Source organism: Gopherus flavomarginatus, chromosome 8, assembly GCF_025201925.1.
Source record: "Gopherus flavomarginatus isolate rGopFla2 chromosome 8, rGopFla2.mat.asm, whole genome shotgun sequence".
NCBI lineage: Eukaryota > Metazoa > Chordata > Testudines > Testudinidae > Gopherus > Gopherus flavomarginatus.
This window is the reverse complement of record NC_066624.1, coordinates 68,411,327-68,483,415: the sequence shown is the minus strand read 5'-3', so window position 1 is coordinate 68,483,415 and position 72,089 is coordinate 68,411,327. Positions and strand designations below refer to the sequence as shown.

The following is a 72,089-nucleotide window of genomic DNA, read 5'->3' as shown; positions in this document are numbered from 1 at the left end:
TTTCAAAAGGGTCCTCAAAACTGGTCTTCTGATTGTCTGGGCAACGCTGCACCAATTGCAGGAGCATAATCTGTCACTTCTGCAAATGCATCTTCAACTACAGGTAAACAAGTCCCTTAGAAAACTTTACTATATTCAGAATAACATCCCCTGAAGACTATTGGTGTGACAAACATTCCTTTTAATACTTGTTTGCCGTGTTGCTGTAGCGTGTTGGACCCAGGCTGAGAGACACACAAGGTAGGTGAGATAATAGCTTTTATTGGACCTAACTTGATTATGACACTTTGGTTACCTTCTCCAGACCCAAGGAAGAACTCTGTGAAGCTCAAAAACGTGTCTCTTCCACCAAAAGAAATTTGTACAATGAGATGTTACACCTCACCCACCTCATCTCATTTCTTTTAATAATCAGCTAGCCTAAGCTTACAGCCGGAAATATTTCATTTACTAATGCTTTGGCCTTTTGCTTCGCTTGGTTGCAATACCTGATGATAGTCTTCCTGCTGGTTTCCTCTTGCCCATCCAACTCTGTACTCCGACTCGCTATGGGAACCAGAACTAAGCTAGCAACAGCCATGTCCTAATACCAGGGCTGACTAGTTGGAGCACGCATGGTTTCACTGGCCATGAGTGGACATGGATTTTTTCCTCAGCCAGCCACTCTGCTAGAACCCAGGCATAGACTTCGCCCTTTAGCAAAGACTTGCTAAGAAGAAATGTCTGTTCCAGCAGTTAGAGACCTACGAATGGATCCACCACTGGCCCGACTTTGTTCAGAGTAGGTCTAGATGGCCTATTGATGAAAACACCTCAGCAGCCAGTCTACATTAGTGCTGCTGCTGTTGAATGCTCGAGGCTAGTATGGTTTTTACTGAGCCTGTCTCTTCATAAGCCAAAATCTGAAGCAGTATTCACTACTACTAACTTGCCCTAGGGACAACCAATGTGAGCCTGCCTTGGGCTTTTAAGTACATAGTAGACTGTGAACATGCAGGCCCTGGCTATGTTAGGCCCTGACTACATTTTTCTAATCATGTCCTACTGTTGTTTACACAGGTGTCCCTGAGTTAGCAACCTAGGAAGCGCTCATGTAGCTGTGCTGCTGCACAGTTTCTCTTAAAAAGCGTGTCCTGAGTAGGTCTAAAGACCATGGTACCAAACACACCAACAGCAGCCTAACACCAATCAGACCTGTTTAGCGCTTGGTTACCTGAGATGGTGTTAAAACCTGCAACCATCACACTAGGGCCTCTAACGTTGCTAACACTGATGGAGCTGAAGAAGCATTAGCAATGGTATTTTCAGTGAATGTTCCCACAGGGCCTCAGGATCTATGGCTGGCATGATTACAAACCTTGTTAAGAAGCTGGGCTAGGCTGTATCTGCTCTAACTCCTCCATCATTGCTACCACTGCTAGAGGTGAATTATGTAGAGACCCCAGACTACTACAGCCACTTTCGAAATTGGCTTTCAGCATGATTGCAAGCCCCTGTAGGGTGGGGGCCTGAAAATGCGACTTCATCCTAACATTTTGACCCACTCATCATTCGCCTTGGTAACAATCCATTCCTCTGGTGTTAGTGTGGTAAATGTTCTGCCTGCTGCTTTATCACAGCAGTAACCATGTTACTGCTGCCCTGGGCGTCATCTTTGAATACAAGCTTGCAATGGATGTCACATGAGTCATCATTCCCCACACACGTACAGCCTTTGGGGTTCACCTGGCTAGGGAACTGAATCACAATATAGCAACGGAATTACTCACAGAAAACAGGATTGTAGAAAAGGCCCTTTATCCACCAGTTAGAAGAGGATTCATGCTGATCTCCCAGTATCCTAGTTCATTTAACTGAACTGATGGTGATTTCCTGCCTTGAAGCATCCTTGCAGCATTCAGGTTGCCACACTTCACTCCACAGGCTTATCACAGCCAGAACTGGATTGTGTTGCAGAAAGATTTGGCATGACAAAAGGCACTGTTCTTTTTCTGTTTACCTGTCATGTCTGCATCTCTTCTCCTTCCCCGCTACCCCCCCTCAATATGTCTGTTTTGATTGGCCAGGAAGAAAATAGGTTGGCATGTAAGTGGTGATTTTCTGACCATGACTGTTTCATGATACATAGCCTGGGGAGCTGATTTGTCCTGGTTTTAAACTCAGTTTTAATTTCTAAAACCAGTCAGCCTTGGGATGTAGGCTAACTTCATACGCTGGTATAAATTGTGGTAATTCCACTGAAGTATAGAACCAGTCTAAGGGAGAGGAGGAGTCTTGAAAAAAACAATTTTTAAGTGACTTGATGCCCTATTGTCCTCATAGACAAAATCTGAAGAGTCTGTTTTACTTGTCTTGGTTCGCACCTAGTTAGCGCACACTACAACTATTTGTGAAGAGAATCCTTTTCTAGACATCTCTTTTGTAATAGGTGCCAAGATAGATTAGTGCAGCCAAATGGTGTCCTTTTTTATGTATTGAATTGAGTACTTGTAATTTATTTCTGATAGAGAGGGGTGTTCTGCTTAATTGTCTGCAGTCATTGGTAATATTTAAAAGTTCCTTCAGCTGTAATTTTAGCCTTGTAAGAAACATCAGAGACTAGAGGCTGACCTCAGTTGAAGCCTAACATTAGGGATACATATTTGTCACACTGAAGAAAACGGGAGCTTTGCCGTTGAGTAGAATCAGGGTTTGGCTCTATATTCAGTGGAGTTACAGGATTGACAGTTGTATGACCGAGACAAGGATCTGACTCATTTTTTTCCTAAGATTTCTTCCCATGCTCCAACGTGTATATACAATATAGCAAATTCATATAGCAGCTAATGGATAGAAACCAGCTTACATGGGCAGAAATTTAACAATTGTCATCTCTTGTCTTATTTTATATCCCGTAATAATTCAGTGTTCTCTAATCATACAAGCCCTATTCCTTCATGAATGGACCATTGTGTTATCAGATAACTGTGTATTAAATAGACTGGTTTGCTATGATTAAAATCAGAAATTTTCTTCTGCATTATTGGGTAAAGGTCAGAATGACACAATCATCCACATTCTCAGGGTGAGTTTTATTTTCTCCTCCCACTCTAGAGCCTGGTACTTGAAGCATCAAGGGGTTATCATTCAATTTACACTGCCAACATTAGAAAAAACGGGGGTGGAGGGGGAAGTGTTTTTATATGCCCAGCAGATTTAAGATTATCTCCTTTCTTAACAGTGGGACATGTTTTCTAGTGTATCAGCAACAGTTCAGTGGAACAGAGTAGCTTTTTCTTCAAGCAGTCACCAATGATTATTTAACATAGGGGGAGGGGAAAAGTTATATAAACAATAATGTTGACAATTATGCCTGGGAAGAACGAGCCACGGCTTTTGATGGTTGTTGTTTGTATTGAAGTAGCACCTAGAGGCCAGGACCAGATTGTGCCAGGCACTTTATAAACATAACAAGAATGTTGGCGATTCTAGCAGGGACCTAGGGCTAGTCTTTCTCCTCCAGAGATGCGCCTAGCACCTTTGCAGACGTAGAAATCTGTAGTTTCACATGCTAGTCCTATCCGGACAGGAGCACCCGTCTTAAATATCAGTGGCCCATACAAGATTGCAGACCAAAGACTGCAGACCAAAGAGTCTACTCGTCCACGTACTGCAAAACTGGGTTACTCACTTGAGAAAGATAAGAGGGATTTGGCCTGGCTTAGAATTTTTCTGAGCTGTTATCTTGGGAAAACGCCATCTGGTTTTTAGTGAGAAAATTCAGTGTGCTCACCAAGTGGGAACTCCCTGTCAGACGCTACAGGAAAAATATGCATTAATATTAGAGTACAATTGGTCCAGACGTTACTTATGATGGAGAGGAGGAGGGGGATGGTTTAAATGTGTGAATTGGTTAAAAGACTGCATGAAGTTCTTGAAGTAGCCAGTGTAATGTGGACTTTGTGTGATTACCAAGAAACCTCTCTTCTGTTTGGAACATCTAACTGACTGATCTTCCCACATCAGCTCACTAGCTGGGAATAACAACTATGTGGTCTAAAAATGTTAGAGTAGGTGCTGGAGCCAGACCTAAGCTTCATGGTTCCATAGGTTCACCACAACTTTGGGAAGATGTAAGTTTGAATGAGACTTCCTACCAGAGAAAATGCAAAGAAAATAATGAACTGATGAATTTCCATGGCAAATAGGATCCGAACTTTTAGATGAATCTGCATAGTCTAAGTAGTGGAGCTTTTTGGTTTTGTGCTGCAGCTGAAGAACATGCAAAAGACTCTCCCTCCTTGTGCTCTTGTCGATTTCGAAAAGGCATATTCCCCATATGTAAAGAGGCGACCTTCCAGTTACTCAGGATGCATCATGCCACAATATTTGCATCCTATGAATTGTGACCCTGCGATGCAGCCAGTTTTGATGAGTCACGACACATTTAGATATCTAGCTTGAGGCCCATTGGGCCTGTGACTTTGAGAAGTGCTTCACTTAATAATAGCTGTGGTGTCAGGAAGCCGGGCCCCAAGGGGTCAAGTTGGTCACTCAAGAATGGAGGTAAATAAAAGTAAGAGGCACTTTTGACTAACTTTTGTGACTTCGTAAGCAGAAATTTCCACTCCCAGTTTAGTAGTCTGGGGCATTTGCCGTTACTCTAGCCTCTCTGGAAAACTAAGGGTTTTAATTTTGCGAACTGAAGGAAAGTATTAGGGCCTGAAGTTGCCCCCACTGAATTGCTGTTCGGTGGCAGCAGAATTAGATCCTTTACTAGCAGTGGAATTAAGTATGTATGGCAAATCACTGTTGGTGGGTTATATTTTCAGTGAAACATCCATTATATCGATTGCCTGGGATTCACATTTTTTTTTGTTTTGTTTTAATTAAAACAATCTGATCCCGTGAAATAGATTGCTTTGTGCCAGGGCTAATGCAAGTATCAAAGTGCTAACACATCTAATTTTACCATGTTGTTGCAACTACCTCTGTTTGCATTGCTCTCTTGGCAAGCTTAGTCACGTCTCCTAATGAGGATTATTGCATGATGTGAAATGTTTGAACAGGGAGTGTGAGATTGCAATAACTTTTAGTGCCCTAAGAACAGCCCTTTCTGCTCATATTTCTGCTTTAAACACTCAGGTCTAATCCTGCAGCCCCTCCTCACTAATTGCCCAATGGAACCTAATGGGACCAAATATAATTATTCCAGCTCAAAGATGGTTCCTGCCAGAGTTTGCAGTGCTAAGCGGGGCTGCAGGATCAGGCAGTTCGTAAGTCATGGATTAAAGAATAAGCTCTTGAGTTGATAGATTTTAATTAAAAAATGTTAAGTGTTTGGGACACCGATGTGAGATGCAAAGCTTTATTTACATAGTTGGGGGTGGGGGAAAATCAATCCCTCAAAGCAGCAGAGAGAAAAGCAGTATAACTAATTTCAGTCACCACTTGCTACAAGTCCGCCATTTCGTAATTTCATTCCAAAGTGAACCAAAAACATTACTTGGCAGGAACCAAAGTGTCCACATCTGCATTTCCATCACATGCTGCTTCAGAGGACTGCTGTGTACAGGTTCTGGGTTTTTTTTTGGCGGCGGTGTGTGTGTATGTATAGCATATTTAAAGAGTACGTTTCTGAGCCACAAACTCTGTTTCACTTGTGTTTTCTGTGTTAGCTGCTGCATAATTTCAGACTCATGAGAAGCAAAAGAATAGCGTAGCTGAAGTTGCATATCTTAGTTCGAACTCCCCACTAGTGTAGCCCCGGCTTAACGGGCAAACAGGAATCCAGCTGCCCACCACAGCTAGTTCCAGAAGGACATGATTTCATTTGCCCACTAATTCCTCTTTCCATGCAAAGATGTGCCACTTTAGCAGCCTAACCCATAACATGAGTAGTTGAAGCTGGCAGGAGGCATTAATCATGACACTACAGTATTACAAGGAACCAAGGAAGATCACACAGCACTCCGGGGAAAGCTCCTGGTCAAAGCTCACAATGCCATTTATCCTCTTAAATCCCTCTTTGCCTCATACCCCCTCTTCTGGAATGCCTTCAAATCACTCCTGGGTGGGAGCAGCTAGCTCAGTGCTGGGTTGTGGTTGCAGCTTTCCTGCTAAATTGTCTCGTTATCTCAGCTACTCAACTACCCCATTCCTGTCTTTCTGTTTCAGGCACCTGTTTGCCATGCAGCCTGGAAGAGCTGTCAGTCTGCACAGTGGGCCCCAGCCCTCAACTGTGGTTTTTTGTAGATAATGCTGGAATGTAAAACAATGCCTGAAGGTTTATTGTATACCCAACAAAGGGTTAAACTCCCTTAGGGCTTGGCTACACTGGCACTTTACAGCGCTGCAACTGGCATGTGCAAAAACACCCCCCTGAGCGCTGCAAGATACAGCGCTGTAAAGCCTCAGTGTAATCAGTGCCGCAGTGCTGGGAGCGCGGCTCCCAGCGCTGCAAGCTACACCCGTAAGGGATGTGGTTTACGTGCAGCGCTGGGAGAGCTCTTGCCCAGCGCTGGCGCTCTGACCACACTCACACTTCAAAGCGCTGCCGCGGCAGCGCTTTGAAATTTCAAGTGTAGCCATACCCTAAAAATGATCATGTGCCAAATTCACCCACACAAGAAGTCCTTGAGAGTAAGAAAGTGACAAGTGAGGGAGTCGACGTTAACACCTACACATTGATTAACTAGTATGGGGCCTGGTCTATACTGAAAATTTAGCTTACCCAAGCTACATCGCTATATTCACCCCCGTCCGCCCCGAGTGTCATAGTTAAGTCAACCTAACCCCTGGTCTAGACTCAGTAGGTTAACAGACCTATTCCTCCATCCACCTAGCTACAGCTGCTCAGGAAGGTGAATTCACAACAGCAACAGACAAAACCCCTTCCATTGATGCTGGCAGCAGCTACACTATGGTACGCTACAGTGGCATAGCTGCAGCTACAGCACCTGGAGTGTAGAGCTGGTCTTGGTGACAGACTCACCTCCACCAGGAGCTCCCTTGCTCCTCCCCTGTACTGCCGTGCATGCAGTACACACACTCAGTTCATCCAACCCTGACTTCAGCAATATTAACATTTGTGCACTAGAGCATCCAATGCCTTATTTGGTCATGGGGAAATTAGGCGGTAAGTTTGCTTCAATTGACTGACTGCAGCATTGTCCAAGCCTTTGTTTTTCTTTCCTGGCCATTACAATCACAAGAATTCCTGTGTTAGCATCAGCTTTAGGCCATGAGGGTGGCTCTGTACCTGACTGCATCCTAATGCTGTGGGAAGTCTCCTGCTGCTATTGCTGCATTCGGAAGACTCAGTCTCACTGCTTGCTCCATCAGTGTAGTACAGGGATTTTGAACCAAAGCATAAGTGAGAGGAGGGCAAGGGGAAGCTCCAAGCCCCAGCGCACCAAGCACATGCCTGGGGCGGCAAGCTGTGGGGGTGGGGGAGGCGCAGCCTGCCGGTCACCGTGAGGGTGGCAGTCAGGCTGCCTTCAGCAGCATGCCTGCAGGAGGTCTGTTGTTCCCGCAGTTTTGGCGGCAATTTGGCAGCGGGTACACCGAAGGCACAGGCCCAGTGGCCCTCCCGCAGGCAAGCTGCCGAAAGCAGCCTGACTGCTGTGCTCGGAGGTGGCAAAATATACATAGCGCCGCCCCTGGAGGAGGAGTAAAGATTGGAAGTTACTGCTCCATCATTTTAGTCTCTTTCTCATCCCACTCAAGCAAGTGCCTTCAGGGAGAAGATGCTTCTTTTTATAAGCATGTATGTTTATTAGGTTTCTTAGCCTATAAAGTGTCTGGTACCTTTACCAACAGCCTTATGTGGCTCTCCTCTGGTCCAGAAAGCAGCAAGCTACTACAAATGACTGCAGAACTGCTCAAGGTAAGAGTCCAAACCAAGCAACAGGGTGACTGACATGCTTTCAGCAGATAGTTAACTGCATGACTTGGCAGCCTAACATTTTTCAGGTCCACTTTGTTTGGCAACATTCAGTTGGAATAATAGCTGTGGCTGACAAGTTTGATTCATCCATCACCAACAGGCCAGCAATATCCATCATGACAATACAGGTAGCAGTGAAGCTTCTTATAACTACCAGAGACCTCTAAGTATTGTGTAACTGCTTCTCTTCCTTACATCTGAAGCAGCACAGCTAATGACTTGATGTGACCCTGAAATAGGCCAACAAAAGCATCACACTTGTTGTGCTTGGATGTTAGCTACACCTTGCACATGGGTAGCAAGATAGTCACTATATCAGGACCTAGCATCTTCATTTTTTACAGCTGAAGCCTCTCAGCGAACTAACTGTTCAGGCCTTTTGTTTCCAGTTTTCTTCCAGGTTTTACAAAAGCTACTACTTGGTTTTTTACCAATTTTCACCCAAAGTTTGGACTGGTCAAGTAAGTGAAGATATTGGTTATGTTAAGAAAAGCCAGTACATTAGATAGGTGTGTTTAGGTTAACAATAAATTAGCTTAAGTGTAAATGTGAGGCTATGTCTTAGGCTAAGGCAATGTAGTAGAAGCTACACGCATGCATGTGTATACATGTACTGTGAAAGTCAGGCTGGGTAGATGCAAGAGTGATTTTTATTATGATTATTACAATTTTTGCATTTTGTCCTAAATAGACACCTTTATTTCTTTAAATTACACAGTGCCATGAATCCATAGGGAATTGGCTCCAGCAGCTGTTTCTTTGCCATTGGTTCTCACAGGGTGTGTCTCTGGGTGGAGAAGGCTGGCATTTCAGTTCAAATCAAGTGCTTTTTCTTTGCTTCCTTTCTTCTTTTTCTTTGAGAGGTATGTCAGCTCTAGAATTGTAAAGGCCCTTTTCCCTATAAGCTGAGAAGGGATTACCTCAGGTCAGTTAGGGATACCTGAGTCCAGTTAAGGGCTGCCTGAAATCTTAAAAACCCCTCTTCTGGTGTGGGAGGAAATGACAAGCTGCTGCAGGGCTAACAACAGTAGGGGGATGAGGCTGCTACTCTCCAGTAGAAACAACCAAACTGACTGCCTGTTTAGGGGAAGGACTCAGGGCTTGTCTACATCACAAAGTTGCAGCGCTGGTGAGGGGGTTACAGCGCTGCAACTTAGGAGGTGTACACATCTGCAGGGCATCACCAGCGCTGCAACTCCCTGTTTGCAGCGCTGGCCATACTCCCGTTTTGTCTCGGGTGTAGAGGATCCAGCGCTGGTAATCAAGTGTAGACACTTACCAGCGCTTTTCTTGACCTCCGTGGAATAAGCAGGTATCCCAGCATACCTGAGGAAGCCTCTCCTTCAAGCAGGTCTCTTTCCCTGTGGTTTGCAGGGGGGTCCGGGGAACGTGAGAGCAAACCGCGGGGAAGCTGGTCTCCTTCCCCGGTTTGCTCTCGCGTTCCCCGAACCCCCAGTGCAAGCAGGTCTCCTTCCCTGCGGTTTGCTTTTGCGTTCCCCGAACAAGCAGGTCTCCTTCCCTGCGGTTTGCAGGGGGGTTCGGGGAACGCGAGAGCAAACCGCGGCGAAGCTGGTCTCCTTCCCTGCGGTTTGCTCTCGCGTTCCCCGAACCCCCGAGCAAGCAGGTCTCCTTCCCTGCGGTTTGCAGGGGTGTTCGGGGAACGCGAGAGCAAACGGCGGGGAAGCTGGTCTCCTTCCCTGCGGTTTGCTCTCGCGTTCCCCGAACCCCCGAGCAAGCAGTTCTCCTTCCCTGCGGTTTGCTCTCGCGTTCCCCGAACCCCCGTGCAAGCAGGTCTCCTTCCCTGCGGTTTGCAGGGGGGTTCGGGGAACGCGAGAGCAAACCGCGAGGAAGCTGGTCTCCTTCCCCGGTTTGCTCTCGCGTTCCCCGAACCCCCCTTGAAGCCGCCCAACAGCGCTGCAGTGTGGCCACATCTAACACCACTTGCAGCGCTGGTTGCTGTAAGTGTGGCCACTCTGCAGCGCTGGCCCTATACAGCTGTACTAATACAGCTGTAACAACCAGCGCTGCAAAATTGTAGATGTAGACATACCCTGACACCTGGGAACAACAGGACAACATCTCCCCCACACCTGCCCGCCCAGGGAAGGGTATCCCTCTTCATTTGTAAATTGGTTTTTGTTTGCTGGAGGAGCACTCCTTGGGCTTGCCCAGGGGCCTACCTTGAAAATACTGATAAGAGAGAACAGAGGAGGAAGCCCAACATGGGTCAGAGTGGGGCGGATTTACCCAAGAACCCTCCACAGCCAGCAGGGGAAGTGCTAAGCCCAGTGAGACCGAGATGGTGCCTTGCCACAGTCCATACTGTTAATGGACTGTACAGTTCATTAAATAAGCAACACCATCAAACTGCTTTTACTTTCAGTGCTTTTTTCTGTCCTCCTGTTCCCTGATATTTACTCAGGAAATACATTTAGTTTTTGAACAGATTTTCACCTATTTTTTTCATTTTTGTAACCAACACCCATAAATTCCCAGAAAATTTTAAAAATAAAAACTGAGAACAGTGGGCCTTGCTCCTAGTGAATACGTCCCCTCTGAAACCACTACAAACCAAGAAGCAAAGGCAGTGATTGTTGGCAGGAGTGGTCACCTCCCTGTTAGCAGACTTGTCCGTCATCTTGGCAGCTGGGGATAAGGATCTCAAAGGGAGGCATACATTTTTACTGCCTATTGGAAGATTTAAACCCCAAAGGTTCTTGCCCTACTGCTGTGATCATTATCCTAGCAGTTTTCAGACTGCTTTTTTCATTGACTGCTATCCAAGCTGCAGAGATGTTTCTAGAATGTTGAAGGTTCTTTATATATTTAAACCTCAGCCAAAAGATGGATTTTCCTACCCTGCCCATTACCAGGGGTGAGGGGGTAGAGGGGAAGGAGGAACAGAATCCTTTGCACTAAAGGCTTTGTTAATTATATGAGATGGGGGGGAATTAGCATAATTGCACATCACCGCCTCCCCCAACTCCAAATACAATTCTGGTTGTGGTAGTTTTGTGAAGGGTTTGTCTTCACTAGTTTTTCCTCTCTCAAGTTAACTGACAATTAACTCAATGCCATTAATGTTTGTAAAAACTAGTGTGGACACTCCACACGACCACTCAAACATTTGTAGTTTACCCTATCCATTGGCAATCAATTAACTGGAGGTAAAAACTCATCAAGAAACATCCTAGAAGATAAATGCCCAGCCACAGATGGGGGATTTGGGCTGGTTAATAACTGCAAAAGTACATAATGGATCAGGGAACCCTATGCAATTTCAAAATCCAGACAACTTACACTTGCAGTAAGATGATGTCGTACTACCTTCCTGTCTTTCTTCAAATACATGTTGCTCTGATGGAGTATTACCAAACTATTTCAGGTCAGAAACCTAAAATAAATACTGATCCTCTTGTATGAAACATTACACTCCAAAGTCATAATGTTCGTTTCATTTTGTCTTGCTTCCTAGCCATGAACTGAGGAATGTTTACAGCCACCTGCCCTCTAAAGGAAAAAAGGACTAGACTAGCTGTCTTTATCACTCCTACTCGTGAATTTGCTTGTGTGGAAAGCCCAAGAGAATAACCTAATTAATCCTAAACTTCCTCTTCCTCAAGGCTTGTTGCCTTTCTTTAAGAGATCACAATCTCAGACACATGACAAACACTAGGGCATTGTGAAAATGCATGTGCGTGTCATTGGTTCCACTGAGTTATACAGTTACACATTTTCATTATACTCTAAGGACTCAATTGTACCAGTAAGGCAGAGATGTCAAAGGGGATGACATGGAGCTTAACCATCCCTGCTTTTAGAGGGCAGTTTATTCCCACTCTGCTAAGTGAAGCACTCCATTGTTTCTGGTGGCAGGGCAGATTTCTCTCTTCTGTACCCAGGCCCCTTCTGGCATCAGGCACACCCAGGGCTGAAATTAGGGAGCAGTACCTGCAATTGTGGGTAGCTCTTGGCAGACTACGGACCAAATTACTCTGGACCCAACTGGACAGCTAGAATTCTAGCAGGGATTCTATTAATTTAAGCTACCACAAGAGTTTTATTTGTATAAGTGTAGCTAACTGATAGAAGGGAAGACAATATTCAGCTAATCAGTTAAGTACAGTAACCAGCAAATTGATAAGGAAGTTATTCTAACATGTTACATTTGTTACGCTGTCAGTCAGCAATAATAAAAATTTGACCAGCGTTATTAAAAATAAGATAGCAAGAGACCATAATAAGCAACACAAGTCCATCTTTATTGAAAACTGAAGTATTAATACATAACAATTCTTGTTACAATAAACGTGCTTTTAAGAATTTAAATCTCAGCTCATCTACTTGTTGGATTGCATAAAAATAAAAAAAGTATGAATTTACACATAATTGAACTGGCTCAGAATGGAATCTCCACTCCTCTGTGTGTTGATGCAATAGTTCAATGCAGAAGTGAGTGATGCTTTAAAACTTATTCTGGAAGACAACATTTACCTAAACTTAAAAAAGTACCAATATAACTGCTTGTAAGACAGTTTTAAAAAAAGTCATAAAAAAGGAAACCTGTGCCTATTTTGTAACAAACACGGCGAACTATTACTGGGGCCTCTTGTAGTTCTGTTGCATGCACTCACCCCTTTTTTTCCCTTCCCCAAATCGTAGATGAGGGCAGCCAATAATAGCACTACAATTAAAAAAAAATATCAAACAAATCCATTCTACTTGAAACAAGTCTGTACAGCAGCCAGCTAAAGAAGCTTTCCCAGTTTGCCTGTTAAGCCCTCAAAGTCACAACAGGCCTCGGAAAGTCAAGTTCACTTTTTTGATGTTGGAGCTTCAGGCTATAAACTGTTCAAAATATTTGATATTACAAGTGGACTCAACACTGTGGTAGTCCGATCATTCCAAATGTGACATATAAGAGACAAGGGAAGAGGTTTCTCTCTCCCAATTAAGCATTGCTCCTCCTCCATGCCAGCCCCCTCCTCCCCTCAACACTAGTGGCCTCATCACATCTCATCTCCTCCCTACACACTCACAGGGTAAACAGCACCTGCTGGAAAGTCCAGTGGCTTAGAAGAGGAAATCTTTGAACAGGCCTGAACATTCTGAATGAGGCATGTTAGTGAAAAATGATCCTACCTCACTGCACTGTTTTCCTTATTAACATTCCCAACTGTGTACAAAAGGCTTACAGTGGGTAAAACTTATTTGCTTAATGCTTCCTTAATTAGAAATACATGGACAAGTTTAATTCTTCCTTGTTTTCTAACAGGTTTTCCATTAACAGAATGTATTTTAAACTGGGGATTAATAGATTGTTTCAAACCTCTACAGATCGTAAATTATCCTATGGTGACACCTGCTGGAGAAGAGTGGGCATAAAATGTGTGTATTTTCTAAAGACACAGGCCCAAGCTTCTTTCTCTGGTTAGTTTCAAGTTATGCAAAATAATAATCAGGACATCTGTCCTCTCTTCCCAGAAGTTTAACTCAAGTATCACCTCACTGTTTCTGTGCCTATAAGTGAGGGTTTCATATACAAGGTATTTTCTATTCTCTTATATGGTCTTAAACCTACAGTTAATGATGATGTCAAACAATTGCTGCATTTCTCCATTCTGGCAAAAGTAACATGTTTAAGGCCAAAACTAATGGTATCCACTACTGTGTCCAAGCACTGGGGGAGCTATTCTGAGTCAAAATTCTGAACATTTTTTTGGCTCCAATACTGTACGTGGCCTATTCTCTCTGTAGACATTAAGCTATATTGCTCTGTAAAGACTAATCAGTGTGGAGTACCCTGTTATACATATCTGTACCATGAACTAAAAGTCAGAAAAAACTGAAACATGGTTGTACTTACGGGGCTTTTCAGTGGGTGAGGCAGCAGGAGGAAGGACTTCAACTGAATCCCAAATCATGAACTTTTGTCATCTATCGCTGCATCTAAGCCCTTAACTTGCATAGTACACTCAAAAAGCAATTCTGTACGTCTTCTAAAACTTCAACAGGAAATGCTTGGTTAAAATAAGTTTATAAACAAGATTTAAAATAATGAAGTGGTTCTATTTCCTTCCTATTGATTGGTTAATAACCACACTACAGATTAGGGCTACCAGCTTCTCATGCCAGTTATTTAGCCATTTTCAAGAATATGACTTGATTTCATTGCTACATTTAAGAGATACGATCAGATGTTACCAACACGGGGAACTCCTCAGCCTGAACAATACTTTTTTTAAAATGCAACACTTGAAGTTAGAGCTAAAATTGATGTGGGACTTCTCTTCTATTATTGCTGTAATAACTGTCTTCAATTACAGGTTTAAAGTAGTATTATTTTTATTCTATTATATGAAGCTGCCACAAAAGTTTCAGAGAAGCTTGATTTGAACTGGTTTCTACTGCAGTAGAGCCCTTTCACTTTCTTGACAGCTCCAATGCAGCCACGTACTGTGTCTATGTCTGTGTGTGTAAAGCTATACAGGGAATGTAATAGAAAAATCAGGAGAGAATGTTTCATAAGACCCCCACTGTGTAATGTATGATTTTTATCCCAGTTTCATATGCATGCTTTCCACTATTTGCAACAAAATGCCACTAAGATTATATACACACCGCCCCCTCCCCCACCACTGTGCTTTTGGTTACTCCCTTAAAACAAACTACTGGAGAACAGCTCAAACCTCCCATTAGTTTATATCACATCTGGAAGGTGCAATACCTTTTGCAAGAAAAAAGGTACAATTTCCCCTTTGTAGATGAATCCCATAATGCAACTTCGAAAAAAGTGCTCAAGCGAGACTCCCTAAATGTTATGGAATAGTACTATTAGGAGACAACAATTCCAAGGAAACATTTAGGAATCTGAAGTCAGAGCAAATATATAGGACTTTATATTCTTTCCATAACTATTTATCTAACACAGCATTCATGAAAGTTCTCTTAGGGTTTCAAAGCTTTATCGCTGGGAAACAATACAGGAGACAGCAAAGCTTAAAACTTGTTCTCTATAGCTTCTCCCCAAGACAGCATTGTTTCACACCTCACAACAATTTTTATTAAAAACATACAAAGACAGTGAAACTCTCTCTCTAAACTAGCTAAACTGCATTAATGTTCACTACAGCCTCTGGAACACTTGACCAGTCAATGCTGCAAACCTACTACACAAATGGAATTGTTAAACAGACTTGAACAAAGCAGTACAGATTCAAATGGTTTGTTTGGGGTAATTCTCTGCTCCATATACACATATATGGAAATCCTTAAGCTGTAGTAAGTGCTCATGAGTAAGTTTTAAAGTACTTATAGTTAACACCATAGTTATGTTAAAGGCATTAGCAATAAGGGGTAGTCTGTTTACAGTGATCCATGCAAAATAATCCTAAACTTTATAAAAAACATGGAAGTAAAAAAATACGAAGAGTGCTTATTGTAAAAAATAGTTACTGAAGACTCTAACCTCTAATGGGCATTCAGGTGCATACGCCTCACACCAGGTTAGAGTATGGGAATGGCAGCATTAAATCAGCACTGATGCTACCCTGAAGTGGCTGCCAAACCTGTAGAAGGAGCAGACCACCTCAACACAAAGCCGAAGTCGATACACAACTTTAAAAAAAAAAAATTACTTTTGGATGGAAATGAGACTACGAACACTACAGCATGACATAACTCTATGTAAACTCTTAAAAGGGAACAACATTTTATAACCATTTACCGCATAATTTATTGCGGGCAGAATGTATCTGGAAAAAAACTGCATCTTACTGAAATCATAAATCAGGCAGGTTTCAGAAAAACCTTGATTTTGTTGTGCAATATTCAAATTTAAAAATTTAAAATCTTTCCCAGAATGATTTTGGTATACAAACGGGTTCCAAGGCTAGCCCTTTATCCCCACAGCATTTGCTTTGAGGTACTTTTTAAAAATTGAAGCTGTGAGCAAGAATACCAGAAATGACTCATTGCAATGAAACACTAATCTGCAGTCAGTCAGTCTTAATTTGCATGCTTTCCAAGTGCAATTTAAGAGGTAAAAGGAGGAAAACCTAACAATTACATCAACAATTTTGTAACCAATGAATGACTCCTACTATGATCGTTTTTTTTTTTTTTTTTTAAGGAATCTCTACATTCTAACAGCCCTGCTATACTGCACCCATAAACCACACTGCATGTAATATAAGCTAAAAGGATATTGTGTTAAAATGGTTTGTTCCCCTTTAATACACTTAACAAGCACACAAACTTTCTTCAGGATAACATGTAGTTTAACTCCTCCTGTTGGTTGCAGAAAACCCTAGCATTTCTTAAGTATTAGAAAAGCAAGCTGTGTCAACTGCACATACATTTTCAGCTGATTAGAACATTCTTTAGGAAAAAACAGATTTCCTGGACTGAAGCCAAAGAAATTTGATTCTATCACCACGTATTTTTTTCAGGAGCCAGAAATTCATTTTATATATACATATATGGTGTTACCACCTTGTCTAATAGCGCAGATTTGCCTTAAGGATAGGGGCAGCTTGGAAGGCCGCTTTACTCACATTTTTCATTAACTGGTCACACAAAACTTCATTTATCATTTCATTCTGATCCTTAAGAATGTCTGCGTAACACTGCATCCATATAATAGAAATGAAAGGGTAAATGTGGTAAACTAATTCTGTGCGGGATTTCTATAGCTCATCAGACTATTTCCAGTCACTCCAATTTGCGTTAGCTGAATTTAATTAGAAAGGAATACATCACTTAAATAATTTTTTCCCCCTTTTAACTAGCAACTCCATCAACCCAAAAAGGTTGAAGCAGTTATCTGATGTATATTAAGGTATTATATAAAGAAATTCACTTTCACAATTCTACCTTTTAAGACCCTGCATATATGTTACAACAGTGCATTAGTGATACAAGTTGTAAAATACTTTTCGGTTCCTTTGGATTTTGCATATGGTTTTTGCATCAGTCACTGCATGAGCAAGCTTTGTTTTTTTGTTGCCTTTTTTTTAAAACATGCATTCAACTAGATATGGATCAGAATAAGTTTATACTCCCTTTTTTATCATTATAATTAGCTAAAAAATTGCAAGACAGTCCACAAAACAGGATTTGCTTTAAGACTAACTGCTGGAGTTCCAAGATGTAAGATATGCAGCACTGGAAAATCTTCAGTGATCTGGAATTAGTAGTGTTTAGCAAAGTGTTGAAAGCATTCAGAAGAAAGTAAGTCCCGGTTGGAGGCATGAGGGCTTCAGCACCAACTTTTAAAACTCAATTACTTGATTGCATATCTCCCATCTTCAAACCTATATTCAGAGAGAAAGAGGCAAGAGAGATACTTGTAACTATGTTTTACTTTAACCAAGTAACATCCCAGAATCTAGTTTAGTGCTGCAAGCTCTACACTGTTATGCGTTTAAAATAGATTGTTTTTTTTAAAGGCATAAACTATAACCTAATGCTACTTTGTGGCAGTTATGCTGTAAACCCACCATCCACTCACAGCCTCTTAAGTCACCAACTGGGGTGCATTGGGGGACAGCAGCTTTTATTACTAGAATATCTTACGCTGACCAGACTTTTTTTTTTTTTTTTTTAAAAAGGTCACTGACAAAGATTTGATTCAAAAAAATATTTGTTAGCTTTTGAATTTTCCCACTGAGGAATCTGTAGCACACTCAAGTACTTCATACTTCACTGCAGCAATCCTGAACACAAGATCCTTTGTTTCCCTCACACAGCCAACATCCACTGAGGTGTTATTTTTGAAGTAGTTTTGGCAATGATGAGATTTTCCTACAAATTTCATACCCCAAATTCTGCCTCAAATGCTATTTATAACGTGATTGCTAGCACAGATTATGTTACAAAAAAGTTTTAGGACACAAATCCCTCACTGACAGTCCACAGACTTCACAAGCAAAATAGAACAGACATTCCAGATTTGCCAAAATCCAAATAAAAATGGGTAACTGCTCCAAATGCAGGCAGTTTTTAATACCACCACTGAAGTGTTTTAAGTCAAAGCATAATACCTTTCCTTCACATCTCATTTGAAGAAAGCCTTTAATACTTAGCAACTAATAAAGCATTGAGCAACTGAAGAAATTATCTTAAGAAAATCCAGTTACTTCATTCCAAATATATCAGTTTTAGTAATAAGATGTTTACAAATAAACCTGTGCGCGCACACTGTTTCACACGAACGACACTCCCTTCAGACAAGCTTATACTGGTGAAGTTTAACAATCATCCCACTGCGCTATTGCAGAAATTATGTTGGTGTCATGACCTAGTGGCTATAATGCTGTCCTGGAATCACAATTTATCATGCAAAAGCCAGATATATAGGTCAGCAGAGCTAAGTGCTAGTCCCTGCTCTGCCAATCATCTATTGTGGAACCCTAGAAAAGTCACTTTACTTCTTTACCTCAGAAGAACAGTACACAGGAAAGCATAAAATAAGATTTGCAGATGAAAAATGCTAGACGAGAGTTTATTATAATGGTCCCAATCCTATAGCTTACTCCAGCAAGGTTTCCACTGATGTCATCGGCAAATTTATGCAAGCGAGGGTTACAGAATCAGTCCCACTGCACTAGCTGCATATTAAAAGGTTATAGGTGGACAATGTGTACATTGTTATATGCAACTTATTAATCTTTAACAATTCTGCCCTTGTGGTCATGGCACACTGTCACTTTAAGTACACGTATAGCATATTCTTAGTTGAAAGGTGCTATAATTGCAAATCACTTCAGATATTTAAGCCAATACCACTGAGGGAGTAGTGATAGCGGTAGCTTCTTTTTACAGATCTGAGAACGGAGGTACAGATGTTAAATGCTGTGTTCAAAGGCACACAATGAGCCTGTGGCAGAACCTGAACATACCAGTGACCCCCTGACTTCCAATCATAGAAATGGGCATGGAAAATAGGGGAGTCAGATTTTGTCTTAACTTGTTATAAACATTTAACAGAGCAATAAATGAAGGAAACCAGTCCGATTCTGCTCTCACACTGGTTTTATAAACGTAATTTACAGTAGTGGAGTTAATCCTGATTTGCACTGGTGAAACGTGAGCAGAATCAGGCCTCCAAAAGAGTAAGAACAATAAGCCATGTCAATTTTAAGCAGCACTCCCCACTGAAACTAAAAAAAATGTATTTAATATGCTGGCTTCATAATTTAATTACACTGTTTTATCAGTAGAAATCTAGAGCAGATTTCACAAGTCTTTTTTTCTCCATGTGTAGTTTACACTGTGCTACAGACTGTAATGATTTTTCCATGAAGACTGTAAACAGTTCAAATTTAAATTTAAACCCACCTGAATTTGGGTGATAGGAATTATCAGTTTCTTATGTGTACTAGTAAATGGCCTCTCTTTCTGGGAAATGTTCATCCATAAGGAAATATGAAGTGTTCTTTTATTTATACTGATCCAAATAGTCCCCTTATCTAAGCTGATCCAACGTCCATGTTTTACATATTTTTTTCACTCATGGATCAGTGTTGTTCGATTCAGGAATTGTCACAAAATTCAAATCACTGAGCAAACTAGCTTGTTTCCATACAGACCTCACAGGGCCTTCGATTCAGCAAACCTAACATTTCTACTGCTGGGTAAATTAAAATGCTGTATTTTGAGAAATAGATCATTTGGAATTCTATATGCAGGCACCAATGAGATGAATATGCAGAAAAAAGAAGTCTCATCAGAAGACAGACACATTGTGTTTAAAAAACATCCTTCCTCCTACATAACTTAATCAAAACGAACTAACATTTAGGCAAAATAGTCTACTTATATCCCTATTTCCTGAATTGGCATATTGTAAAATTCCCCCAAATATCTTAATGCCTGTGAAATCTCCATGAAAGAAGCTGCAGTCATGTAGTCATTTATATACAGGCCACTGTTTCAACTGTAGGCACTGGTAACTTACACTGCCAGAATAATCACCACTGTGGGGGCACATAGCTATAGGTTGGTGTTCCTGGAGCCCGATATGTGGGCATAGTAACTGGATGAGGGGCTACTGGAGTTGGGGAATGAGTTGTCAACAAAGTACCTAGGAGAAACAAAATATTTTTATATTAAATATTTTTCACAAATATGCCTTTCAACACTATTTAACAGTCATTCTGAAAACCAAAATTATATTAATCAGCACTTGTACATCTTTTGACATATACCAATATGAAACTTCTGTGAATCTGTATCTTAGCATTTTCAATTCCATCTACCTTCTTTCAAATGTTTATGCAACAAGAGCACTTTGATATTCTGTCCAACACATTTATAGATATTTTTTAAGTAGTGAATAACTACTGAGCAGCAGCTCCAGACCATAAGCACACATTACACTGAAAAATATCTTTCCTCACAGCAGGCTGTGTGCGCTGTAAGAACACCTGATGCAAAAGAAAATTGGCTAGGGTAAGTAGAGTTTAGTTCCTATCTATGCAAATGGGTTTTATAGACAAAGGGACTGTAGAAAGCAACAGACTGGGACCCTGTAATCCTAACAGTTTCCTTCTGCAGCACTTCACATACAAATTACTAATGTTTAGTTGCTGCTGCTTACCCCACACTCAAAAAAAAAAACTGGGAAAAAATACAAAGGTAATGAAGAGAGCACATAGTGCTGGTCCTGAAAACAATATCCCCACCAGGGTTGTGGGATACCTGAGATTAGAAATCTGAAATCTGTCGTTCAGTAATCCAGAAGACTACCATGTAACACAATCATTACTTCACCTTGGTTAGTGAATCTGAAAACTTTTAAGATATCGAAGAGCAGCAGTGGTGTGGGGAAAAATAGATATTTAAGCACCAACAGTGTAAAAAAACAGCATAACTCAAAATTCTAGGGAGAAGCACCCCAAGTTTATATTAATTCTGTACTAGAAACAGACTTGTTTCTGAGACATTTCATCAAAAGACACCAATTTCTTCAGATTGACAAAGCCGCTCAAGTTCTAACATAGTTTAGGGCTAATGCAGACAGAACTGCGTGTTCTGTAACTGTGTTGAGGAACAATATTACGACTTAGGTCTTAGTTATAAAACTATGTTGTTCTGGTAACACTAAAAACACGTTAGAACATGGGCACCAGTAACTGACAGTCAACTGTGCTGACCACAGTTGTACTTGCATGATGTCCAGGCCCTAAAACGTTCCCTCTGAAAGTGCAGCTTGGGAGTTCTTGGCAGTTCTGAGCAATGATTCTCTGATTAACTAGAATGGAAAGTTCACTTAGCACTCAGCCTGGGAAAGAAAACTGTACCCTTTAATTCCCAAACCCCAAGCGACTAGAGGAACAAAAACCCCTCTTGATGATCTCTTGGGCAGCACTGCAATTAGAATGCCACGTCAGATTTCCTATGCTGCTTACTTGGCCTGATCCAGAGTACTAGGATTTTGTAGCTAGAATGGCTTAAAATTCATATACAAGCACATAAATATCTCATATTAAACAAAACTAGTGGTTGTGGGAAACCTATAACTGCAGTACATTTCTGGTAAGGCCTTACCATGTAACGCATCCATACTGTATGAGATGGACGACAAACCCAAACTGTACTTCATCAAAAAGTGTAAGCAATATAAATCAATCTACCTGCTGACATTGCCATAGTGGTTCCAGCCACCATTCCCATAGTCACACCATTTCCTCTTGGTGGTGGAATTGGAGCAGGATACATAGTTGCTGGCATGCCATTAGGCTGCACAACTGTGGTGTGATGGATTACGTGGGGTGGTGCTGCATATAAAGGCTGCGTGTAGTAAGTGCCTTGCTGTTGGAAAAGAAAATAAGTAAACCTACTAAGTATATTTTCATTATCACATGTACTGAAAGCAATAATTCAACCTTTGAGATGTTCGAGGGAGAAATGTGTTATTCCAGAAATAGGAGTCTAATGTACGTCAGGGACTGGAGAAAGAATACTTAAATGCTAAAACAGAGAAACTAAAACTTCAGGGTTGAAAAATAGGGTTTTTCAGCTACTAACTACTGGTTCGGCAGCCAAAACCCTCAAATATAACCTCTCTCTAGAATTAAGCTGTTTTGACTCTTCCGCTGCATCTGGATTTGTGTTTTTGCCCCCACCCCTCTCATGCCCTGAGGATCCTTCAAAGTTGCTTTCCCTCCCAATAAACCATGTGGCTGAGGATTGGGTGCATCTCCTTCCAGAATCAGAAGCCCTAAAAGGTTACTACAGTGCAACATGAAGTCTTCCCGCAGGGCCCAAGCAGACCACTTCAGAGTACTGCCAAGGCCCTGCAACTAAGTTTATGTAAATATTACAACATGCTGCACCCTGACTCCCAAGGGCAGCTCACTTTTTCTAGTCTTAGTTTTCATCTAGCCCTGCCCCAGCTCTTTCCTCCTTGCTTCTACTCCTAACCTCTCCATAGCATCACACTTAAGCCACTGTATCCTAGATACTTGTCTAGTGATGCAGAAGAGTGAAACTGATGCTATCATCGATTTCATTATGCTGCTTCAGGTAGGCCATAGGGGAAGTACTCTGTATGGAACATAGGCAAAAGGTAGGAGACAGCGGCGGCTCCAGGCACCAGCACTCCAAGCGCGTGTCTGGGGCGGCAAGCCGCGGGAGGCGCCCTGCCAGTCCCTGTGAGGGCGGCAGTCAGGCAGCCTTTGGTGGATTGCCTGTGGGAGGTCCGCCAGTCCCGCAGATTCAGCGGCAATTCGGCGGTGGGTATGCCGAATCTATGGGACTGGCGGATCTCCTGCCGGCATGCCGCTGAAGCCGCAAGACTGGGGACCTCCCGCAGACAAGCCGCCGAAGGCTGCCTGACTGCCATGCTTGGGACAACAAAAAAGCTAGAGCTGCCCCTGGTAGGAGAGACCTCTGTCTCTACCGCAGACAGTGGACAATCACACTTCTGTTCCTGTTTTCACAATGGCACAGTAGGAGACGTGGAGTGAAACTGACCAGGACAGCATCACTGTGATCCTGCTATTCTTGCATAAAGGAGCAAGACCAGCTGCCACAATCCTCTCATAGTGGCTGCCACAATCCTCTTTGAAGCAGGGGTTAAGAAATTAAGAAAAGGAGTGCCCGAAATTTAGTTTCCAAAGCCAGACACGGGCACTTTTGCAATTTTGCATTAAGAGATTTGGAAGCTAACATGCTATTTTTACAAGTGACTTAAGCACTTAGACTCAAGTCTCACTGATTTTCAAGTTTCCAACTTAAATAATGTTACAAACACTTTTCAAAATTAGGTGACCTATTTAGATAACTAAAGCTAAAATTTTCAAATATGCTGAACACAAGCTCACATGGACTTTAATGAGTCCCTCAACACTTAAAAAATAAGGCCATGTATTCAGATGTCTAAATCTGGACTCAGAAGTCTAATTTTAGGCACTCGTTTTTTAGACTCTTAACTTTTGTATACTAGGACAGAATCATATGACTGGAAGGGACCTCAAGAGGTCATCTAGTCCAGTCTCGTGGACTCATGCCAGGATTAACCCTGACAGGTGTTTGTCTAACCTGCTCTTAAAAGTCTTCAATGATGGAGATTCCACAGCCTCCCTGGGCAATTTATTCTAGTGCTTAACCACCCAAACGGTTAAGAAGTTTTTCCTTATGTCTCACCTAAACTGCCCTTGGTGCAATTTAAACCTATTGCTTCGTGTCCTATTCTCAGAGGGTAAGGAGAATTATTTTTCTCCCTCCTCCTTCTAACAACCTTTTGTATACTTGAAAACTTATGTCCTCTCTCAGTCTTTTCTTCTCCAGACTAAACAAACCCAGTTTTTGTTTGTTTTTTTTCAATCTTCCCTCATAGATCATGTTTTCTAGACCTTTAATTGTTTTCGTTGCTCTTCTCTGGACTTTCTCCAATTTGTCCACATCTTTCATGCAATGTGATGCCCTGAACTGGACACAATATATTCCAGTTGAGGCCCAAGCAGCACAGAGTAGAGCAGAAGAATTACAAGGGAGAAGCCCATCACTGTGCACAAAATACATTTACATAGGATCATATGCTGGACAGGCAATTAAGTTTTTTTTTTAATATACGTGAAGCATTTTGGTAACAAACCCTCAAAACGTAGAAATAAGCAGTCATCTTTATTTCATGGAACAGTGAAACAACATTTAGAGTTTAGAAGTTTACAATGCACGCTGAAAGCAAGATACTATTTGAACTGGCACAAAACAGTTGAGCTTTACTTTTTACCTGTGCATATGGATTCTGCTGTGGATAGGCACTTCGAACCGGATACACAGCAGTCTGGTAGGGATTGGGTGATGAAGAATAAGGTGGTACTGCACCACTGGTGGGTGAACAGGATACTTTATATGGTGTTCCTGGTGTATAACCTGAAACAAAGGTAAATCTGCTCTAAAGTGCCATAGGCAAGACAATGACCAGATTACTGCATACTAAAGTTTGAGACTAATGTAACTGAAATTATTCTTAACCCTCATGTTTCACATTTATCTTATTCAGTATAATATATTATCATCAATACCTATACACAAATTCTTAAAGTCATTAGTCACATAGGGACAGATATAGTCAGTAATACCTGACTGCCTGTCAAACAACTAATTCACATAACTCACCACTTTCCAATTTACTAATGAGCTTAAGGAAGCGGCTTTCCTACAGAAGCCTAGGAAGAACCCAAAGATCCTCCTGGACTGAGTCAAGTGCTCCAACAGAACACAAGGAAGGTGGCAGAATGGAAGAGTAGTGCCAAATGTGGCCACACACTGACGTTAGGAAGAGAAGGAGGTAGTACAACACATTAGGCTTTTGGCATCTAGAAAACATATCTTAACTAAGATCTTTTTCAAGTCTACTCCATGCCGTAACTCATATTTGTTAGGACACTGATGAGAAGCTTGGCTCCACCATACTGGGTAGGTCTATTTTGATCAAAATGGCTTGGAATGCATTAAATGCTAACCAAGTTCCCAGCACACACCAATAATCATAATCAATGATCTCTTTGCAAAGGGGAAATCTCTGCAGAGAACTATGCAATGGCAGAACTATCCTACTCTACAGGTTAGAACTATTTTAAATGGTTTGAAGAGCTTCTCAAACATTTTGGAGAGGTGCAGTGACACCTCCCGCTTGAATCTTCCATTTTTAAGTTACCTTTAATGATATTTCCTTGCCATTTAACAGCAAATGCCAACATTTTCAGACTTGGATGCCTAAACTAAATTTTAAAATCTGGGCTTCAGTGGTTAAATGCTAAAGTAAGACACAAGTAACATAAGCACATTAGCCACTTAAGAGCTTAGTTCCCATTTTAAAAATGGCACTTGTGTACCTACGTTTTATTAGTATACAATAATAAAAAGACTTTTATACAATGTGTGTGTAGACAAGCTCCTAATTATCTCTCATAACTTTTTTAAAATAGATTCATAAAAGGCGTGATGCCACCACAATGCTTTTACACATCTCGGGAGGTCCACAGAAGTGAGCCTCCCTCTCAAGCGTGTTAGGAGCTACGCAGTTATTACCCAGATATGCAGTGACTGAGGCATATGCTTTTGGCTCAGACCCCATATGCTGAAAGGTAGATCTGAGATTCCTTGGGCCTACTCAGTGGGTAAGGAGACTTAGGATAATGGAGTCAATGTCTGACAGGGCATGCGGGAGAACAGTGAGAAGCAGCACCATAACTGCTGACACTGGGCCTTAACTGGGAGAGGCTAGAATATGAACACCCTCTGTCAGCAGTGCATACCTCTGCCAATGGAAGGTGGGGCTATACTATGAACAGCCCTGGACTGAATGCTCTGAGGGAAGAGGGAGGCGACTAAGGCCTCAAGTCACACATGCTGAATGATATCATTGGCATTCCCAGTAAGGGAACTTTCTGGCCTTGCCTCATGTGGTATGGCTCCACGGAGCTGATGTAAAGTGCTCAGTGTTAACTGTAAGAGAGCCACCAACAGGTACCAAAAACAAAATCCAGTGACTGGTCCATCTTGCCTTAGACGTTAGAAGTCCATTGGTTATAGATGTGCAGCTACTTAAAACTTGAGTTTCTTTATCAGTTTTGTGCAGTTTAAATATTTGCTTCAAATAAAGAGGATATTAAGTGTACTGACTCGCAAGGGACCGGTGACTGTCATCCTCTTGGGGATTTTTATTTTTTTTTTTAAAAACAGGAACTTCTGATTAATATCAAGTGGCTCATGAAGCTATTTGTCTTAAGTAGAAAAATCTGGACTTTTTAATATTTTAAAAGTTTTTAAATGATTTTTAAAAAGTAACCAAAAATGATGGCTGACTATTACTTCTGAAAGAAGAGCTCGAGTTTCCCCATTCAGCAGTAAGGAACTCATGGTGTTAGCTTTCAGTAAAATTGGTATACTTGAGGATGGTAAACAAAGAGGTACTTCTATCCAGTTTTAATCATTCCCTACAAAAGTGAAAAATATTTCCTTAATCAAATGTAGAACAAGTTCTACTGTAATAAACATGTTGCAAGTTAAGCTTAGATCTAACCATTCAATAAAGCATGTCAGAAAGACAAGTGGCCAAATATTAAATGAGAACAAACTGAAGAGCTGCGGATAAAAATTAATCAAGACCTTAATTTGGTAAGTACATCATATGCTGCTTATTTCTATATAGGATAATTATACTTGATTGTGTGTGACTATCCAGAGCCCAAATCTACATACACGATGGCTCTTAAAACACTATCTGCTGAGAACTAGCAGTTCACAGAACCAGTTCCTGTCACCTGTGGGCCTACAGTGCTTCTGGCTTCTTCTCCTTGTTTTCAAGGAGAAGCTAAGAAGCCTACAAAGCAGCACTCACTGGAACCACTATAAAGAGTTGCAACAGGACCTGGATATTAAAACTAAACAACAAAGGGCTCTTAAATTATCTCCATGGTCCTTAACACTCCAAGGCATAGGTATTTCTCATCACAGGTGATAAGAGTTTTGACTAGGACATGGATGACGGGTCTCCTGCCAGGGTGGATAAAAATCAATTATTTTAAATTAATTAATTTTTTAAAAAAACAGTTTTTAAAATCGGATTTTTTTGATAAAATACTTTTTGAGGAGCAAACCTATCTAAAGATAGTTTTAATTAAGACACATTATAGCTCAAAGATATATCATGGAATAGGGATTATAAAGTCTAATTCTGTAGTATGAGACCATATATTGACATAATGTTTAAGAAAAGTTTTGTAAATGAGTTCTAATAGTTCATGAATTAGGGACCCAATTTTATGGGGTTCCTGGGGCTTCTGTATAGATTATTTAGGTTAATCTTTCTACCTACCCAATGGGACTCAGTAGAAGATACCATCAGAGATGCTTAGTTTTGCAGTTCTCAAACTATGGATTTGTCTCTCCAGAGATAACACGCTTATTAACAGCAAAAATGTTTTTAAATAAATATACAGAAGTGAGAAATAACAGACCTCAACCCTATTGTCCCTCTGCAAATTTGTGTACACAGAGTCAATCCCTTACCTCTCTCTAAAAGTGCAAAGTTTCAAAAAGTTCAGTGAATAGAAGATTGTTGGGGACAGAATAGATCTGGACAAGGAGAAGAAGTCTGAAAATAAATATGAGAAGGGAGGGACAGGCAGTAGAAACAGAAGTGAAACTGTTTGGGCAGCATATTCCAGAAACCTTGAGGTCTTTGAGTGTAACTTTCATTGATTTGAGATTTACCATATCATTCTCTCACTAGTAGGGAAAATTTATAATGTCAGCAAGCCGTAAAAGAGACCCAGTTTGGGAATAAGAACCATTCAAGAAATATATATTTGCTGATGATGTTTTTAAAGAAAGTCACACCAGTGAACTGGTGGAAGTCACTTAAGCACTTGGATTCAGAGACTGTTGAAGTGACAATGTCACTTAACAGCAGTAGCTTCTGCTGGTGTAGAAAGAATATTTTCTTCCTTTGGACTATTTCATTCCATATTGAGAAAATATTTGGGATCTGAAAAAGCAGGAAAGCATGTGTTTCTTTTCCAGGTTATGAACAAACAGGAAAAGGAAGATGAAGACAACTGAGTTAGCTGCAGAAGCCAATATTTTAAGTTTCACATGTTGACCTGGCTGACAGTCGATTTAATTTTTGTTTAAAAAAAATATTTCATTCAGCTATTTTAGTTAAAAACATTTTTAACAAAATCAAACCTGATTTTAAAAAACTTGAATGTTTAACTAAATTCAAAAAGTCATATGTTTGCTACTGAAGAAAATAATCCAGAATACATAATGTTGTTTTAGTTAAATAAAACAATTTAAATGTCTGTCTGGTGATGTTCTCCTCCTAATACAGCATGGCAAGAAAGTCCTCCAAATATTAATGATTAACCTGTTGAATTGGAGATAGTTCATCTCCCACTAACTTCATAAATATCTGCTTCAATTACCTTTGGTAAATGAAATAACCAATCATTCATTTTCTGATATAGCTGTAAAATTAATCTGAAAAGTTTTCAAAAATAAATCACTTAAAAAATGTATACTATGTACCTTCTAAAAATGAAACCTACATCTGAGTTGTGAAGAATAGGTATTACGGTTATAACAAGCAACAAGAATGCACTTTTATGTAGAAATCCATGATTAAATTGAGTCTTCCGGACTAGTAATTTAAATCAAATACACCCTGTCTCCTGTCTTGTACATACAGGATGTAGGGCTATTACTGAGGCAATTTCAGCCATAGAGGACTTAACGGCAATGCATATTGATGGATATCTTCATCTAGGGCAGAGGTGGGCAAACATCTGACCCACGGGTCCGTTCAGCCTAGACCCTGAGCTCCTGCCCCGGGAAGCTAGCCCCCAGCCCCTCTCCTGCTGTCTTCCATCCCCTGCAGCCTTAGCTCACTGTGCCGCCGGCACAACGCTCTGGGCAGCGGGGCTGCAAGCTCCTGGGGTAATACAGCTGCAGAGCGCAGCCTGGCCCAGCGCTTTATGCTACATGGTGAGCCGCTGGCTTCAGCCGGGCAGTGCAGCTGCCTGTCCTGGTGCAGCCGTGCTGCCAGCCACCAGTGCTCCAGGCAGCGTGGTAAGGGGGCAGGGAGCAGGGGAGGGGGATAGATAGAGGGCAGGGGAGTTTGGGGGGTGGTCAGGGGCCAGGGGTGTGGATAGGAGTGGGGGTGGTCAGAGGGCGGGGAACAGGGGGTTGAATGGGGGCAGGGGAAAGGGGTGGCTGGATGGGTCAGAGGTCCTGGGGCAGTAGGCGGGGGGGGACACAGTCAGGAAGGAGAGGAGGGGTTGGATGGGGCAACAGGGGGCAGTCAGAGGTTGGGGTTCCGGGGGAGGTCAGGGGACAGGGAGAAGGGGTGGTTGGATGGGGCAAAGGTCCTGGGGCGAGGGGCAGTCAGGAAAGGGAGAGGGGTTGGATGGGGTGGTGGGGAGCAGTGGTGGTTGGGTGGGGCCAGAGTCCCAGGGGAGAAGTCAGGAAGGAGGGGTGGGTTGGCTAAGGGTGGCGAGGGGGCAGTTAAGGGTGGGGGGTCCGGAGGCCGTCAGGGGACAGACAGCCGGGGGGTGGATGGGGCACAGGTTCCAGGGGGCCGTCGGGAGCTGAGAAGCAGGGTGACTTGGATGGGGGCAGGGGCCGGGCCACACCTGGCTGTTTGGGGAGGTACAGCTATACAATTTCTGAAACCCAACGTGGCCCTCGGGCCAGGAAGTTTTCCCGCCCCTGATCTAGGGTCCTCTATTCCCATGCCAAATGCTACCCCTGCCTGGGGAGGTGTCTTCTGGTTTCTGTTCACAGCTGCCTAGAGTCAAGGACTTTGGCACTGATGTATCAGAGAGTTGCTGTACTTCTCTGCACCTCCCAGATTCTGTGTTTCCAAAGACACAGTACCCTATCTGACAAGCTGGAGTTCAGTATGACCAGTTCATCACCTCAATATACTGGAGGTTTGGAGGCCTTGGTTTCATTGCAGACAACAAATAAGGTAGTCTAGTGGGATTCTGTGCCTTTTTTAAAGCAAAAAAGTTAAGCTTATAAGCTACCCTGCCTCAAATTCAAGATCCAACTGACAAAGGCAAGCACAAACCAGTACTCCACCTGCTGTGCCTTTAGACAGTAATTCAGGGCAGGGACCCGAGATGTGCCAAACAAACCACTGTCCAGTTCCATGTACAGTGATATTATTATAAATATAGAACCTGTGCACAATTAGGAGTTTTAAGATTGCTTACTCTCTGCCCTAGCAAATGGTGCCATTCTCTTTTATAAGTGAGAGACGAGTTATCAAAACTCATAGCCATGCAAATAAGCACCATGTTTCCAGGCAATAACTATGTTTAAGTACTTACTGACCTGTCACAAAGTCTGAGAACAGCTATGTTTTCCCTGTGAGAAATAAGGTTCTCCTGTTACCCCCTAAATTTAAAGTCACTTTTATCCAAGTCTTGTGAGTTGACAATTACTCTCGGTTGTAAGACTTTATGACTACATTCTATTTGGCAGAGCTGTCCCTGGAAGCTAACAGAATAACACTTTAGAACTTCCTTGTAGAGACAACAAAGTTGTTCGTACGAAGGGCAGAGGACCAAACTATATTCCAAAGTACCATATATTGTTTTCCACAAATTATAACTAGACATTCAGGGCCAATTTTGGAGAAGTACATGAGTACTTCTGAAATTCTGGCCCATAATGGATTCAAGTGGAGGAGCTCTTGAAGGTGCACAGACGAAAACTAAAATCAGAATGGTATTACTGAATATTGAACTACAGGAGTAACTACAGCCATACTTTATGTAATGAGAGTCATGAATAGTACAAATGACAAGCTTCCCAGGGCCAGAGGACCTAATATCTACTGTCTACTTCCCAGAACAACAGTTTGCAGAATGTCAGGCATCACTTACATTTTTTTAAAGGTAAAAGTAAGAGTTAAATTAAGCTTAGTTAAGCTTACACTGCCTGAAAAAACTTATTGTGGAATCACACTGTGTTGACCTGTTCAGGCTGGTTGGCCCTTAAGAGGAGTTAGGCTCAGCTTGGCTTGGGACATAGCATTTAACCTTCAGCTCATCCTCATCTGGTGACTCAGTTACAACCAATGATCCCACCTATGAAAAGGTCAGGGAGAACTACATAAAGAGGGAAGAGAACTCACTGAGGGAAGAGTTCCTCTCTCTGGGAAGTGCCTGGGGAAGGCAGGCTGGAGAGACAGGGAGCAGTTAGATTCCTCTGGAACAGGGCCTGTAAGAAATTGAGACGGGGCGGCTCCAGGCACCAGCACACCAAGCGCGAGCCTAGGGCGGCAAGCCACCGGGGGTGGCCTGCCGGTCATCGTGAGGGCAGCAGTCAGGCTGCCTTCAGCGGCATGCCTGTGGTACGTCTGCTGGTCCTGTGGCTTCGGCAGCAATTCGGCGGTGGGTACACCGAAGGCGCGGGACCGGCGGACCTCCCGCAGGCATGCCACCGAAAGCCGCCTGACTGCTGTGCTTGGGGTGGCAAAATACACAGAGCCACCCCTGAGCAGAGAGGTCCTTGGAAAAACTGCTAGAGTCCTTGGGGAGGAAAGGCCGTGAGGAAACTTGTTTGGAAGAAGAGTCTCCAGGAGAAAAAACCATGGGAGGCAGTACTCAGCTAAAGGAGCAAAGAAGGAATTCTGCAGTCCCCAAGAAGAGGGGTGAAGAGCACGGAACTTCAATGTAGCCCAAGAGCCCTGGTGTTGTGGATTCTTTGGTTGGACATTTGTTACTCCAGAAGGGGACATAACTTGAAAGAAGTGAGCTAGCTGGTGGACAAGGCTATGGAAGACACAACTAGACAGGCCATTGCAAAGCCGAAGCAATCGTCAGCAGGGGGCACTGGAGATGAAGACCCAAGCAATGGCAGGCTCCGACACCAGTGGGCTCTACAGTGGTAAATGAAACCACTTACATGACCCATTTGTGAATTAGGCTCTTCATACAAATTCCTCTCCTTCCATCCTGCCCTCCCCTTCTTCTCTTCCCCTCTCTTCCTCACCCCCCAGTCATCTTTGGTATGCTTTACACATCAATCAATAAATACTACATTTTTTCTAAATAAGTTGGATAGCAATACGCAAATAAATAAACAGGCTCCTTTTTCTCCACTTCCTTTTCCCTTTCATTGCTAATGTAGATTTATGCAAGTCATAATATTTTACAAAGGACAGTAAGCAATTTCGTATCTGTATGTAATATCCCTTTTGAAAAAGTCTAAGACTCCCTTTCCGAATGTATCCTTCTGTTGCGATTGGAGATGAATTTAACAGCTACTATCAGTTTCTCCTTCATTCCAATATTAATAGCATGCTCATCACATTGAGGGATTCTTCCATTTTTGTTCGTTGGCCCCTGTGCATTTCTTCTTTCCTCCCCAAATCCCTCCTCCTGCCTGCCGCTTAGCTGAGCAGTATGACAGTGTTTCACCCTGTTGCTAGAATTGTTGGACAATCACCGTATGCAGGTGCATGACAGGCACGATCCTGAGGTAGGAACGGGCACGCAGAATTTAGGAGGTGAAAGATCAGAGGAGGTGATAAAAGGGTATATTCCAGACGCCTTTCTGAAAGAGGAAGGGAAGAGACTTACTGAGGGACATGAAAATAAAGAGCAATATCCAGAGGGTCAGGTCAGAAGGGACTAGTGAAAGATGTAATCAAAAATTTGTGTAAGGATTTTAACTACCTACCTAATACTTGTCTCTGGCAACTAAATAACTCAAACCTCCCCAAAAATAAGTTAAAGTCCTCTCTTATCTATAATAGGAGACTGCATGTGGACACTGTGTAAACACCCCCGGATGCAAAAACTGAAGTCACTGGTTAGTTTGGAAGGCCACCATTTTATGCTATTTTCAAAGTAAAAGAAAACATTATGCATTTCTCCTCACCCCCAATTTTAAATGCTTCTAATATAGTTTTTGAGTATTTCTAAGCAATAAGTATTTTATGCATACCTGTTTGGAAGGTAGGATTTGCTCCTGGGTACATGTTGGGGGAATAGGCCGGGGCAGCTGCTGCATAGCCCATTGGGAAACCAGCTATGACAAAAGAGAACAATTCCAGGTTATTTTCTAGATAAGCAACACAACGTTTCTTGTTCTCAGAGAATTTGTTGTGCATGACACGTTTTGACCAAAGATCAATGAAAGTTGCAATTTTTCAAAATTCATGTGACTACTAGTTGAGAAGAAAAGCTAAAAAGCGTAGTAAGCAACAGTTCCCATTTCTCAACCCCCATGCTCCCCAAACACACTTTCAGCAAAAATCTGAATTAGCCAGCTCACTAGTAACTGCCGTCAGATTGCAAGCTTTAATATTAAATAATCCAAAAGAATATCAAACACTGAAATGCATTAAGGCTACTGAACTCTGAGTGAGCCCTTTTCACTGTGTAAAAAGAAGATATATAAGTGAGTGACTCATTTCCTGGATCACAGTTTTCCAAATTGGACAGTAAAAGCCAACTTTAACCCTCCAAAATATCTTGTTTTTATTTAACTTAGATTTGTCTCTGTTTTCAGATGTTAGTTATACTCCTATCATTTCAACCACCCACAATGACACTCAGTAGTTACAATCTGTGATTCACTCTGGCAGAGTGGCAAAATGCTGTGTTGAAACCTTGACACTGACGTACCCAATTACTATGACTAAACCAATGTCAAGAAAGACAGGAACCAAGTTCTAAGGTGACAATAGCACGTAGTGAAAGACCATCAGGGTGGACTGATTTAAATAATAATTAAAATTGGTAATTTAAACCAGCAAGCAGGAAACCTTGATTTAAATCATCCATTTCAATAGTGTTTTGCCTTTGTATTTTGTAGTTATTTTCCTTGGTTGGTAACCATTAAAACATGTTAACTTACAACTAAATACAGCCTTTACGCTAAATTTGATGCTTCTTTTTGCTAACCAGGATACCTATATCTATACACTTATTAAGCAGTAATTGCTTCAGTTATCTTTATTCAAATGCTTAATTTTTACATTTCCGATTACGTTAGAAAAGGATGCATTTCTTCTTTACTAGATAACTTTTTACTTGTGATTTGGGTCAAGCTCTATTTGGATGGAAATTCAAATGCAACTAAGTGCACAAAAACAGCATTTGAAACTTTTTATTAAATAAAACTAGTTTAAATGTGCTGGATGCATAAGAAATTATCATCAAAACAGGGTTTTCCTTTAAAAAATGATTAAACAAAGGAAATAGCAGCAGCTAGTGAAGTGACTGTTTTCAGTCCCCATGTCCTTCAAGATTTTAGCAGCTTCCAACCTCTCATTTTGTTTTTATTTATAGATTGGAAAGGAAAAAAAGCTCACTTGCTTTTTCAACTCTCAACTGGTTTCTTAACTTTGAACCACTCAGTTTGTTCCGTTTAATAAACTGCAAAGAAAATATTCTTTCTGCATCTGTAGCAGAGGATACTGCTGGCAAAATTTGTTTGTCACTTCAACAAGCTTTGTTTCCAGGTGTTTAGCCAGTGACTTCCATCAGTTCAGTGGTTTGACTGCCTTAAATTGGCAGCAAACATTACTGCTTTTTTTGTATTAGATAATTTTAGGCCTTGACATATGTTGTCAATTTCAAACTTTAGAAAGTTTTAAATTAATTTAAAAATGATTTTTGTTTTTATTTAAAAGAAAATATTTTTATCCATAGTGTCAATAATTGACTCAGGGATATACTATGTTATTTCACTGACTTCAGATGTTAATTAAAACCCAAATGCTTTAATTAAAGCTTGCCACCTAACACCACTATTTTTAAGGTTGTTTGAGCTTTTCAATCCTCTGTCCTTATTTTATAGGTTTTGCTCCACAGTAAGAGTTCATACTGAGCTAAAACAAAACATTCCTAGAGGAAATTACTTGTATGAAATGTAAACAAACATCACAACATAAGTAGCAGATTAAACAACTTCTCTCCGTAACCCACTAGTCCAGGGGTAGGCAACCTCTGGCATGCGTGCCGAAGACGGCACTCAAGCTCATTTTCAGTGGCACACAGGTCTGGGGGGGATCTGCATTTTAATTTAATTTTAAATGAAGCTTTTTAAAAACATTTTTAAAACCTTATTTACTTTACGTACAACAATAGTTTAGTTATATATTATAGACTTATAGAAAGAGGCCTTCTAAAAATGTTAAAATGTATTACCAGCATGCAAACCTTAAATTAGAGTGAAATAATGAAGACTCAGCACACCACTTCTGAAAGGTTGGCGACTCCTGCACTAGTCTTCAAATCAAATGTTTTCATTCTTGACTACTCATTTGTTACTGTAATCCTGCCTAAGTACCCTTCTTAACAGTTTTAGTCCCAAAAAACCCTTTTCCCTATGTTTGTATTTATGAAGACATCAGTACCTTCATATAAAGTGTGCCTTCTAAAAATAGGGACCAGTTCAGCATCAAAACATCCTGCTAAATTCAGCAGTTCTGAAGAAAAATTCAGTGATCTTATCAAAAAGGAGGCCAGGGATGTTTTAATCATGTACTTACTAAAAGTGTCTTACCTTTAATTAAACAAATCCCAGCCTCCATCAGTTACTTAATAGAGTATGTTTTGTACCCTTTAAACCTGAACTAGACAAGATATAGTAATTTAATTTAATCTGTCAATATACTGTTTTACGGCATTAGATTTACATGTGATTTTTATAAGTCATTTTATCAATTTAATTTAATTCATCCTGTTTAATTCCCTGAATGATTAACTGATATATGAAAAATCCATATTCATAGATTCATAGACTCTAAGATTGGAAGGGACCTCGAGAGGTCATCGAGTCCAGTCCCCTGCCCTCATGGCAGGACCAAATACTGTCTAGACCATCTCTGATAGACATTTATCTAACCTACTCTTAAATATCTCCAGAGATGGAGATTCCACAACCTCCCTAGGCAACCTATAACAACCCTGACAGTTAGGAACTTTTTCCTGATGTCCAACCTAAATCTCCCTTGCTGCAGTTTAAGCCCATTGCTTCTTGTTCTACCATTAGAGGCTAAAGTGAACAAGTTTCCTCCCTCCTCCTGATGACACCCTTTTAGATACCTGAAAACTGCTATCAGGTCCCCTCTCAGTCTTCTCTTTTCCAAACTAAATAAACCCAATTCTTTCAGCCTTCCTTCATAGGTCATGTTCTCAAGACCTTTAATCATTCTTGCTGCTCTTCTCTGGACCCTCTCCAATTTCTCCACATCTTTCTTGAAATGCGGTGCCCAGAACTGGACACAATACTCCAGTTGAGGCCTAACCAGCACAGGGTAGAGCGGAAGAATGACTTCTCGTGTCTTGTTTACAACACACCTGTTAATGCATCCCAGAATCATGTTTGCTTTTTTTGCAACAGCACCACACTGTTGACTCATATTTAGCTTGGGGTCCACTATGACCCCTCGATCTCTTTCTGCCATACTCCTTCCCAGACAGTCTCTTCCCATTCTGTATGTGTGAAACTGATTGTTCCTTCCTAAGTGGAGCACTTTGCATTTGTCTTTATTGAACTTCATCTGGTTTACCTCAGACCATTTCTCCAATTTGTCCAGATCATTTTGAATTTTGACCCTGTCCTCCAAAGCAGTTGCAATCCCTCCCAGTTTGGTATTGTCCGCAAACTTAATAAGCGTACGTTCTATGCCAACATCTAAGTCGTTGATGAAGATATTGAACAGAGCCGGTCCCAAAACAGACCCCTGCGGACCCCACTTGTTATACCTTCCCAGCAGGATTGGGAGCCATTAATAACTACTCTCTCAGTACGGTTATCCAGCCAGTTATGCACCCACCTTATAGTAACCCCATCTAAATTCTATTTGCCTAGTTTATCGATAAGGATATCATGTGAGACCGTATCAGATGCCTTACTAAAGTCTAGGTATACCACATCCACCGCTTCTCCCTTATCCACAAGACTCGTTATCCTATCAGATTGGTTTGACACGATTTGTTCTTTACAAATCCATGCTGACTATTCCCTAACACCTTACCACCTTCCAAGTGTATTCATACAATACAAAGCTAAGCTAAAAACGACTAGTAAACAAAGCTTGACACTAAATATATATTTGAACACTAAAAAGAAAACATTAGTAAAAGTTCTGAGGTTAGTGTCCTGTTTAAATTAAATAATGAAATTGACAATTTAGGTTACTAACTAAATGTACTATCATCTACTAAAATCAATTATATTTGCTACATCAGAGAGTTATCAAGTTTTAATGGATTTACAGGGTACAGCTTTAACTACACACATTTTCCAAATGTATGTTCTTTCTCTTATACAGTAAAGATTTTCCTTCAATTTCTTCTGGCTTCAGTTTAGCTAGCAGATGCAGACAAAATACTCTATATTTGGACTAGTTCATTCACAGCTGAGAAACTGAGTTGAAAGAACAGCAACATTTGTTTTTCTCTTCCAATCTATGAACAAAGGAAAGTGGAAGGGGATGAGATCTAGTAATTCTAAAAACGAAGTACAGAGGGGCCAGATTTTCCCTAGGTATTTAGGTACCTAAAGATGCATATAATACCAACTACCTGTTACCTTTTTCATCCATAGATCCCAAAGTGCTTTACAAAGGCAATCAGTATCATGTGGAAACTGATAAGCACTTCGAAAAGTCACATTAAGCACCTAAGCATATTAACAGCCTAAATAACTCCCACTGATTTGAATGGGAGTTCAGCAACCTCTTGCTTAGGTGCTTCTGAAAAATCCCACTATGCACCTATCTGCTAAATACACCTAAATACCTTTGAAAATCTGGCCCCTGGTGATCAGAAATAATCAACTCACTAACTACTGCTAATACTTCCCTTGTTTAACATGTGTTAAACTTTTTTTTTTTTAATGTATCCAGCACATTTAAGGTACTTTTATTTAACAAAAAATTTAAAAATACTGATTTTGTAAATTAATTCCAATTTCCATCTCACGTAGCCTGACAAATTCTAAGTTAAAAAAAAGATCTAAAATACATAATTCACCACTTTCTAATAGAATAAACATAAAAAACTAGATTCTGAATAAACTTATGTTTAGCTATAGAATTGCTTAAACAAGTGTGTGTGGGTATCTTGTATGCCCCTAGCTAGCAAAAAGTACCAAATGTAGTGTTGTAAAGACAACATTTGGTTGCAAATATGTTTTTATGGCTATACTAACCAAAAAATAAACCTTTTCTTAGCAAAATAACTGAAGTACAAATGCAAAACACAAATTAAAAATCAATTATTTAAATGTTTGCTGCTTGCTGATTTAAATCATGACTAAAATCATGCACTCTGGATGAAAAACAAATTAACCAGCATCAATTAATGTAGGCAATATAATAACCAATGAAAATGATGGCAAAGTTTTTCAAAGACTGTTTCTATAGACGTTCAACTCTGCAATATTCTGTACAGCAACTGTTGAACTATTATTTTAAGTTATTTCAATAACCTTAAGTCTTACTAGCTACATGAACTTTTTTATAGTGAGGGCTGGCAATTTCCCATGGAAAAACTAGTTTAGGATAGTGTGCTGGTAAATACTAGCTTAAACCTGGTTCAAAAAGAGAAACTGGGAAAAACTGCATCAGTATCCAGTGGGTTCAGCAAGTAAAGAACAAGTCTTCCCAAACTCTAGATACATTCATTCAGAACTCAGAAATAGGCTTGGTCTATCCACTACACCAAAATTGATGATCTGCTACAAAATGTTGTATGGATAAATGGACCTGGACAGGTAATCTGCAACTCTGCATGCTTCTGATTGCTTTAATGCTTCAAGCCTACAACTTTGCATTGTCATTTTTATGTAATCATTTGACTTTTATTTATACAATATTAAACTGAAATGAATCATGACATATATCTTCTCTGAAAATATACCGAACCAAAATGTATACAGACATTCCGAAGGTGAGTATTATCAATTACATATATTAATATTGCACCCACTGAAGTTTTGAGTTGTACCAGCCTGAATTAATCTACAAATCCACTGCCTTATGTAACCACAATCTGAACAAGTAACTGAGAGGAAGTGTAATGTGGTGTGCATTCATGAAAGATTTTAAAACAGAAAACGCCTTAAACTGGGACTAACTAGTTTTTCCTGGCGCTGTAAAAACCATAATTTTATTTCCTGGTCATAGTCTACATAATATTTAGCAGAAGAATAGGCAATAGATGCAGTCGATACATCACATCTGGAATGTTACTTTCAGTTCAGAGCAGTATTGTATTAATTCAGATGTAGTACAGGGCCAAAAGATGTTAACATAACCCAGTCACTGTCTAACATTAAAAGTGTTAACCAAGGTTCGGGGATTGGTATACAAAGACTTTAATCTGCTTCGTACCATGGCAAAAACCACTAAAAATCCTTAGTAATTTTTTGTTTTTGTATCTCTAATAAAAAAGTGGAAAAACAGGTAAAGCATTTGAACTATAAAGTATTAAGTAAGGTCTTCATTATTTTAATGACTTCTTTGTTCCCCTCCCTTTAGCTGGAGAGTTTTAAAAGGAAAAACCCTTGCTTGACAGTCTTAGAGGGTAATCACTGTCCTTTTGATTAAAAGAGAAGTTAGAGGAGATGGGTTGGAGCTGTTGATGCTGCTGTTAAAGTCTGATCCGGATTCATCTCTGGTGGTATTTGGAATTCAGCTATAACTGGTAGGGATGGTGGTGTCACCTGGATCCCTCTGTAGCTTGATCTGGTCAGGACATCCCTCTTCATTAGGATGAAGGCCGGGGCCCCAGGAAACAGTATGGGTGGCGGCCATGATGGTGAAACTCATTCAAGAAGGCTCAGTTTGTGCTTCCCTATTTCCTCCCCGCCCCCCCCCAAAAATCTTTTTTTTTTTTTTTTTAAGGACCCAAACAGGGAAAGATGGGTGGAATAGCCCTTCCACTTGTTGTATTGTCCATTAATTAAATATAATATTGGACACACTAATTTTGGTTTATTAATTTTCAGTTCCACATTTTGTTTTCCAAAAGTGATATTAAGAGTCCTTAAGTGATCATCAGGAGACTTTTCTTGTTCAGACTAATTAAGTTTCTCTCTTGTATTTATTCCATTAACATTTGCATTTTACAGGTCATTGTGACATTTTACAGTTACATACTTTTTACAATTGAGCTTCCAATTACAGTAAATCTGTAGGCCCAATTATTACAACAGCACTTCAGTGCAAGAAAGATATGTAAATTGAAAGAGATTCAGAGAGCAACAAAATTAGGCTATTGGAAAAATTTAATTATGAGAAGATTAATTATTTCTATGCATAATTTGGCCAAGCAGAGATTCAAATACCTATAAATATTTGAAGGATGTGAACACAAATAATGAATTTAGTATGACTGAACAGCATATGAACAAACAGAATGAAACTAAAACAAGTTCCCGACTTGTTAAATTGGAGAACAGTTTTCAATGGAAGTTATAAATCCTATCACTTCGAACATTTAAAAGCAGAATGGACAAAGCAACAAAAAAATAATGTACAGAGCAATTCCTGCCCTAAAAGGTCTATACTTCTCATATCTATAGTTATTTAATAGAATAATCACTTTAAATACTTCATGGCAGAAAAAATGTTTATATATTTCTTCGCTTCACACACTCACTGAACTCTGGATAGGCTTAACTAAGGGTATGTCTACACTACGGGATTATTCCGATTTTACAGAAATCGATTTTTGGAAACAGATTGTATAGAGTCGAGTGCACGCGGCCACACTAGGCACATTCATTCGGCGGTGTGCGTCCATGTACCGAGGCTAGCGTTGACTTCCGGAGCGTTACACTGTGGAAAGCTATCCCATAGTTCCCGCAGTCTCCCCTGCCCATTGGAATTCTGGGTTGAGATCCCAATGCCTAATGGGGCCAAAAATTTGTCACGGGTGGTTATGGGTAAATGTCGTCAATTGATCCTCCCTCCGTGAAAGCAATGGCAGTCAATCATTTCGCGCCCTTTTCCCTGGATTGCCCGGGCAGAGACCATAGCACAGCAATCTTGGAGCCCGTTCAGCCTTTTTTCACTGTCACCGTCTGTCTACTGGATACTGCTGACAGACGCGGTACTGCAGTGCTACACAGCAGCATCCCCTTGCCTTTGCAAGTTAGCAAAGACGGTTACCAGCTCTATTGTACCATCTGCTGCTTTGCAAGTTGACAAATACGGTTACCAGTCATACTGTATCGTCTGCTGCTGTCATGGGTGCTCCTGGCCAGCCTTGGTGAGGTGCATCGGGGGCGCACAGACAAAAATGGGAATGACTCCCCAGGTCATTCTCTTCTTTAAGTTTTGTCTAATGGAGAGTCAGTCCTGACTAGAATATCAGGCAAGCCTACTAAAGAACTAGAGAGGCAAACGGTCGCTCCGGGTCAGAGCCCCAGGCATCCCACAGAAATGATGAGCTACATGCCATTCTAGGGGGTGCCCCTGCAACAATCCCACCCGTTGCTTCCCTCCTCCTCCACCCCTCCTGGGCTACTGTGGCAGTTATCCCCTCATTTGTGTGATGAAGTAATAAAAGAATGCACGAATAAGAAACAACGCTGACTTTATTACCTCTGCAAGTAGAGATCAAAGGGGGGAGGGGAGGGCGGTTGGCTTAAAGCAAAGTAGAGTGAACCACCATTCTGCACTTCCTCAGCCTATAGCCGAAAATGGAAATCTGTGATAAGTACTAGGATAGAAGCACAGGCAGGACTGAACCTCCATTTGTGTGGGGGCCTTTGGTTGACACTGGTAAAATATAAAATGTCCCAGGATATGTATGTTGGGGGACAGTTCTAAACGGCAGCTTAATTTTTTTATTTGCAGCAAAATGTAGAGGTCTAAGTATCTGATTGTGAGCCCTGGTAGCAAGGGGTAGGCGCGACCATGCAGTGCTGCTGAGTGGGAGAGCAGCCTGAGACAGAAGCCTCCAGCTGCCATGATATTCTAGGCAGGACTGAATCTCTATTAGACAAAACTTAAAGAAGAGAATGACCTGGAGTCATTCCCATTTTTGCCCAGGCGCCCGGCTGACCTCACCGAGGCCAGCCAGGAGCACTCACAGGACAATAACGACGGATACCAGTCCTACTGTACTGTCTGCCGTCTGCAAGGCAAGGCAAGGAGATGCTGCCGTGTAGTGCTGCAGCACCACGTCTGCCAGTAGCATCCAGTAGCCATACGGTGACATTGAAAAAAGGCAAGAAATGATTTTTTTCCCCTTTGTTTTCACGGGGGTGGGGGGGCTGATGACATATACCCTGAACCACCCGCGACAATGTTTTTGACCCTTCAGGCTTTGGGAGCTCAGCTCAGAATTCAAATGGTTTTCGGAGAGTGCAGGAACTGTGGGATAGCTACAGTCATCAGTTGCCCCTCCCTCCGTGAGCATTCATTTGATTCTTTGGCTTTCTGGTACGCTTGTCTCAGCTCCTTAAGTTTCATGCAGCACTGTGCTGAGTCCCTGTTGTGGCCTCTGTCCATCATGACTTTGGAGATTTTTTCATATGTTTTAGCATTGTGTCTTTTGGAACGGAGTTTTGATAGAACAGATTCATTTCCCCATAGAGAGATCAGATTCAGTATCTCCTGTATGGTCCATGCTGGAGCTCTTTTTTGATTCTGGGACTGCATGGTCACCTGTACTGATCAGCGCTCCATGCTGTGCAAACAGGAAATGAAATTCAAAAGTTTGCGGGGCTTTTCCTGTCTATCTGGCCAGCGCATGAGAGTTCAGATTGCTGTCCAGAGTGGTCAAAATGGTGCACTGTGGGATAGCTCCCGGAGGCCAATATCGTCGAATTGCAGCCACACTAACCCTAATTCAAAATGGCAATGTCGATTTCAGTGCTACTCCATTCGTCAGGGAGGAATACAGCCATCGATTTTAAGAGCCCGTTATATCAAAGTAAAGGGCTTCATTGTGTGGACGAGTGCAGGGTTAATTCGATTTAACGCTGCTAAATTCGAGATAAACTCGTAGTGTAGACCAGGCCTAATGGTCTTATGTTACTTCTGAACTCCTGGAGGCTCTGGAAGCCACACCTACTCAAACTAAGCATTGCGTTGTGAGAAAGGAGGAAGGCTTGGGGATGAGAAACAGAAAGAAAACCTCAGAACAGGGGTGAAAAAAAATAAGGGAAATAAACAGAACCCTATCGTTTTGGCATCACTAAAAATACTGTTTAAAAATCTCTAGCACTGGCACTCTATTTGTGGCACACAACTGCCAATGCCTAATAAACAAAAATTGCAGGATATAAAAGGAAATTTTCAGCCAACAACGGGGAAATAGTAGACCCAATTGTTTCCCTTCAGAGGCCATTAATTTTAAATTTAGTTACAGCCCTTAAGGTAACTTTTTTCCAGACTAATTTAAGGAACACAAAATACAACACACAATCAAGGCACTTAAATGTCCCATCTAGTCTTGATGTGATTGGCGCAATCTATGTGAGGGCTGAAGGACTCATCAATCAAGGTGATCTATTCTTAAATTATAAACTTGGTGAGTGAAAGTTATCAGAAGGTATGGAAACATTCACAAGTCAGTCACCTGAGTGTCTACACTGACAGGGTTATAATGAACAACCCACAGGCATCCGTTTGAAAGAAAACTTAAGATAGAAATTCAGTTGTTTACCTGGATAACCAATTCCTTTGGCATTTGCATAGGGAACCCCAGAAGATCCAGGGCTATAAACAGGATTCATGATTTCAGTAACTGAAAAGGAAACAAGAACATAATCAGAACTACTTAGGCAGGCATATGGCGTCCCTAGAATCCTTGTAGGAGTTTAAATACACTTGGTGGGAAGGAAAATGCACAATTCTGCCACCCATCCCGCCATCCACATTTTAAAGTGCAGCTAGAGAAACAATTGTGCTGCTCCTGTATAAAAGTTTCTAAGAATGTTTTTTTCCCTGAGTTCACTAAAGGAGTGGTTACTAATGGCAAAGTATTTCCCCACTAGTCGAGTGTATTATTTTCAAATTGTACTCATATCCCCTGCTCTCCACGCAAATATAAAACCACTTAACTGTCTCAAACTAGCATTCACTATCATCAAAACACTACTTCAGCTTCCCCCTAGCCTTGCCTTCTCCATTTATCTGCACCTCCATCTGAATCTTGACTTTCTTCCTCCTGTTTCTCTTCCTTTACTGTAAGATTACATCTGTGATACCCAAACATACTCTGCTACTGCTTCTCTTGGCAGTCTGGAGTAAGGGCTATAAAATAAATGAATCTCTTTGGCATGGGATTCTAATCTCTCAAATTTAAATTCCTGAAGCATCAATAGCCTAAGAAAAACAAAATAGCTGGAAAAAAGGGTTCTAAACTAAATGGTTCAGAATTAGTATGAAAACAGCACCACAATTCATATGTTCAAGTTTAGTCTACATCAGTACTATAAGTGTCCAAATTTCAAAAGTAGCCACAATCAGCAGAAAGGCAAAAAGCTTAACAGGTACAGAAGCTAAACCATGCTCCCACTTCTAGAGCTGATACTGTAAGTCAAGGTTGAGGTATTAGTAAGACTGCAAGGAAGCTTCACTAATTTTTCTATTTATAAGGGATTCCAGTTTCAAACTGTCAGTTTGGCACATTGTAAAAATAAAATTTTCTTTATTAGAGATTTTTAGAAACAAGATTATGTGTTGAGTTAATTGTACTGCTTTTAATTTTTAAAAAATTGAGTTTCTCCAAGTATGGCACATTATCCCAGTCCTCTGTTTTAAATACGTTTGCAGGTACGTCTCCTCTTTTCTGACCATTAGTGCCAATCCTTCACTTAAAATATTTGGTAGCAAAAGAGGCTTTCTACCAGAACTAACCATTCCATTATCCTTGAGTCCCTCTCTCCCTCTATTGCTTGACCTGTAAATGTTATATGAAGGGACACTACTAGTTTAGGCCCAAAACTGTCACAAAACTTTTGAGTATAGAAAGTTTATGAAGTTAAATAAAGGGCTTCAGTAACTAAAATATTACCTGCAACATTGAAGGCTTACTGTTTTACTACTGTAAGGGAGTTAAATTTAAACTGGCCAGTGTAGCTTCACTAGCTAACATGAATGAATGCAAGCAATCAAACAATATAAACAGCAAAAAGGGTCAGCCAGATTTAAGATGAGTAAAGAGCATACTTCGTCAAAATTGTTTCTAGAACAGAACACCATAAGCAAAGAAGCCTCTTGAACTTGTTCAAATAGAAATTTACTATGCTTTCCGCAAAATCATCTACTGTATTAAGTTTAATAGAAAATCCAAAATACCACAGAAAATGGCACTACATGAACTCAATTTTATTTAATAGCAATACAAACATTACCTTAAAAAAAAAAAACAGGCAAACCTCCAGCACAGAAAAATCTAAATATCACCAAGTTAAATGACAGTAACCCACAATTTACATTGACTAATATTAAGGAACATTACCTGTAGCCGCATTTACTACCTGCCGAACTATAAAGGAGCAATTTGACCTAATTCCCATTAGCAACAACATTCTACAACACTTCCTGACTCACTCACTCCTCCATGTACAAAGCTGTGGGATATTTTCCTTACAATCACAGTAAGGTTTAAGGATTAATATTTCACTAGCCTGTGCCATTTTACTTTGTCTTTTTCGCTCTTTTCTGAATCAATTAACTTTCATCCACTTACACATCAGTAAATCTTTCGTGTTGTACGTTGCCTTCCTATTTCCATCTTTGTCCCCCTTTCAATGTTTTAAGGCATTCTGCCTTTTTTGGCCTTAAAAAAACCCCATGAGATCCCAGCTTTCCTTTAGTCCTGGTATTTCCAAATCATGGAGTGAATGCCCTGAGAGATGGCCATTCCTCTGTACTCACACCTGCAGGGCTATCACAAATCTCTCCCTCTCTCTGGTGCCCTCAGCCCTGTGACCTCCTCTTTCAAAGTGAGGCTCTCCGCAATCTCTATAGAACTGTTGCCTCCCAGTTACTAAGTTCCATGGGAGACTTCTGGAGAAGGGAAGAAGCAGTAAGAGTATTCAATGGGAATAGCAAAAAAAACCAAACAAAACCTGCACGGTCATAAATAAGCAATAGAGCTGAAGAACATGCAACTTGGGAAAAGCTGAAAAACAAATCCAGAAGAGAATTCTAGAGAAACTGGACAAAAACAGCGAGACAGCAGCTCCAGCAAGGCATCACATCAACTGAGATGCAGATTAAGGAGCCAGCACAAAGGGGATTCCAGACAAGCAAGGTAAGGAACCACAGCCTTAAACTGCATCACACAGCCTCCTTATGGGAAGCACAGAGCTGTTATTAATACTATGTCAACTTCTTCCATTTCAGAGGCATCCATACTTAGAAAGTTTGTACACATGTATCTGAACCAAAGTAGGCTCATTTGTGCTAACAACAAAGGAAGCTGCAATTGGACACAGCAGGTGTGTACACAATTGTGGTGTTTAACCAGCAGCTTCCACCACTGGATGAAGCTATACCAGTAAAGAAAAATGCTTACAAATTTTCCAAGCATGGACTGAGCCTTAGACACAACTCAACTCAGTGAAAAATAATACTTTCCACATCTTCAGTGAAGGACCCAACTTGTTTGTGTGCTAGAAATCATGCAGTCTTCTCCTGGGGGCTGCAAACCCCCAGCCTTTTCTGTATTGCTTGTCATTTTCAGTCTATATTCAGCCATTTTATCTATAACTTATTCTGAAGTATGCTTGGAAATGTTTAATAGGGAAAAAATGTTTCCCCCCCCTTTTTTTTTTTTTGCTCAAGTTTGCCAAATCTGACCTTTGGGCAGAGACCAACATGCAGAAAACTTCATTCCTCTCCCCCCTACCCCCCAACAGCGTTCCAGGAAGCTGAGCACGCGCAGACAGGCTGCTATAGCTGGAACTGTTTTGGTTAATCTGATGTAGATGCTGGAAAATACCTCTACAACAGTTAGAGCTGAGGAAGTGTTTCTAGGATGGATCATAAGAGTTAAGAATGTATTTCTAAAATTATTTCTACACAAAGATGCATGAAAAAACAAAATTGTAAGGCTTCTAAAAAGGTTAGCAGGTTTATTATATTTAAACAAAGTTTAGTATTCACAAATCCTACTACACCTCAATTGCAGAACAAAAACTGTAACAATCTGCTAAACATTGCTTTGTACTCATTTCATTAGATGCTTCACATCACAGGAGTTGGGAAGAATCTCACCTAAACAGGCTGCTTCCCAAAGGCACAAGCTTACTATAATCCAGTATATTTTCATTCAGCACCCATCCTGTAGAGTTCAAGGAAACACTCAAAATATTTAACATTTAGCTATTCTGGATCACTTTTAGAATCCACCTTGCAAATTCTAAGTTTCCACTTGAGATTTGTGTCTGTTGGTCTGTCAATATGTTTCTGACTACAGTCAAACGTCTTCCCTTGCCCAACTTTACATGAGGTGTTTTCAGATTTTGCTCACTGATTTCACCTCTATGAAGCTTAACCTAGAAATGTAAAGCTTTAAATAATTCAGTGAACTTCCAAAATCAGCAAATTCAATGTTTAGAGACCTTTTAATTTTATAAATCAGTTCCTTCATTATCTACAAGCAAAGACCAGAATTCAGGTTTCTTTTGCCCTGAAACAGCTGACATTGGCTAAAACCTTAACTACATGGTGTTTTGCCAAGACTTCAGTCACTGAGGTCCATACAATTGTGCAAACCCCTGCGCATGTTGCAGTTATGATTTACTTTATCACTACTAGGGGTTTTGCACTGGTGGAAATTTCCAACATAGGCAAGGCCTAGGAGAGCACTTCCTGTCCTGTTTAGATGTTTAGGGATACTTTGCATTTATATAGTCCCATCCAAGGACCTCAAAACACTTCAAAAATATTAAGCCTCAGCTTCCCCATGAGAAGTATTATCCCCATTTTTAAAAAAAACAAAAAAAAATGGAGGGAGAGGGATTAAGTGACTTCCCAAAATTGCACAGGAAATCTGTGACACAGGTGAGAATAGCACCCATGTGTGGCTTCCAGTCTCATGCCTTAGCCACAAGTCAGGCAGGAAGAAAAGCGAGCTCTGAACTCAGGATTTTGCAAGTCTGTAAAGGAATTCCTTTTCAAATATGTTAAATCAGTCTTCTCATTTGTAAGTTTTAATAGTGGTTCTAAATTTTTTAAAGGTTGAATTGCAAAGCTGAAACACAAACTAATATCTAAAGTCTCTATTTGCACTCGTATCTGAGAACACAAAATATTACGATTATACATTATAGTAAATTTTAAAATTACAGGAAGCAATTTAAATGTGCAGATTTACCCCATCAGTTATTAAGGCAAGTTGTGCTACAAACTGACAGGCAATGCCAAGAACCTGAGGGTTAACAAGTATCATTTGTAATTTATTTACATTATTATACCTTTCCAGAGGTACAAATACATAATGCAAAAGAGCTGGAGGATACTCTTCCTCTTTAAGAATGGCAATGAATCTCCCTATATAAGAAAAATGTTACCCTACTTAGTACTTTATGTAAAATTTCCATTAGTTACATCTGAAGCAAAGTCCTCTCAGACTAGCCCAGTGATACAGCAATCACACACACAATCAGAGTTTAACAGGACTTTTTTTTTTTTTTGTGCCTCATGAGATAATTGAGGAGATATGTAAAAGCAGCAGATCCAGATCCAGCAGAAAACAGATCCAGACTAACACAGCTACCCCTCTGATTCTTGAGGAGATATGTTATATAATTTGTGAGAAAGTACGATCAGGTAACTGACCCTCCAGTTCCTTGATAATCAGAGTCCTACAAAAACAAAACAACCACTACCCTCTCTGCTGATTTTGAGCACTTAACAGATTTTCAGGTGGAAGGGAAAAAATGAACACTTGAAGAACAAAACCACTTCAATATATATGCATACTTAAGACAACGTTTCTTCTTTCTGGTAAGTTATTAGCCTACAAGGTTTCTTTCTAAAGTTAGTTTTCACTTTATTCTGCACACCTTTTAGAAATGAGAGGCAACTGACATGAGTTCCCCACAAAGATGGAACCTAAAAACGCATTTCTAATTCTTCCTGTCTTTCAACCTGGAAGTTAAAATACATAATTAATGCCACAAAATACAAAACTTGGGAAGCTGTGTGTTATGACATTTCCAATTAGAAGTCTCACTATGAAATTATAATAATTCAGACAAAATCCAGTCAAATTAGAAAATATATGTTACCGAAATATTGGGTTTGCCTAGCTGAGAGCCAATTAACAGCCTGACAGGGATAAGGAAAAATGCTTTATTTGCAGAAAAAGGAGAGCCTGTACCTTGGTACAGAAGCCTTTGTTTTACATAAATTTTACAAACTTTTTATACACATTTAGACAAAGACCCTTGCGTGTTAATACTTGATTGGTAAGTGTAAAATTTTATGTTTTTTTTATTTAAGTAGAATTAACTGGTTTGGAGCAGGATTTTTTTGTCTTGAGGCAGAGGAAAATGCAAGCTACTGTGTTTATGAGCAGTACTTACTTTTTTTTTTTTTTACTTATTGGCTGTTTGTAATTTATTAAGGGGGGTCAGCCAGCTTTTAGAAATATGCTAGTAGTAAGCATCTTAAATTGATTGTAAAATAATACATATTAAAGTGCAGTTCTACTACTGATCTCTGAAGCAACAGCACGTTACTAGAGGGACAAAATTTCTCAGATGGAATAACAATAAAAATTTCAGCAGAAAGTTGTGCTGTCTGTTTCAAATGCTGCAGGGGAATGTCCAATTAAAGTACAATTCATATTCGATTTTTTAAATCACGGAAACCTTTCTAGGGTTGTAGGCTTGATCACACCTTTTTTTAAAAAATAAAATTATTCACAAACAAAATAGTAAAGCCTATCGAACATGGTACTGTTTTGATAAGCTGCACACTCAGCCACTGCAAGATTCTTCAGCATGCACTGGAAATATTAACTATTATTTACATAATTTTGCTGATTCTGACCACCTGGTAGCATACAAATATCATTTTCATAAAGGTCCTGGCAAGACTGTCATTTAGCCTACATCAGTAGGGAACTAACAATATGTTGCAGGACAGCTTAAAACTTAACCTCTTCTCTGACTTTATTCTAGGGCAGTAACTTTCTCAGGGGGACAGGGGAAGAGAAAAAAATGAGAGGCAAAATTAAAAGTAGACTTGGCCAAAGAAAGGAACATGGCTGACAACCACTGGATGCCTTGCCCATCACTTGGCCGCTAGCGTCCTCAAGGCCAAGCCATTTTTGACACCTGTTACAGAAAGTGCCCAGGAGCCTCCTTTGCCTCTGGATCGTGCTTGCTGCCTGCGATGGCTGCTGCAAGCGGCCTGCTCCTTTGCTAGCGCCCGCAGGGGAGGTGGCTGGGGCCGGCAGTCACCCAGAGGTCCCATCGGCGCTGGATGCTCGGGGCGGCGGTTCGTAGTGCCAGCTACGTTCCGGGCCGGGGAAATACCAGAGCCGTGAGGGGACGGAGCCGCGGGGCGCAGCCATCCCGGCCTGGGGCCTGCCAGCCTGAAGGGCAGCGCGCCCGGCCTCCCAGAGCTCGGCGGCGGACGCTGGAGGAGGCCCCCGCGCAGCCGGGCCGGAGTCCCGCCGCTGTCACCCCCGAGAGGAGGGAGGGCAGCGCAGGGGCCGGCCGCAGCCCGGGCGGGGGGGGGGGAGGGGCGCACCCGGGCGCGCGGAGGTAAATAAACCCCGGGCCGGAGCCTACACCCTCCCTTCCCGGACATCGGCCCCACCGGGCCCCCCAGGCTGCGCGCCTCGCGCCTCCCGCCCCCCAGCCCAGCGGCAGGCCGCGGCTCCGGCCCCATTCTGCACCGGGGGCGGGAGGGGTCCGGAAGCCGGCGCCATCCGCAGACCCGCACTCACCAGGCTGCAGCGCTTCGTGGTGGCGGCCCCGGCTCTGGCTCTGTAGCTCGGTGTCTGCTGCGGCCGGGGGAGGGGGCGGAGCCTCGCAGTCGGAGGGGGCGGGAGCTAGAGCGGCGGCTGGGGCCTGCGCCTCCTGCTGCTGTGTGTCCCGGCGGCGCCTTCCCGTCCCTCTCCGGAGAGCTGCGCAGCAACTGAGCAGCCGCACGTCACTTCCGCGCGGGGGGACGGGGCGCCCCTGGCCCTGAAGCTACAAGGGAAGGAAAAGGAGGGTCACGTGCAAGGAAGCTGCTGTGGCGCCCTGTCACGTGCCCATGGAGACACCACCCCCTAGTAAAATCAGAGCCAGTGGGGCTGGAGCGATTCTCACCTTTGAACTGCAAAACACCCAGCCACCCTGCACCCCAGACAAGCCTAGGGCAACGCCAACCGCAAGCTAACGTCGCAACCCGCCCCCCCCCCCCTTGACAGCCACTTGTGGTATCTAGAGCAATAACAGATGTCAGCTCAATAACATGGTTTTCTGACCTTGGCCAAGTTTCTCGAGATTATTTTTCCCCAAACTGCATTGATTGGATATAGTCACTACATGCCTGAATGTGACCAATTTGGCACATCATACGTAAAGACAATCTATTGGGTCTGTTTCTTGAATTTCTATTTGCTGTTTCCAGCTATTTCTTATTTTTAGCAGCAACATCTTAGCATCTTTAGCTGGATGCAGCAACTTTTAACATTAATATCCAGTGTATTGTTATAATAATGGAAAGCTTTTAGACCTACATTAAAAAAAACAGCAGATAAAATTATTTTTCTGGCAACTGGCAAATCCATAAAAAGAACATAAGAACGGCCACACTGGTTCAGACCAAAGGTCCATCTAGCCCAGTAACCTCTCTTCCAAAAGTGGCCAATGCCAGGTGTCCCAGAGGGAATGAACAGAGCAGGTAATCCTCAAGTGATCCATCTCCTGTCACCCATTCCCAGCTTCTGGCAAACAGAGGCTAGGGACACCACCCTTGCCCATCCTGGCTAATAGCCATTGATTGATCTATCCTCCATGAATTTATCTAGTTCTTTTTTGAATGCTGTTATAGTTTTGGCACTCACATCATCCTCTGGCAAGGAGTTCCACAGGTTGACTGTGTTGTGTGTAAAAATACTTCCTTTTGTTTATTTTAAACCTGCTGCCTATTAATTTCATTTGGTGGCCCTCGTTCTTCTGTTATGAGAGGAGTAAATAACACTTCCTTGTTTACTTTGTCCACACCAGTCATGATTTTATAGAAATCTTTCATATCTCCCCTTATTCATCTTTTTTCCAAGCTGAAAAGTCCCAGTTTTATTAATCCCTCCTCATATGCTGTTCCATACCCCTAATCATTTTCGTTGCCCTTTTCTGAACATTTTTCAATTCTAATACATCTTTTTTGAGATGGGGCTACTATATCTGCACGCACTATTCAAGATGTGAGTGTACCATGGATTTATATAGAGGCAATAGGATATTTTCTCTCTTATTATCTACCCCTTCCTTAATGATGCCCGACATTCTGTTCACTTTTTTGACTGCCACTGCACATTGAGTGGATGTTTTCAGAAAACTATCCACAATGACTCCAAGATCTCTTTCTTGAGTGGTAACAGCTAATTTAGACCCCATCATTTTATATGTATAGTTGGGATTATGTTTTCTAATGTGCATTACTTTGCATTTATCAACACTGAATTTCAGCTGCCATTTTGTTGCCCAGTTACTCAGTTTTGAGAAATCCTTTTGTAGCTCTTCACAGTATGCCTGGGACTTAACTATCTTGAGTAGTTTTGTATCACCTGAAAATTTTGCCACCTATTTACCCCGTTTTCCAGATCATTTATGAATACGTTGAATAGGACTGGACCCAGGACACACAGGGAACACCACTATTTCCCTCTCTCCATTCTGAAAACTGACGATTTATTCCTATCCTTTGTTTCCTATCTTTTAACCAGTTACCAATCCATGAGAGGCCCCTCCCTCTTATCCCATGACTACTTACTTTGCTTAAGAGCCTTTGGTGATGGACCTTGTCAAAGGCTTTCTGAAAATATAAATACACTATATCCACTGAATCCCCTTGTCCACACGCTTGTTGACCCCCTCAAAGAATTCTAATAGATTTGGTGAGGTGTGATTTCTCTTTACAAAAACCATGTTGACTATTCCCCAATAAATTATGTTCATCTATGTGTCTAACAATTTTGTTCTTTACAATAGTTTCAAAAACTGGCCAGACCACTCAAATGCTGGCCAGGAGGTAACCGTTGCTGGAAGGGGCCTGGAGAGGTCAGCTAGTCCAGCCCCTGTGCTGAGACAGGACCCCCAACCCCAGTCCATCCCCGATGGGGTTTGCCTACAAGGTTCAGGAACAATTTTTATAGTGTGGAGGGGTTGCTAATAATGGAAACCATCTATCTGGTGTTTGTTATTACTACTTCAAGCTAAGGGGTACGACAGCACCCCCAGTTCCAGCACCACTGTGTGTCCAACCTCTGCTTCAAAACCTCCAGTGGTGAGGGCTCCGCAACCTCCCTTGGAAGCCTGGTCCAGTGCTTGTAACTATCCTTAGAGTTAGAGACTTTTCCCTAATATCTAACCTAAATCTCCCTTGCTGCAGATTAACCTTTTACCTCTTGTCTTACCTTCAGTGGATCTGGAGAACAATTGAGCCCAGTCCTCTTTATAACAGTCCTTAACATAATGGAAGGTTGTTATTAGGTCCCCCTCAGTCATCTTTTCTCAAGACTAAACAAGCCCTGTTTTTGTAACCTTACCTCATGGGTCAGGTTTGCTAAACTTTTTATCATTTTTGTTGCTCTAGACTCTCTCCAATTTGTCCAACTCTTTTTGAAATTGTCGCTCCTCCAAAGTGCTTGTAACCCTTCCCAGCTTGAACAATAAGGAGTCCGGTGGCATCTTAAAGACGAACATATTTATTTGGGCATAAGCTTTTGTGGGTAAAAAAACCCACTTCTTCAGATGCATGGAGTTCAGATGAAGTGGGTTTTTTACCCATGAAAGCTTATGCCCAAATAAAACTGTTAGTCTTTAAGGTGCCACCAGATTCCTTGTTATTTTTGTGGATACAGACTGACATGGCTACCCCTCTGATACTTGCTTCCCAGCTTGGTGTCATTTGCAAATTTTATAAGCGAACTCTCTATATTATCCAAGTCACTAATGAAAATATTGACTAGTTCCAGATCCATGTCTGACCCTGCAGGACCCCACTACATATGGCCTCCCAATTAACAGCAAACCATTGATAATTATTCCTTGATTACAATCTTTCAATCAGTTTAGCATCCATCTTATAGTAATTTCATCTAGACCACATTTCTCTAGTTTGCTTATGAGAATGTCATTCGGAACTGTATCAAAAGCCTTACTATCTATGTATATCATGTCTACTGCTTCCCCCAACCCACTGAGCCGGTGATCCAATAAAAAAAGAACACAGAGTTAGTTCGGTGTGATTTCTTCTTGATAAATCTATGTTGACTATTCCCTTATAACCCTATTATCCTTCAGGTGCTTATAAACCAATTAATAATTTACTCCAATATCTTTCCAGGTATTGAAGTTAGGCTGACTGGTCTATAATTTCTGATGTCCTCCTTGTTCCCCTTTTTAAAGACAATTACTGTTTGCCCTTCTCCAGTCTTCTGGGACCTCTCCTGTCCTACATACTTTCTCAAAGATAATTGCTAAGGGCTCCGAGATTGCTTCAGCTAGTTTCTAAAGTACCCTAGGATGAATTTCATCAAGCCCTGCTGACTTGAATACATCTAATTTATCTAAATATTGTTTAACCTGTTCTTTCCTTATTTTGACTTATTCCTTCCCCCAGTTGTTAATATTAATTGTGTTGAGTATCTGGTCATCATTAACCTTTTTAATGGAGACTGAAGCAAAATAGGCATTAAGTACTTCAACTTTATTCATGTCATCAATTATTAGCTCTCCTTGCCTGCTAAGTAGAGGACTTATGTTTTCCTTTGTCTTTCTCTTGCTCCTAATGTATTTAAAGAACGTCTTCTTATTGCCCTTTACGTCCATCGCGAGATGTAACTCATTTTGTGCCTCAGCCTTTCTGATTTTATCCCTACATACTTGTGCTGTTATTTTGTACTCCTCCTTATAAATTTGGCCATGTTTCCACTAGTTGTAGGGTTCCTATTTGATTTTCAGGTCATTAAAGAGCTCCTTATGGAACTATATTGGCCTCTTACTATTTTCCCTATCTTTCCTTTGCATTTAATAAGATTGCAGTTGCATATGAATATGCCTTCTTGAGGACTGCCAGCTCTCTGAACTCTTTTCCCTTAGATTTTCTTCCCATAGGACCTTACCTACCAGTTCTCTGAGTTTGTCACCCAAATTAATGCATCTGAAGAAGTGGTTTTTTACCACGAAAGCTTATGCCCAAATAAATCTGTTAGTCTTTAAGATGCCACCGGACTCCTCGTTGTTTTTATGGATACAGACTAATATGGATACCCTGCTGATATTTGTCACCAAAATTGCCTTTCACCTTCAGAGTCAGTAGCAATTCCTCTCTGTTGATGAGAATCAAGTCTTAACTGGCTCTTCCCCCACCACCCCCTGCCCACTCAGTTACTTCCTCCACTTTCTGTAACAAAAAGTTATCCCTGATACATTCCAAGAACTTATGAAAAATTTGTTTTGCTGTATTACTTTCTCAACAGATGTCTGGATAGGTAAAGTCCTCCATTACTACCAGGTCCTGCATTTTGAATAGCTGAGCTGGGAAGTGCGGCTTTCTCCCTCACTCCCTTCTGAGGGCGGTCTCCCTGAGGACAGAGGGCCATGGAAGAGCCCAGCACTGCTGCCCCCTGGCATGCTCCCTCACGCTTGATGGGGGCAAGGGATGACCTCCCTGGTAAGTGATGATGGGGAGGCCTTGCTTGGGGAGAGGACAGCCCCAGGCAATCCTCTGTGGGCAGGGTTTGCTGAGGGGTCTCTGAGAGCCAGGCCTGATTCCATACAGAACCACCACTTCACAGAACGAGGGGTTGCCCACTGGACACTCAAAAGATGGGAAGTTTGCAGGTGTCCTTAACTGTCCACTGCCACTCATGACAATGGCCCCAGTTATATGGTCACATGCAGCATCTCACAGTCTTTTCTGCCATGATCCTCCCATGAGCTTCACTGCTTGCATCTGCATACTGCCTGTGCTTAGCTCATGACAGGATTGCGGCCTTAGGAACACACGCTGGATCTTTTACACAAGACTACTCTGTACACCATGCAGACCAAGTCTGGGACAGTTTGTACTTGCAACCTTAGCTCTGGATTCTCCTGAGTTTTAGCAATTTAACTGTGCAACTATACCATTCACAGAATCATAGAAATGTAGGTCTGGAAGGGACTGGAGACAGCCATTCCCCCCATGCTGAGGCAGGACCAAGTAAACCTAGAACATCCCTGACAGGTGTTTGTCCAACCTGTTCTTAAAGTCTCCAGTGACAGAGATTCCACAACCTCTTTTGGAAGCCTATTCCAGAGCTTAGCTATCCTTAAAGTTAGAAAGCTTTTCTAATATCTAACCTAAATTAAGCCCATTACGTCTCGTTGTACCTTACCTACATCCAGTTAGCATAATTCTTTTTTATGGACTTTCCTAGGTTTGGGGTTTTTCTTTTTTAGTTTTTATCTATGTAAATGTACAAAATCTGCATCCCAGCAGGATGTTAGGAAGTGCTGTGTTGATGGATCAGATGTGATGTGAAACTGAGCCCTTGATCCTTTGTAGTCATTAAGGATCACATGACATTTTTCATAAGAAATACGATCTAACTCTTGTCCTAGCTATATTACACTTGAGCTAATTATGGCTGTCTTCCTAAATTCACCCTGCAATTTCAATTCAATATACTATTCATCTTCATTTCCTGCCCTAAACTGTTGCTTGTTGTTGCTGTATACTGAGATTACCTTTTGATTTTAAGAACTGACATATCCTGTTTAGGAACACAGAAATTGCCAAAATGAGTCAGAGCAGCGATCCATCTACTCTAGTATCCTGTCTGTGACAGTGACCAGTACTTGATAGTTCAAGAAACCCTGTGAAGGTCAATTATGAAATCACTTACCCATGTAGGAAAGATTCTTGCTTATTCCAAGGTAATTAGTCGTTGAGTTATACCCATAAATCATGAGTGTTTATATCTCTTCTGATATCTAATGTAACGACGAGTGTTTTAATTACCTATTGAAGTGTCTTATCAATCTCAAATCTTAAAAGTCCAATCTTCAGCTAGTGTAAATTGTCATGATTCCAACTGAGCTGTGACAATTTACACAAATTGAAGATCTAGCCTATAGCATGAAAATCTTGTGACTATGAGTCCCACTGGATAATTATACATTGTGTAAAAAGTATTTCCATTCAGATACTAATTAGAAGGATTATGACTTAACATGGAATCCTGTAAAAGGTATTTTTGTTCATCATTCTGAATAATTCATTGATTTTAGAGCCACAAAGGGCCAGGGTGGAATGATTTAAATCAAAGGACTTAAAATCACCAATTTTAATCATGATTTAAATCAATCAGCAGGAAACCTTGATTTAAATTATCAATTTTAATCATATTTTAATGTGTACTTTATAGTTATTTTCCTAAACAAATATTGAGTCTCATTAGTTTGCAACCATTAAAAAAACTAGGGCTGTCAAGCCACTAAAAATATTAATCGTGCTGTTAAACAACAATAGAATGCCATTTATTTTAAATATTTTTGGATGTTTACTACATTTTCAAATGTAGTAATTTCAGTTACAACACAGAATACAAAGTGTACAGTGCTCACTTTATATTTATTTTTATTACAAATATTTGCACTGTAAAAAACAAAAACAAAAAATTTTTCAATTCACCTCATACAAGTACTGTAGTGCAATCTCTTTACAATGAAAGTTGAACTTACAAATGTAGAATTATGTAAATAAAACTGCATTCAGAAATAAAACAATGTAAAACTTTAGCGTCTACAAGTCCACTCAGTCCTACTTTTTGATCAGCCAATCACTCAGACAAACAAGGTTGGTTACAATTTGCAAGAGATAATGCAGCCTGCTTCTTGTTTACAATGTCACCTGAAAGTGAGAACAGATGTTTGCATGGCACTATTTTAGCTGGTGTTGCAAGATATTTAAGCTATTTAAGCTGGCATTGCAAGATGCGCTAAAGATTCAGGTTACTTCATGTTTCAGCCACCATTCCAGAGGACATGTGTCCATGCTGTTGACGGGTTCTGCTTTATAATGATCCAAAGCAGTGCAGACCAATGCCTGTTCATTTTCATCATATGAGTCAGATGCCACCAGCAGAAGGTTGATTTTCTTTTTTTATGTTTTGGGTTCTGTTGTTTCCGTAGCAGAGTGTTTCTCTTTTAAGACTTCTAAAAACATGCTCCGTACCTCCTCCCTCTCAGATATTGAATGGCACTTTAGATTCTTAAACCTTGGGTCAAGTGCTTTTGCTATTTTTAGAAATCTCACATAGGCACCTTCTTTGTGTTTTGTCAAATCTGCTGTGAATGTGTTCTTAAAACGAACATGTGTTAGGTCATCACCCAAGACTGTTATAACATGAAACATATGCAGAATGCGGGTAAAACAGAGCAGGAGACATACAATTCTCCCCCACAAGGAGTACAGTCACAAATTTAATTGACGCATTATTTTTTTAATGAGCATCATCAGCATGGAAGCATATCCTCTGGAATGGTGGCCGAAACATGAAGGGGCATATGAATGTTTAGCATATCTGGCATGTAAATACCTTACAACACCAACTACAAAAGAGCCATGCGAACGGCTGTTCTCACTTTCAGGTGACATTGTAAATAGGAAGCAGGCAGCAGTATCTCCTGTCAGTGTAAACAAACTTGTCTTAGTGATTGGCAAAATAAGAAATAGGACTGAGTGGACTTGTAGGCTCTAAAGTTTTATACTGTTTTGTCTTTGAGTGCAGTTATGTAAACGAAAAAATGTCGGCATTTGTAAGTTACACTTTCATGATAAAGAGATTGCACTACAGTACTTGTATGAGGTGAATTGAAAAAAACTTTCTTTTGTTTATCATTTTTACAGTGCATATATTTGTAATAAAAATAATAATATAAAGTGAGCACTGTGCACTTTGTATTCTGTGTTGTAATTGAAATCAATATTGAAAACGTAGAAAAACATACAAAGATATTTAACACATTTTAATTGGTATTCTATTGTTATAAGTGCGATTAATTGTGATTAATTTTTTTGAGTTAATTGAGTGAGTTAGCTGCAATTAATTGACAGCCCTAATTAAAACATGTCCTTTGTGAGTAAATATAGTCTTTACACCAAATTACACCAAATTTAGTGCTTCTTTTTGCTTACTAGGAGGATATACTATATCTATACACATTTACTGAATAAATTGTATAGCTTACCTTATCGTTATTCAGATTCTTTTTAAAATATATTTTTCTATGTTAGAAAATAGTGATTTACTAGATGATGATTAATTGTTTACCTGTGATTTGTGTCAAGCTCTGTTTGGATGGAAATTAACATTCAATTAAAAATACACAGAAACAGCATCTTAATTTTTTATTAAGCAAAACTACATTAAAAGTGCTGGAAATGTAAAACTAACAGTTTATCAAAACATGTTTTGCATTTGAAACTGATTGATTTATTAAACAAAGCAATTATTATCTGCAATTAATTAATTGAACTGATTGTTTCTGGTCACCATATCCTTCAAGATTTTAGAACTAGTAGATCTTGTTTTTCACACCTAATTTTTATTCATAGATTGGAAAAGGAAAACCAGTTAGTCTGCTTTTTCTACTTCCAATTGGTTTCTTAACTTCGAATGAAGTAATCATTGAACTGAGCTAGTTGAATAAACTGAAATTAAGAATATATTTTCTCTTCACTTGCAGAAGTGGTTACTGCTGGCAAAAGCTGATTTAGCACTTCAACAAACTCTGATTCCAGGTACTTAGCCAATGATTTACACCAGTTCAGTGGTTTGACTTTCTTTACAAGTTGGCAGCAAACATTCTGTTTAATTTTTTAAAATTTAATGTAAGTGATTTTAACAGATAATATATTTGAGCCTTACTATAGGTTATCAGAATTTAAAATAGGTTTATTAATAAAACTGCATTTAATTTAAATTTTAAAAATCCAATTTAAATTTTTAAGAAATCATTTTTTCAATCCACCCTGCAAAAGGCCATTATGATCATCTAGTGTGATCTCCCGCATAATACAGGAGTAATTGCTGCATCAGGCCCATAACATCTGTTTGAGCTATAGCATATCTTTTAAGAATGATTGCCAGTTTTGTCTTACAGACTGCAAGTGACAGAGAATCCACTGTGTCCCTTGATGTTAATTATCCTGACTACTAAAATTTTGCACCTTATGTCTAATTGGAATTTGTCTAGCTTCAGCAACTAACCATTGGATCTCATTATGTCTCTTTCTGCTAGATAAAAGAGTGGTCTACTAACAGAAATCTCTTCCCCATGTAGATTTGTGATCAAGTCACCTATGAACCTTCTTTTTGCTAAACTAGATAGATTGAGCTTATTTTGTCTGTTGCTATTAGGAAAGTTTCTCAGACCTATGACCATTCATTTAGCTCTTTTCTGAATCCTTTCTAATTTTTTCTACATCCTTTCTGAAGTGCTGACACAAGAACTTGGCACGATACTCCAGTAATTGCCTCACTAATGCCTAGGGTTGCCAATTTTGGTTGGACATATTCCTGGAGGTTTCATCACATGACATACTCTTTAATTATAGATTAATCTTGAATTCCTGGGGACTCCAGGGCAATCCTGTAGGGTTGGCAACCCTACTAATGCCATAGACAATGGTAATACCACTTCCCTACTACTATATGACATTACCCTGATTATACAACCAAGGATTGTGTTTGCCCTTTTAACTTCCACACTGGAAGCTGATGTTCAGTTAGTTATCTACTGTTCAGTTGGTTAGTTACTGTGTCCACTAAATCCTTTTCAGAATCTCTGCTTTCCAGGATGCAATCTCCCATTTTGTAAGTGTGACTTACATTCTTTGTTTCTTTCATTTAGCTGTTTTAAAGGGCATATTGTTAAAATTCATGTTGCTCACCTTTCCCAGCAAGACTGGTTGGTCTGTATAATTTACCTGTCCTCATTATTATTTCCCACTTTACCAATTTTTGTCTTATCTGCAAACTTTATCATCAATGATTTTATATATTCTTCTATTTTGATATTATATTATGAAAGCATTTAACTTACTTTAAATGGTCTTTTCTTGTATTTTAAGAAATAAGGAGACGCCAGCACCATGTGACCAGCCAGCTCACTGCAGACTGCCAGGAAGTGCTCTGCAGGCTATTGGTGTTCCACAGATCACGATTTCAGAACACCTGAAATAGGCTGAAATCTGATTTAAACTGATAATGAGTCTTCCAAATTGTCTTAAAATAAATTTAATTATTTAAAAAACTAATTTGTTCCTTTGTCTGTTTCTCCAACAGCAATATCTGTGGGTATGGCTACACTATGAAATTAGGTCGATATTATGGAAGTCGATTTTTAGAAATTGATTTTATACAGTCAATTGCATATGTCCACACTAAGCGCATTAAGTCGGCGGAGTGCATCCTCACTACTGTGGCTAGCATTGGCTTAATGGAGTGGTGCACTGTTCCCGCAATCTCCACCACCCATTGGAATTCTGGGTTAAGCTCCCAATGCCTGATGGGGCAAAAACATTGTCGCGGGTGGTTTTGGGTACATGTCGTCAGTCGCCCCTCCCTCCGTGAAAGCAATGTCAGACAATCATTTCGTGCCTTTTTCCCATGCAGACGCCATACCACTGCAAACACGGAGCCTGCTCATCTCAGCTCACTGTCACCACTGCTGTTGTGTCCTGGGTTCTGCTGTCAGCAGACGGTGCAGTAAAACTGCTAACGTTGTCATTCACTGCTTCCGTTGCAACTCTTCTCCCCTGCTCTTGTAAATGGTGTTCAGTCTCAATAGCAAATTTCTCCAGAAATCTGCGCAGTGCTGTCGTCATCCACTGCTTCTACTGCAACTCTGTTCTCCTGCAGATACCATACCATGGCAAGCATGGAGCCCGCTCAGCTCACTGTCACCGCTGCTGTTGTGAGCATTGTAAACACCTCGTACATTGTCCTTGAGCATATGCAGAACTGGGCTAAGAGACATCAGCACGAGGAGGATTTTGATGAGGACATTGACACATACATTCCTGAAAACATGGGCTGTGGCAATTGGGACATCATGGTGGCACTGGGGCTGGTTGATACAGTGGAACACCGATTCTGGGCCAAGCAAACAAGCACAGACTGGTAGGACTGCATAGTGTTGCAGGTATGGGATGATTCACAGTGGCTGCGAAACTTTCGCATGCGTAAGACCACTTCCCTGGAACTCTGTGAGTTGCTTTCCCCCACCCTGAAGATGAGAGCTGCCCTGACCATTGAGAAGTGTGTGGTGATAGCCCTCTGAAAGCTTGCAACTCCTGACTGCTACCGGTCAGTCAGGAATCAATTTGGAGTGAGCAAGTCTGCTGTGGGGGCTGCTGTGATCCAAGTAGCCAGTGCAGTCATTGATGTTATGTTATCAAGGGTAGTGACTCTGGGAAATGTGCAGGTCATACAGGATGGCTTTGCTGCAATGGGGTTCCCTAACTGTGGTGGGGCAATAGACGGAACGCATATCCCCATCTTGCCACTGGACCACCTTGCCAACCAGTACATAAACCACACGGGGTACTTTTCAATGGTGCTTCAAGCACTGGTGGATCACAAAGGACGTTTCACCGACATCAACGTGTGATGGCTGGAAAAGGTGCATGACGCTTGCATCTTTAGGAACTCCGGGCTGTTTGAGCAGCTGCAAGAAGGGACTTATTTTGCAGACCAGAAAATTACCATTGGGGATGTTGAAATGCCAATAGTTATCCTTGGGGACCCAGCATATCCCTTGCTCCCATGGTTCATGAAGCCCTACTCAGGCAGCCTGGAGAGTAGTAAGGAGCAATTCAACTATAGGATGAGCCAGTGCAGAATGGTGGTAGAATGTGCCTTTGGATGTTTAAAAGCTCGTTGGTGCTGTTTGCTGACTAGGTCAGACCTCAGCACAAACAACATTCCCATTGTTATTGCTGCTTGTTGTGTGCTCCGTAATATCTGTGAGAGCAAGGAGGAGACATTTATGGCGGGGTGAGAGGTTGAGGCAAATCGCCTGGCATTGGATTATGAACAGCCAGACACCAGGGTGATTAGAAGAGCACAGCTAGGCATGCTGCATGTCAGAGAGGCTTTGACAACCAGTTTCATGACATGGCCAGGCTTCAGTGTGACAGTTGTGTGCGTTTCTTCTTGATGCAAACCCACCCCCTTTGTTGATTTTAATTCCCTGTAAGCCAACCAACCTCCCCCCTTGGAAATAAAGTAGCTATTTTTAATTCTTTAATAATTAAAATAATATTAGCTAACGGACAAGGTAGCCCAGGTGGGGTGTGGCAGGAGGGAAGGACAAGTTCACATTGTTTATTGTAGCGAGACTACAAATCAAACTGCTTGAATGACAGTCTTCTGCTGCTTGGGCCATCCTCTGAAGTGGAGTGGCTGGGTGCCCAGAGCCTTCCCCCCCACGTTCTTGGGTGTCTGGGTGAGGAGGCTATGGAACATGGGGATGAGGGCTGGCGGTTATACAGTGGATGCAGTGGAGATCTGTGCTCTTGTTGGCTTTCCTGCAGCTCCAACACATGCTTCATCTTGTCTGTTTGCTCCCCCAACAGACACTTCAACATGTCCATTTGCTCCCCCATTAGCCTCAGCATTGCTTCCTGCCTCCGCTCTTCGTGCTCACTCAATTCTTTCCTGGCCTCTGCCACTGAATGCCTCCATGCATTGAGCTGTGCCCTATCAGTGTGGAAGGACTGCATCAGCTCGGAAAACATGTTATCGTAAGTGCTTTTTTCCCACTTTCTAATCTGCGAAAACCACAGAGATTGAAATGATAGGGGAAGAGTAGAAACATTTGCACCTGGGGGGAGATAAAAAGGGAGAGTAAAATTGGATTGGCTTCTTACGCCTTCATAACATGTGGGAATGTTTTCAAACCGCAGCACCCCCCTTTCCCAAAGCAAGCAATGGGTTGGGTTTCACATTTAAAAGGAGAGGCTGCAGTATTTGGATAGATGTGCAGCACACACCTACTCCCACCCCACTGTGTGGCTATTCTCTGGGATGATTCCTTTTAGACAAGCTAAAACAGCCCAGCATGAATGGGGTCCTTTTACTGTTCCCTTACAAAAATTCCCCTATTTCAACCAAGTGACCATGAACACTATTGCTTTTAAACCCAGTACTGTGGTTACAAATGTGCACTCACCAGAGGTGCCTTCTCTGGCTTCAGGGTCGGGGAGCCTGCCTTGGGAGGGTATTGGCTCCAGGGTGATGAAAAGTTTCAGCTGCGAGGGAGAATGGATTCACTGCTTGCCTGCTGTGCATTCTCCTCCTCTTCCTCTTCCTCATCTGCAAAATTCTCCTCTGTGTTCTGTGACACTCCCCCCAGCAGGTGTCCATGGACAGTGGTGGGATAGTGGTAGGGTCCCCACCTAGAATGCCATGCAGCTGTTCATAGAAGTGGCATGTGTGGGGCTCTTACCTGGAGTGACCGTTTGCCTCCTTTGTCTTTTGGTAGGCTTGCCTGAGCTCCTTGACTTTCACGCGGCACTGCTGTGTGTCCCTGGTGTAGCCTCTGTCCAACATGCCCTGTGAGATTTTGGCAAATATATTTGCATTTCTTCATTTGGATCGGAGTTCTGCCTGCACAGATTCTTCTCCCCATACAGCAATCAGATCCAGTGTTTCCCTTTCGGTCCATGCTGGAGCTCATTTGCGATTCTGGGACTGCATGGTCACCTGTGCAGCTGAGCTCACCACGCTGACCAAACAGGAAATGAAATTCAAAAGTTCCCAGTGCTTTTTCTGTGTACCTGGCTAGTGCATCAGAGTTCAAAGTGCTGTCCAGAGTGGTCATAATGGAGCACTCTGGGATAGCTCCTGGAAGCCAATACTGTTAATTTGCATCCACACTACCTCAAATTCAATCCAGCAAGGTTTATTTTAGCGCTACTTCCCTCGCCGGGGAGGAGTACAGAAGTTGATTTACGAACCCTTTAGGTTGATGGAATGAGATTGGTTGTGCGGACACGGTCATTTTTAAATCAACCTAATGCAGCTAAATTTGACCTAACCCCGTAGTGTAGACCAGGGCTGTAGTGGGGTGCAGATAGTCTATTTTGCAAGTGACAAATTCTTTTTCCCATTATGAAGGATGGGGGGGAGGGAAGTCTCTCCATGTGTCTGCTAAGTATTGGATGATGTAACCAAACTGTCAGCCTGTCAGCATATCACTTTCTTTTGTGAGGTGAGAAGGAGGTGATTCACCTGAAGATCTGCCAGTGGTACGTAGGGGTTTTCTATTTGATCTCTTCTGCACTGTCAATCCAAGGTAAATTATTTACATCAATTATGTAAAACAAATATACTGTATTAGTCTTATACTGAATTCAAATATTACATAAATGACAAACCCCTTGAGAAGAATCATCTCTCAAAGGTAAAATTGAATGTAGTTACTCATTTTTGTTTTGTTTTACTTTTTATGTCATTGATTATCGGTTTCTGTAAGGCAAGTTGTTTTAAAATTTGTATTTACTTTTGTCACGAGTATACTTTGACACCATGCAACATCTTACAGTTTGTCTTTCTACTAAGGCTACAAGAATTGGAGAATAGGAAAGAGAAGAATGCATATGGTTGATGAAACATGTACTGTGGGCAGGAGATATTAATATTAACTTTTTGCTAATGCTGATATGAAGTAGAACAATTTGATTTCTGGGTGTGAACGAGGGGGTGCCGGTGCTCGACCCTCTCCGGGGAGGAGGGGAGCCACGCCGGCCCACTCTGCTCCGGTTGTCCCAGGAAGTTAGCCCGGCAGTCCTTGCGGTACTTGTCCGCCCGACGAGCGAGGAGCTCAGGCCCTCCGGCAGGGCTGAGCCATAACAACCGCGAGGTGCCTGTTCCTAAGTCAGGAGAGATAGCAGCACAGAATCAGTAAGCTCAGGCCTGGGTCAGGGCTGAGCAACGGTAATAGTTTAAGGCCCAACCCTTGGTCCAGGCAGGGCAGCAAAACACTGAGTCAATAGGCTCAGGCCTTGGTCAGGGCTGAGCAACAGTAGCAGTTTTAAGGCCCAGCCCTAGATCACGGCGGGCAGCAAACACTGAGTCAGTAAGCTCGGGCCTTGGGTCAGGACCGAGCAACAGTAGCAGTTTAGAGGCCCAGCCCTTGGTCAGGGCGGGCAGCAAACGCTGAAGCAGTAAGCTCGGGCCTTGGGTCAGGACCGAGCAACAATAGCAGTTTTAAGGGCCCAGCCCTTGGTCAGGGCGGGCAGCAAACGCTGAGGCAGTAAGCTCAGGCCTTGGGGCAGGACTGAGCAGCAGTAACAGTTATCGGCCTCCTCAGGCCAGGAAGAGGGGGGAGTCTGCCACCCTGGGGTGGGGTGGCAGGGGGGACGCAGGCCCTCCCACTCCACTGCGTCCCAGCCCGGGGCCCTAACAGCGGCTGTCACCCCGCTGGTCAGTCAGTGGGGATCCTGACCACAACACACTGACATAGGCTCTGACAAGTCCGCAGCCTGACTGAGGTCAGCTGCCCCTGGGCTGCTTCCGTACTCCCCCTTTGGACCTACCTGGGTCCTAACGTTGGCCTCAGCGGGGTCCAGGAGCATGGGCTCTTCGCGACCGGGACTGGGTGATAGGTCCGGGAGTTCCTCGGGATACTTGGGCCACGGTAGCGCCGGCAGCTCCTCCGGGTAGCAGCAGGCACAGGGAAGCTCCGGGGGCTCCTCTGGGTAGTAGGCACGGAGAAGCTCCGGCAGCTCCTCCTGGTAGCGAGCACTAGGAAGCTCAGGCAGCTCCTCCTGGTAGCGGGCGCAGGGAAGCTCAGGCAGCTCCTCCTGGTAGCGAGTGCGGGGAAGCTCCGGCCAGTCTGGGTGGCTCCCCTGGGTCACCGGAGTCTCCCAGTTTTGAGCTCCCAGAGGGACGTCTATTCTCTCCAGCCGCTGGGGCCTGACTGAGCTCTGAGGGCCGGCTTTTATAGGGCCGGCTTTTACAGTTCCCGGTCGCCGCCTGACCCTTTGAGGGGTGGGCTCAGAGCTCTGTAGCTCCGCCCACTCTGGCCTCTGCCAGGGCTCGACCCTCTCCGGGGAGGAGGGGAGCCACGCCAGCCCACTACACTGAGATTAAGGAAAGATATTTGATTTTTTGTTCTACTCTCAGCTTGTGAACAGAGATCTCAGCAGGTGGAAAAGACATCAGCTGACTCTCCAATAGGAAGTATACAATCTAGAGTCCAATTCTAAGTTGGATATTGTTTCAAAACATTTTGGGTTTCTTAAAAGTATATAAAACACAGGTCAAATACAGATGCAGCTAATAGTGAGAACTGGATTGTACATAACAATACATGAAGAAGGATGGTAAAATTTTAGAGAGGCTAATGGAATGTTAACAATTAAAGAAAATAAGGGACTGTTCTGTCCATTTCACTTGAAAACATTGGATGCGGAGGCAGAGAGATCCAGAAATTCCACAGGCTGGAAGATATTCCAAGTAACTGTGATATAACTTAGAGGATTTTGGAGGCGATGGGTGTGGCAAGGGGAGTGGCTTCCCAATATTGTAAATTTTAGAGATTTAATTAAGGAAAAGGAAGCCTCATATCTGACAAGGCACAAGGCTGAGCCCTCTGTGATGCTTTTTGGCTCCTATCTCCTTCAGAAATGACTTTGCCATTGGTGAGCTCCCTCTTGTTTGTGTGCCATAGACAGACTCACTAGCAGGTAATGCTCCTTGAAGCAGCATTGATTCTGTCTCAGGTATCTCTTGGGATATCCATGGTCTCTGCAGGAAATGATGTCAGCACGGCTTGGCCCTGCTTCACCTCTGCAACTCCCTTCTCTGCCTACAAAGTTCCACATAGAATGAATCATGTGCAGCTCAATCTGTGGAACTTCTGCAAGCTCCCAAGACTGTGTCTCAGAGGCAGCACTCTCCTTCTGTGGCACTCCCCCAAATCAGAATCTCCTCTTCTTATGAAAGTACAATCTAGCTCTGTTTAAATACAGATATAATATCCTTTAGTACCATCCCAGCTTCTATTGCTAATGCAGAGCACAGGTTTATTATTCAGATTAGATACAATTATATAAAAACTGTCTAAATAATAAATATTTGTCTCATGATTTGTATGTTAGTGAAAAATGTACCCATATGTTTCAAGCAAAATACCAAACAATCTGAACTCTTCTATTAATGGCACAGATGTAAATCCATCACTCCCTGATATGGCTAACTGATTTTAATAAAGTATTATTTATAAATTGGGTGTACATGGGACTGATAGCTGTGGCTAGCACAATTCCCACCCTCTCACTCCCTCCAAAAAGCCAAACCTATGAGCGTGGTTGGGAAATCATTTACAAGACTGAAATCATTTAAAAAAACTAATAAAAAAGAAGGCTTTCTTTTTACCATTTGTGGAATTTCCTTCACAGGATTTCATTTCTTCAGTAGCAGAGTTAAACGTGACATGCCTCCCCTCGGCAGAGTTGCAAACCAATTCTTAGCTCTCTGATATTTCTGACAGGCAGGACAATTTTTTGTTTTCAAATGATTCTCCTTGAATGCCTCTCTTTCACAGTACCGCACTTCCAGAGCTGATAACTGACATATATCAGAAAGGCTGGTGAACAGCAGACAGCTATTACAGTAAATTGAGTGTTTATAATATTGACCCACGCCCTGTTACAAAAAAGAACATTATCATTACTGTCTATACAGGACTGAATTTGTTGAGGAATCTGGGACATTGTCTCTGACAATACAGTTGAATGAAATTTTATTCCTTTTTTTGGTTTTTGAACAGATCTAATCAGTCGTCACATTCACAGAAATCACTTGGAAGTATGTAACCTCTCTCACTTCCGATGCATTGGAGCAAATATGGTTTAGTTATTTTAGCTCTGGAACTGATGATAGTCTCTGTAGGAGGGAAGGAGGTGAAGATACTGTGTAGAAAAAGATAATACTTTCCCTTCCCCCCATCAAATTGTTTCTTCATGTCATAAAAGAATGCTCCATAGATTTGAAAAGAACAGCCTAAAAGAATTCACCTCTGATAGCTAAGGATTCTCCAAGCTTCAAGCTGACCTGTCTGGAAGGGCTCAGAACTTGGCTCTCCTGCACACAGGACATCTGCAATCTGACCCTGACTTGAACAGGGAAATATGTTGTTTAATCACCACCCAGTGGAATTTAGAAGATACTGCAGACCTGGAGCGATTCTAAATTATATCTATGAGTACCATCTTCCAGCCAGATATAGGGAGTCATGAGTGATTATTGACTGTAGTCTTAATATATTGTGCCTTTCAATGGCGTGCTCTGGCTACCACAAACCATTTTAACTTTTTTTTCTAGTGGTAACAGAATCTCCCAGTGATGAAATTGTGAGCTAACACGTGCCATGGGCTCAAATTAATTTGTGATAAACTTTGATAATGTAGATATTTGGTGCATTTGGCAGGGGAGAGAGCTATCTTTATATTTCAGGAAGACTGGAATCCAATGAGTGATAAATATACATAAGTATGGTGTCTTTAGGCTAAATAATTTCTGGACAATTTCAATTGTCCACAGACCTGGGCAAATACTACAAAAAATGTGTAGCTGAACATTTGTTCTGGATCTGAGCAACTGCCATTCATAACTCTTATGAGAGGAAAAATTGTTCAGTGGTTAGAGCACTAGCTTAGGTTTTGGGAAACATGGCTTCAATTTCCTGCTCCGTGCCTTTTTCCCCATCTGTAAAATGGGAATAATAGCAGAGCCCTACCTCACTGGGGCCCAGGGAAAGGCCTGAAGCCCCAGAAAGAGGGTCAGTATTTGCTGGACTTTTGATAACACCCCAGAAGGGGACTAAACTGTCAAGAGTGGCTCAGCTGGAGAGCTGGGCACAACAGATGAAGAGTCTCCAGGGAGGAAGCCCTGGGGGCACTGCTCCACACCAGAGCAGGGATAATTGAGAGAGCGCAGAACGGCCTGAGAGACCATTGGAGTACTATGGTAGGCCCTGTTGGACTGATTGAGGATTGAGTCCAGGGACAGGGCTGTAGACAGACTGTACTGAGGGCACTGAGATAGACACACCTGGCCCACTGGCAGGGGCATTCACAAGTGGCGAGTGGACACCATTGCACACCTCTACATTTCTCTGATTAAGTTCTGAAAAATAATATGGCATATTGAAGAAGACATTCTCAATCTATAACAATATATTAAAATGTTAATCATTATTAGTAAATAATTTTTTTCTAAAAGACTTTTGATTCTCGTTCCTTAAAATCTATTAAATAAATATTAACCATATTTGTCTGTCAATATATTAAAAATGAAAACTTCAGTTACCAGATATGCTCAAGCCCATTTCATTAAATAAAGGGGATGCAGAGCAAATTCTGATTGTCAGAGGAGTACGTTTTAGTACACCAACAATATGGTGTTATTCATAAAGAAAATGCCAAACTCAACATAGGGATTCATTAATGTAACAGTTACAGGGATGAGACAGTCTGGATTAACCTGTTGGATTGATTTTTCTGAGGCCTATGGCCTAGAACAAGCTATGTTTCTTGTCCTTCTTCACAGCACTTTAGCTCATATTAAATGTCTTACAGCAGGTCCAAATCTGGGCTGCTTCACAGCCATACCCTCTCCAATCTGTACCCCAAGTACTGCAGCTCTCAGATCACCATTACATCTCCAGGGACACGAAACAGCCAACGGAGGATGACAGCTACTAATGTATGTTGGTGAGCTAATTGATATTCAGGCAAGGAGGGCAGTGGGTATTGAGCTGTGCCTGGCACCAATGAGACCACAAAAATCAGTGGGATTAATTAATCTCTGTGGCTGTAAACAAACAAATTGCCTCTGGTGTTAATTTAGGTGTGGAATATCCTCTGTATCAAAACATGTAAGGTTGGATCATTCTATTAGTAATCTGAATTTCTTAAATAGCTAAAATAAATCCAAATGTGAGGTCAAGAGTATGGCTGTAGTAGCATCCATGGTATTCTGGGTTATGCCCAGAGAGTCTGTGGCTATCTGGAAGTAATGAACCAGTTGACTTCTGCATGCACACAGAAGTGATTGAGAACAATATACATGAGGACAACTACACCAGGTCTGAGAACTCAGGCACGAATGGTCAATGGAGCAGCAGAAACATATCTTTTGGTCTGTTCTAGGGACACACAGGAAATGGACCCAGGCTCAGCTATCCTTGATTCCATGGTTACCTCAGGCATTGCCAACGTGATGAAAATATCTTAGCTACTCTCCACCCCTTTCTTCTCCATAAGTTGCATCTGTTTATACCAGTTGTGAATTCGGTTGCAGGACTTAATCATAATATGATTTAAAGTAATTAAATACCCAGAAAACACATCGTATCACTGGAATTAAGATTGCAACTGTGTATTAATAATACAAGACATGATAAGAACTTCGTAATTATAAAAAAACCAAACATTGGAAACCAAGAATTTCAGAGTTAAGGGTAAACATAAGAGAGCCAAACACTGAAATACCTGGAAATAAGATCACTTATGCCACCTTTACTCTACTATTGTATATGCATAGATAAGATTAAAGACAAGGGGTGAGGTGTGACTCTGGTTTTATTGAGGAATATCTGAACATTTCTTATAGACTAAAGATACAGCCCTGCTCAAATATGGCTCAACTGTAAGGCTGCTCAGCAAATACGCCTCTGTTCTGTTTAGGGAGCAGGTCAAATACTTCTTCCCATCTGGGCTGTGGTGAGCCTATTCTTCTGTGACTGACAGGCTTCTTGATCTATTACTGGAGTAAGAACCCCCAAACATGAATAACAAGATTGAGCCCAGGTTAGGGGAATCTCTGGGGTACTGATTTATATGGTTATGAAGCATTGTTTTCAGGCTGTGAAGGATCAGCCCCCTTCTCCACAGCAAACATTAAATGGT

General features: G+C 41.5%; 2 protein-coding genes across 4 annotated transcripts in view; one reads left to right on the top strand and one right to left on the bottom strand.

The window, feature by feature from the left end:
- The window catches only part of LOC127056308 (uncharacterized), a 279,257-nt gene extending 275,929 nt beyond the window's left edge, over nucleotides 1-3,328 (top strand). The window contains 1 exon segment of the mRNA XM_050963972.1: nucleotides 1-3,328. This exon segment is cut by the window's left edge and continues 2,328 nt beyond it. The gene's annotated coding sequence lies outside the window, so the exon portion shown is untranslated.
- An 8,840-nt stretch (nucleotides 3,329-12,168) lies between these two features.
- Nucleotides 12,169-51,043, bottom strand: FAM168B (family with sequence similarity 168 member B). 3 transcript variants are annotated; one of them, XM_050964119.1, is made up of 8 exons: nucleotides 50,851-51,043; nucleotides 43,600-43,680; nucleotides 32,906-32,989; nucleotides 32,405-32,512; nucleotides 24,168-24,310; nucleotides 21,565-21,742; nucleotides 19,887-20,012; nucleotides 12,169-17,241 (listed from the first exon to the last, which is right to left on the bottom strand). In XM_050964119.1, exons 2-7 carry the CDS (start codon nucleotides 43,667-43,669, stop codon nucleotides 19,900-19,902), a joined length of 696 nt encoding a protein of 231 aa, XP_050820076.1. In that variant the 5' UTR covers nucleotides 43,670-43,680; nucleotides 50,851-51,043; the 3' UTR covers nucleotides 12,169-17,241; nucleotides 19,887-19,899. The 3 variants fall into 3 exon arrangements, with proteins under 3 accessions (XP_050820076.1, XP_050820074.1, XP_050820075.1); XM_050964117.1 differs by lacking the exon at nucleotides 50,851-51,043 and adding an exon at nucleotides 46,746-46,767; XM_050964118.1 differs by lacking the exons at nucleotides 32,405-32,512; nucleotides 50,851-51,043.
- Nucleotides 51,044-72,089: the final 21,046 nt, after the last annotated feature.

Coding starts and splice junctions, on each gene's coding strand:
- FAM168B (XM_050964119.1), bottom strand. CDS start 43,669: ATGAATCCTGTTTATAGCCCTGGATCTTCTGGGGTTCCCTATGCAAAT. Junction 32,513..32,905: donor AAATCCTACCTTCCAAACAG/GTATGCATAAAA, acceptor TTCCTCTTTCAG/AAAGGCGTCTGGAATATACC. Junction 21,743..24,167: donor AGCAGAATCCATATGCACAG/GTAAAAAGTAAA, acceptor CTTTTCCAACAG/CAAGGCACTTACTACACGCA.